At 47.1% G+C, this 71,566-nt stretch overlaps 2 protein-coding genes and 1 non-coding gene across 3 annotated transcripts in view; all 3 read left to right on the plus strand.

Moving 5' to 3' along the window:
* The first annotated feature begins 3,475 nt into the window (after positions 1 to 3,475).
* Positions 3,476 to 33,093, plus strand: Slc1a4 (solute carrier family 1 member 4). The gene is made up of 8 exons (XM_036201015.1): positions 3,476 to 4,302; positions 16,359 to 16,401; positions 18,459 to 18,521; positions 21,957 to 22,123; positions 25,214 to 25,447; positions 25,780 to 25,974; positions 27,848 to 27,982; positions 30,711 to 33,093. Exons 1-8 carry the CDS (start codon positions 3,776 to 3,778, stop codon positions 30,943 to 30,945), a joined length of 1,599 nt encoding a protein of 532 aa, XP_036056908.1. The 5' UTR covers positions 3,476 to 3,775; the 3' UTR covers positions 30,946 to 33,093.
* A 19,270-nt stretch (positions 33,094 to 52,363) lies between these two features.
* LOC118592646 lies at positions 52,364 to 52,527 on the plus strand. Its single transcript, XR_004946110.1, has one exon. It is a non-coding gene; the product is annotated as a U1 spliceosomal RNA (small nuclear RNA).
* A 12,995-nt stretch (positions 52,528 to 65,522) lies between these two features.
* The window catches only part of Cep68 (centrosomal protein 68), a 29,737-nt gene continuing 23,693 nt past the window's right edge, over positions 65,523 to 71,566 (plus strand). Inside the window, exon 1 of the mRNA XM_036200808.1 lies at positions 65,523 to 65,646. The gene's annotated coding sequence lies outside the window, so the exon portion shown is untranslated. The remainder of the gene's footprint in view (positions 65,647 to 71,566) is intronic.

A 71,566-nucleotide genomic window follows, 5' to 3' on the forward strand; every position in this document is an offset into this window, starting at 1 on the left:
ATAAACACACAGAGGCTTATATTAATTATGAACTATATGGCCATTAGCTCAGGCTTATTACTGACTGGATCTTCCACTTAAATTAACCCATAATTCTTATCTATGTTTAGCCATGTGGCTTGGTACCTTTTCTCAGTTCTGCCTTGACATCTTGCTAGTTCTGCCTTGACATCTTGCTTCCTTTTTGTCTTCCCAGAATTCTCCTTGTCTGCTTATCCCGCCTATACTTCCTGCCTGGTTACTGGCCAGTCAGCACTTTATTTATCAACCAATCAGAGCAACACATATTCACAGCACACAGAACGACATCCCACAGCAATGCCTTCTCCTTGCCTCTTTAGTGATAGTAGCTCCAATCCTTCACTGTGCAAAATAAAGAGTCTATCTCTTGCAGCTGGGTGTGGTCATTTGGCTGAATGAATTATCGAATTAATTGAATTCAATGAATTATAATTAATGAATATAAATGAAATAATGTGGGTTTTGTTGTTGTTTTTGTTTGTTTGTTTTTAAAACAAACTCTCACTACGTAGCCCTTGTTGGCCTATGATGACCTAAATAGACTAGGCTGGCCTCCAATTTATAGCACTCATCCTGCCTCTGCCTCCTAAATACCTGGATTACAAGGATGTGCCACCATGCCTGGCTTTTGTTTTCTCTTTTAAGATAAGGTAAGAATTCATGCCTTCATGGCTGCCATGTCTCCAGAAACATTACCCTGGAGCGAAGGTAAAACACAGGTGACCTGGATAAACAGATTCACTGAAGGCGCAGCCAGCTTGGAACAAGTCCGGATGACCAGACAGGGGAGGAAATCATTGAGTATAGCTGCTCAGGCCTGTAATGCCAGTACACAGGAGTCTGCAGGATCAAGAATTCAAATCTAGTCCAGGCTCCAGGGTTGGTCTAGGCTATATAGCAAGACTCTCTTTTAAAAAGGGATGAAGGGGCTGGAGAGATGGGTCAGCAGTAAAGCGCTTACCACACAATCAGGAGGAATAGAGTTCGGATCCAAGTCCCACGTCCAACAAATCAGAGTCCTGTGCTCTCCTAGAATTTCAGCTCTAAGGGTGACAGAGGCAAGAGGATAATTGGGAGCTTGCTGACTTCTAGCCTAGCCAAGCAATTGTTGGCCCTGGGCTTAGGAAGAGACCCTGCCTCAAAGGAACAGTAGAAGCATACACAAAGTCCTGGGTTCAGGCAAGTCAGGTGGCACACACCTATAATTCCAACCTTTATTTAGTGGGACCAGGAAGATTAGTAATTCAAGGTCATCTTTAGCTACATAGAGAGTTCAAGACCAACCCCAAACAAACAAACAAACAAAACCACAAAATTTCAAAAGCCTTGATAAGGGGGTTGGAGACATGGCTCTGTGGGTAGAAGTTCAGATCCCAGCACCTGCTCCAAGAGTTGGGTGTGGCCATGCACTACTGTAACCCCAGGGCTGTGGCGCAGAGACAGGAGGATGGCTGTGACTTACAGGTCACCAGCCTAGCTCTAGGTTCAGTGAGAGGCCCTGTTTCAAAGGAACAAGGCAGAGAGTAATAGAACGGGAAACCTGGCACCCTCCTCTGGCCCCCACAGAGCTGCACATATACACATCAGAACACAGATACACAAAAACAGTAATTGTTTAACACCTAGATTTAGACAAATGGAAATAAACAAGGTGCGGTGACACATACCTGTAATCAGAAAGTAGAGGCAGGGAGATTGTGAGTTCAAGGCCCGCTTGGGCTACATAGGAATAATCTGTTAAAAAAATAATAAGGTATCAAGAACATAGCCGTTGGTGGCATCAGGAGCAGAAGTGAGAGAGGGCCTGATAAACGTTACAAAAGGAGTATCTCTGGGTCTTGACACTGGTCAGAGGAGAGAAGACTTAAACTTGAAGGTTCTCGGGGGCAAATCATAAATGATGGCAAAAGAAACAGGAGAGTCAAACAGACGAGCGGGCTGGAGGGGGCAATCATAAATTCCGTTCTGAAAATGCTGAGCTGAGATGCCGCAGGTGTCTGGGTGGCGGTTAAGTCGGACAGTTGGAGAGCCATGTCTGGAGCATGACTTCGGTCTTTTGCATAAAAGTTACAGCCTAAGCAAAGGGAGGAAGAAAAACATGGAAAGGAAGAGCACGGGTCTGTAGAAATCACTCATCCTTGCACACTGAGAGACAAAGCATGTTCGGGGAAACAAGGTAAAAACAGGTACAGGTCCTCGGCTAATGTACACACCACCCTCCCACCAATGAGCCGCTACTTCAACAAGCCCTACATGACAGCTAATGGCTTCAAGTGAGGAACTTGTCCCTTTCTCAAACACGGGACAACCTCTTAAAGTTCCTCACGAGGACATCTTGATTTGCACACAGCTATCTGTTATGGCATGCTTTAAGATTACTTTCCTGCACATTGTCTTCACCTTTAATTTAATTTAGCTACACCTAAGGCTTTTTTCGGGCATCTGGGCGTGAGTGTGGTAGCTCCTTTCAAAAGCAGAATGAGGAAAATGTGAAAATAAATAAGACACACTAAATGACTGCAAAAGTTTTCCTTCTATCTGCTGTGGTCAATGAAGATACTAAATGAATGGTAGTAAATAAATTTATTTTTTAAAAACCCACTGACTGTAACCGCATGGAATTATCTTTCAGACTGGTCAAACGCCTGGCTGTGCTATTGTCTATGGTCGTGCCAAGTCTGGAGCCCTGAGAAGAGGTGGTTAAAATCCTGTGACTTGTGTTTCTGCTGAGGTCATGTGGCAGACACGCCACCCAAAGTGGTGGCGTCAGAGCTCCGCTTCCCTAGGAGAGTTTTGCATCTTACAGCATACACCAGGCTGTTGCCCAGAGACCGGGGAGACCGCCCGGAGTGCGCTGGTGCGTGCAGTGGTGCAGACTTGACGCTGGAGCCTACCCGGAGTCCCCAGTCACCTAAGAGTAAATAAAGCTCTGCTAGAGTCGTGTGCGTGCACACAATGAGATTTCTCTCATCCACCCATCCACCCGCTCCTTTGTCTCTGCACCGAAGCAAGTTCCACCTCACGGAAGCCCACAGGACCCTTGAAAGAAAGGATTTCCCGCAGAAGGGAGGGTGGACCGTCCCTGGCACAAAGCGGGAAGGCGGGCCCCTCTCGTCCACCGGCAGAGGTGAAGAACGCCTGGGCGTTCCACACACACCCCGAGGCCTGGACGGTGCACAGCACAGAGAGGCCCCGGAGGGAGCCTCTCGGGCCGCACCTCCGCCAACACTGGGAGCCGCTCCCGTTAGCCAGGACGGAAAGCGACCCGGCGACAGGATTGGCGGACAGCCGCACGCCCCGCGGTATCCGGGAGGCCCTCCTGCCTGTCTCACACCCTTTGCAGTGCCCCAGGGAGGGCGGGAGAAGGGCGGGGCCGGGAAAGGCAGGGCACGGACCTTCAGAGCTCTGATTGGTCGTAATCCCGGGGGCGGTGCGATATGGGCGGGACGGACTCCGGCCCCTCCCTCCTTCCTGGGCTGCAGCCTCCAGCGAGCCTCCTGCGTTGCATCATCTCCAGCCAGCAGCCGCTCTGAAAGAAGGCTGGGCGCGGCACGGTCTGCTCTGCCTCGACTCCAGCCCGCAACCCACGTCTCTCTTCATCTTTCTGGAAATTGTTCCTGTAGGGACTCGCAGAGCTCCGGAGCCGCAGCTGGCGCAGGCCACTGTCTCCGCCTGATCCATTCATTGGAAGCCGGTCTTTTTTCTCTGAGTCCAAGTTCCTTGCGTGCTGCAGCTTGGAGCGGCGGGCAGCGACATGGAGAAGAGCAGCGAGACCAACGGCTACCTCGACGGCACCCAGGCAGAGCCTGCGGCCGGGCCCCGCGCGCCCGAGATGCCGGCTGGCAAAGCGCGGCGCTGCGCTGGCTTTTTTCGGCGCCACGCGCTGGTGCTGCTCACTGTGTCCGGGGTGTTGGTGGGCGCCGGCATGGGCGCGGCGCTGCGCGGGCTGCAGCTCACCCGCACTCAGGTCACCTACCTGGCCTTCCCCGGCGAGATGCTACTCCGCATGCTGCGCATGATCATCCTGCCGCTGGTGGTTTGCAGTCTGGTGTCGGGCGCCGCCTCCCTGGACGCCAGCTCCCTCGGGCGTCTGGGCAGCATCGCCGTCGCTTACTTTGGCCTCACCACGCTGAGCGCCTCTGCGCTCGCGGTCGCTTTGGCATTCATCATCAAGCCAGGGGCGGGCGCGCAGACCCTCCAGTCCAGCAGCCTGGGGCTGGAGGACTCGGCGTCTCCTCCGGTCTCCAAAGAGACGGTGGACTCTTTCCTCGACTTACTCAGGTAATGCTCTCCTCCCTGCCAAAGGAACGGTGGGAGACGCCACGTGTACTCCTATCACCTAGAGTTAATTCAGCTATTGTTGGCCTTTAACGTTAAAATATCAAAATTACGTCCAGGCTGCATGCTGGCCACACCTTTAAAGACTGGAGGCCTCAGCTTTCGGCTGGAACCAGTTTTCCGTTAGATGGGGCTATTAGTCTGCCTTCCCACTATGCTCTTAGATGTGGGTTGCTCTCATTTTTTTTTTTTAATTGTTCCCATCATGACTCTAAAATCTTCATTTTCTCCCCCTACAGTATCCCAAAGCTTCTAGCACATTGAATGACTTTTGCCTGTGGAGCCATCCAGCTTTGAGTCTGTGGCTTCTCGGCCTCTGGGCTGTGAAGGAAGTTGGCAGTTTTCTGCAGAATTGTGGATATGTCCAATAATAATAAGCCTGGAGTTAGTTATGTGGGGCACGTTGCCCAGATACATAACTGTCCCTCAGGCTTGGAACAGGTTGCTGACTTCATTAGGACCACTGCCTAGCATTGTTTATTTGTAGGAAGGTGTGCGTCTAGGGGGTTGAGAGACAAGGCCTCACTTAGGTTTGCTTGTTTTCTCACTCGGAGCCTGTATTTCATCCCCTGAGATGATACAGTGTAGTTTCCAGAGCTCACCTCTCTGTTTCTACACTATTCCAAAGTTCACACATGGTGAATCAGCAGCCTGCAGGCGTTTACTAATCTAACCGGGTTCATCAGTGAGGAGTCCAGCTGGCTCCCCTTCCCGCTCCCGGCAAAGCTCCTCGTTGATGAGAGGGTGAAAAACAGAAAACTCTGAGCCAGTGACTTACCTTTCTCCTGTTTCCATGTCTTCATTTGGAAAATGTGACAACTGTCTGCCACTTAAGAAAGAGATTGTTCATCTAAAGCAAAATGAAAAACCTGAGACGTGGTATTTGAAAAAAAAAAAAAAATCTGGTGAGAAGGACCAAAAAATTCTTGCAAACAGAGCAAGTGGAGGTCGCCTATGCGGACTTCAGTGAGAGTTTATAACCTTTGGTCCCTGCCAGGCGGCTTGATGTTCTGAGAGGTTTAAGGTTTGAGAAATAACTGTGGATGGGTTCAGAGATGAGATTATTGAAGTCCAGAGAACCTTTGGCTTGTTATATCAGGTCAGCTCCCTCAGGGAGGAAGGGCAATTAGGGGTTCCAGGATTCTCTTTTTGGAGTGGTCTGTGGCCCGGGATATTCATCTGGGCATCTCTTGGTAACTCACACAGAGCCTTAATAGTGTTCTTCCATCTCTGCAAAAGGAACTGACCAGAATTTGGGGGCTTGAGGTGTGAAATCCACTTCAGTGCCATCAGAGAACGTAACTACTGCTTTATGGCTGTGGTTTTAGTCCTTCAACTCCTGCTTTGGAAGTGAATGGTGACCCAGTGTCCTGGCTTAAGGCTCAATGTACTTGTAACTTCTCAGTGACAAGGACCACACCCATCACATCTGCATGGAAGCGCTTTCTCTGGCCTGTTAGGTGGAATAATATTTTCTGAGCCTTCTCCCAACCAGCTTCACTTAATGTAGCAGCTCACGGGTAAAGGCAGGGCAGGCAGTACAATCTTGCTTCCAACTGAGACAAAGATTGGGCATGAAAGGGTTTAGGACACTCAGGAGGCAGAGACTAGAGCATCTCCAGTTTGAGACCAGCCTGGGCTACTAGTGAAATCTTAACCAAGGGTGGGGTTTAGTTCAGTGGAAGAGTGCTTGTCTGGTGTGCTTAAGGCACTGAGTTTGACGCTCATCACCAGGGACAGGGTGGGCTTAGGAGAACAGTGGGTCTTCTGCCCCGTGGTCCTTGGCTGTTTGTCTGCTCATTCCCCAAGGCAACATGTGTAATAATGGTATTAGGTGGCTGGTCTGATGCCACTGTCTCAGAAATGTTTGCTGTGAGCAAAAGAGGAACTAAGAAGAGGAACTGCCATTCAGCCAGGTCGCTGCCCACTCCCCCACCAGGCGTTTGGATGAGGCACTTCAGTGAAGGAACGTAGGCCTGTGTCTGCTCAGATTTAGTTTGATTCCAGTAGCTTGACAGGAAACAGGTCCAGGCCACCTGAAATGCTTCTGGGGCCTAAGGAGTCTTTAGGTCAATTTTTTTTTTCTTTTCAGTTTTGTTTTGTTTTTGATCTTTTTTAAAGACAAGATTTCACACCTGGCCCTGGATGTCTTGGAACTCACTCCATAGCTCAGGCTAGCCTGGAACTTGAAAACACACGCATGCACACTATTATCAACAGCACCAGATCTGCAAGCCTCCCATCCAGCCCTTCCTCAGCTTCCATCCTTATAGGGGTGCCAAGATCTGAAAGGAGAAATCTTTGTTAACTAGCTCTGAGACAATAAACACCAGGGCCGATAAATAGTTAGCAGATATACATACCATGCCTTATCCTGTTCTGGAGTCTTTGAAGTTCCTACAGACTTTAGTAAAGAAGTTTTGAACTTAAATAAAAGGAAATCTGGAGCAACAACACCAAAAAGGAGCAAAGTTCACTATTTTATATCCTCCTATAGACTGGGGAAATGCATACCATCCTTGACAATAGATCAGAAGGACAAGCAGCACTGATGTATACAGAAGAAACGTTTTTGAAGTGTTTCATGCAGAGCTGTGGGTCTGAAGCACCCCAGCTGAGCTCTCCATTTGCCAGTCCATATACACCTCACACCTGTTTTCCTGTTTAAGTGATGTATCCAGAGATTCATAGTGTACTGTGAGGGCTTGTCCGTCCACTCTGTCCAAGTTTGGTCAGAGTGACTGAATCTCTGGCCCATGGTAAGACATACTTTTTATATTATGGCAACTACATATACACATTCCCCGGACTCACATACACAGGTCACAGCAAGTTACAACAAACACTGTTTTCAGTGTGGTACATAATCACTTCTAAAATGCTGATAAAGCCAATCAATTGACTTTTGTGGCCAACTCACGTGTGAGACACTTTGGTCTAATGCATAAACAGTGTTCAGTAATGCAAGTAAACTGGGATCTAACAACAGAAAGAAGAGGTAGATGGAAAACTAGATAAGGGAAGAGTCCCGGGGTTAGAAACAGCTGGACGTGATGATGCATGTCTGTAACTCCAGCCCTTGGAAAGTAGAGACAGGGGGATTGGCTACATGAAACCGTATCTCACAAACCAAACACCCTCTCTCTGCTCAGGTAAGTCTAGGGATGAGTCCAGAAAGACTATTTGGTATTTCAGATTCTTAGGACTGCATGTATGTGCTGCCCAGTAGGGATATACACTAATTGTGTGTAGTTATTTAAATGAAATTAGGGCCAGGAATATAGCTCAGTTGGTAGAGGGCTTGCCTGGAACACACAAGGCCCTGGTTGATCCCTGCACTTGGAAGGAGCAAAAGTCTAGGCCATCCTTAACTACATAGTCGAGGCTAGCCTGGGGATACATGAGATCCTGTCCCAAAATAGAATAATAAATTTACTTTAAAAGTAAGTCAAAATTTCATTTCCTCAGTTGCATTGTTAACTGATTATCAATGTCTAGTCTGGGTGTTTCCAGGTTATTGGCCTCTTATTTGAGGAATTAAAATAAAGAGTTATACTGATCTACAAAGTAGCAAGGAAACTTTATTCAAAAGCCAAGTGATACTACCTATCAGAAAGAAAACAGGAGGCCACATGAGTGAGGTTCCTCAAGGGCCCACTTACTGTTTGAGACTTCCTTTGGTGGGATTCAAGAGAAAGAAGAGGGGCCTGAAAAGAAAGCCAGCAGGTCAGAGCTCACTGAACTCTTGAAGAGTACCCAATTTGGTTCCCAGTATCCATACAGTAGCCTCCAGCCATCCGTTACTCCTGGTTTAGGGGATCCAATACCCTCTTCTGGCCTCTTCAGGTAGCAGGCACACATATGGTACACAACATACAGACAAAACACCCATGCATGTAAAATATATTAATAAATAAAATAGAGGAGTTTGGTTGCTAAGGTGTGTAGCATGGGTGGTTGGTTCTGTTTTGACTGATAGTCTTTTGATTGACACTAATGGATGGCACTTGGGGCTATTATGAATAATGCTATGTAAACCTTTCTTCGCTGTGCATATTCTTTTTCTATTATATATCTAATTTTAATAATATGCATTCCCAATTAAGCATAGATATAAGATGGTAAATAGTTTTTCCCCTAAAAAATTCATGCAGAGGACACAGTTTGTCTTATGCTTATGCACATAAGCTAGTTCCGGAGAGACTGGCCCTCTGGCTCTTACAGGACGTGTGTTGAAAATACATTTGAATTTTTACTGTTTGTGTTTGATGTTCATGGAGGGGAGGAGAAACTTAGTCCTTGTTTGCAGCGGAATGTGGTGTAGCTTGATGCAGGTGGAAAAGGACTCGGGTTGCTAACCATTGCCAGGTGCATTGTTCAGAGGAGTGTGTGTACACAGGCTGTGCAGGTAAAGGGCCTGGTTGCCCGGTGCATTCTTAGCAGACGGAAGTGTGCATAGCCCACTCAGGTGGAGCTCCAGATTGCAAAGCTGTGCTTGCCTGCTTCTGAATAGGTCCAGGAGCCACAGTCACCATCGGGCAATACACATGCTAATACTTCTACGGGACAGGTCTGGTCCAGGCGAAGCACAAAGGGAAGAGGGCCAACTTTATGATGCTGGGTCCTGGGAGGGTGAAACATCACCTTCAGCATCCTTTCCCACTCGGTGTCTCTATGTGGAAAGCCCACGGAGCTGAGAAAGTGCCTACAGGCAAAGCTCTGAAGGAAGCTGCTTGCCTGGCAAGCAGCTGCTGCTGGAGTTCAGGAGTGCTCGGGCTAAAATAAGTATCTGTTGGAAAACCAAAGGAGAGTCAGAGAATTGTGCTTTTCCCCTGCAGCCCCAGCTCCGTCCCTGGGAGGTCCCTGGTAGCCAACAGGAGAGACACCCTCCAACTCCTGGGAGGTAGCAACCAGGGCACTGAATGAAAGAAGTAGATTTTAGGTGGGTCCTGTGATGGTTAATCTTGATTGTCAACTTAAGTAGGTTGAGAAAAACCTAGGAAATGAGCGGGGCATGCTCCTAAATGTGGCTGTACGAAAGTTTCTGGAGGTGGTTAGATCATGAGGTTTCTGACATAAGCAATGGTTTGATTCACCGATGGACTTGAAATCTGAATGGACTATTAGTGGGTGGTGGACCTGGCTGGGGAAGCAGATCACAGCAGTCAGTATTCTCAGGGGCCGTATCTTGCCGCTCCCTGGAGCTCCTCCACTGTTTCCTGTCCGCTCTGATGTGGTTGCTCCACCATGCCCTCCCGACTGTGAAACACCGAACCTTAGGGAACCTTGGCATCAGTAAATAATTCCTCCCTTCAAGTTCTTCTCTCGTGTAGTGTAGACACAGCTTCGAGGGAGCTACCACACCTCCCGAGGGCTTGAGATCTGTGCTGTAGCTGACCTCTGGCCGTCCTGTTGACTGTGGGTATTCTTTCACTGTAGAATCTCTTCAGTTGTTGCTGAGCCTTTTTGACTTTGTTTGACCACAAATGTAACCCAGGATGACCTTGACTTTCTGATCCTCCACCACTACCTCCCGAGCACTAGGATTACAGGCCTTTCTTTTCTTGTCTTTTTCTTTTTTTTTTTTTTACTGTTTATGAACAGTTTTAAGGTATGGTTTATATGCAGTGAAAGGTACCCATGGCAAGCATACAGTTTTGTGAACTTCGAGACGTGAGTAGCCACCGCCCAAATCAACTGAATGAAGTTATCCTCGCTCGCTCATATGTGTTCATTGTTTTCCTTCCTGGGCCTTGGACATCTGGCTTTTTTAAAATAACCGTTAGTCTTATTTTCTAGAGTGTCCTACCAGCGTGCTCATTCAGTGTGTCTTTGCTTTGGCTTCGTTTGCTCAGGACAGTGCTGTTGAGACGCTCTGTGTGGTTGTGTTTATCAGTCGGGTTTTTCACTGCCAACTGTCGCTGCTCGGTATTGATTTACCACGGTCTGCTCATTCATCTGTGAGGGACACGGTGGTTGGGCCTTTATGAATGGTGCTGTCATGCGTACAGATCCTCTTGCAGATACTTATTTCCATTTCTCTCAGGCACGTATCTAGGCATAGAAGTGCTAAATCATGGGGAATGTATTTTAACTTTTATCGCGGACCGCCAAAACACCCTACGTCCTTTTGAACTTGACCCTTTTTCTTGGGGGCAGTGTATCAGGAGTTGTTCTTTTGCCTTAGGTATTGTGTGCAGCCCTTTGCCTTTGTTGAAGCTCTTTGAGGGTCTTGAGATGAACTCCGTGTTAGGGTCCATTCTAGAGGAAATGATACAGGGTTAGGACTCATGAGTAAGAGATTAGACCGAGAAGAGAAGGATTCAAACCACGAGGTGTGCTCCTTGTAAGAGCGTCTATTTCTGAGCTGTGAGTGAAAGGCTGCTCACATAGTAGGGAAGCAGTTAGCCCTGAGAATATGAAGCATTTACAGGGCAAATTATTCCCTGTGGGGAAGATTTTCCTAGTTAGAGTTTCTATTGCTGTGACGAAACACCATGACCAAAGCAACTTGGAGAGGAAAGGGTTTATGTGGTTTACACTTCCACATCACTGTTCATCACTGAAGGAAGTCAGGACAGGAACTCAAACAGGGCAGGATCCTAAACAGGCAGGAACCTGGGGGCAGGAACTAATGCAGAGGCCATGGAGGAGTTTCTTGAACCACCAGCCCACATAACAGGCTGGGCCCTTCCCTAACAACCACTAATGAAGAAAATGCCCTATGGCAGGATCTTAGGGAAGCAATTCCTAACTGAGGTGCCTCCTTTCAGATGACACTAGCTCCGTGGTTCTCAACCTTCCTGAGACCCTTTAATACAGTTCCTCATGTTGTAATAACTCCAACCATAAAAATGTTTTTATTGCTACTGTTATGAATGGTGATGTCAGTACCTATGGTTTCCGGTGGTCTTAGGTGACCCCCTGTGAAAGGTTGAGAATCGCTGGTCCAGCTTGTGTCAAGTTGACATAAAGCTAGTGCGGACTGAGGCTGGAGAGTTTCCAGCCTGGCAGTTTCCACCTCTCTGTCCTCACAGAAGGAGAACCCTCTGGCCAACTGGGTCTGGGAACTGAGAATTGGCAAGTAGTGGGTAAAGACGGGGAAGGCTGGCATGGGCTCTCTTACTGGTCCTGAGGAGATTAGCAAACAGACGCAGATGCCAGACCTAGTCTCAAGATGGAGATGGGATAGGAAGTTGTTTTGTAATGGAAAGAAGGCAAATGTATTGCTATTCGCAGATATACCAAAGACTACCCAATTTAGGTTGCTAGCTTATCTTTCAAAAATTTTTTTTGAAAAGGGGGTTTTATGTAGCCCAGGCCAGTCTTAAACTCATGATCTAGCCAATGATGACTTTGAACTTCTGATCCTCCTGCCTCCACCTCCCAAGGGCTTGGATTATAGGTATGTGCCTGGTTTAAGTGGTGCTGGAGACCAAATCCAGTTCATACATGCTATCAACTGAGCCACACCTCCAATCCACATCTGCCTGCTTAAAGAAAATATGCCCATGGTGAGAATTTATCACAATTTTCAACAGTTATTTCAGCCAAGAATCACCATTTTTCTGCTCTCATGTAGGTATATACTTGCTGGATCTTTAGGATGTAGAAAGCAAAATTCAGGTTTCGTAGACCAGTAGGAGTGGGGAGGCTGTAAATGCTGGCTGCCGTCCGGAAGCACAGTGAGAGTGCTAACGGAGTTTGGGGTTTGCTTTCCATCTCATCTGTACTGTTGGGTTGTGTATTAGCTATCCAGTACCACATAACAAATGACTTGGATATAGCGGCTTCAACCCCCAGACCGGTATAATCACAGGGATGTCAGGGAAGAATCTTGGCATTCGGCTCCAATCTGTTAGAGGACTGTAGTCAGGCCTCAGCCAGGGCTGGGCTCTCATCTGAAGGCTCATCTACAGAAGACTTTGGAAGCTGTTGGTAGAATTTAGCTCTTTGAGGTTTGGACTTGGAGCCATGGTTCCTACTTGCTGTTGGCTGGAGGCCATCCTCAGTTCCTCATCAAGTGGGGCTTCCCAGAATAGCTGCTTCCTTTGTTCAAGTGTGTGAGCCCAGATGACTGTCAGGAGAGTGTGCTAAGAGGATGGGAAGCTCCAGGGTTAGCTAACCAAATGTGGAAGGAATGACCCCTCACTTTCAGAGCATAGCAATTATGAGCAAGTCATCAACCCGATCACACAAGGAAAGGGGATTGTGCAAAACCCAATACCAGGAGGCTATCTTAGGTTGGGTTGTAACCACACTTGCCTACCTCAGAACCCCAATGCTGTATATTGTGTGTGTGCGTGTGCGTGCGTGCGTGCATGCGTGTGTGTGTGTGTGTGTGTGTGTGTGTGTGTGTGTGTGTTGTTTGCTAACTGAACAGCCTATCTTAGTTTCTTTTCCTGTTGCTGTGATGAAATACTCTAACAAAAGCAACTTACAGGAGACAGTTTGTTTTGGCTCACAGTTCAAGGTAGAGTCTACCAAGGTGGGAGGAGCTTGCATAGCCGGGTGCATTACATCCACATCAGAAAACAGAATGGTGAACTGTATGTGTGTTGAGATCGCTTTCTCTTTCTACTCAGTCCAGATCCCCAAGCCCAGGGAATTGTTCTGTCCACCTTTAGGCTGTGCCTTCCCTCCTCAATTAACCAAATTAAGATAATCCCTTAAATCAAAGGCCAGAGGCTTATCTCTCAGGTGCTCCTAGATTCCGCCAAGTTGATAATTAACTTACCATCTCAACTACAGGAGTGTCTTAGTTAGGGTTACTATTGCTGTGAAGAGAAATCGTGACCAAGGCAATTCTTATTAAAAAAAAAAACCATTTCATTGGAACTGGTTTACAGCTCAGAGGTTTAGTCCAAGATCATCATGGCAGGAAGCATGGTGGCATATAGACAGACATGGGGCTGGAGAAGGAGCTGAGAATTCTGCACCTTGATCTGCAGGCAACAAAAGGAGACTGTATCACATAGGGCGCAGCTTGAGCATATGAGACCTCAAAGCCCTGCAGAATGAGATAGGGGAGGGAATGGGATGGGAAACTATGGTCCAGATGTAAAATAAATTAATTTAATTTTTAAAAAAAGACCTCAAAGCTCACCTCCACAGTGACACACTTCTTCCAACAAGCACACACCTCCTAATAGTGCCACTCCCTATGGGCTAAGCATTCAAATACGTGAGTCCATGGGGACCATTCCTACTCACACCACCACAGGAGTAAGAATTGGTGGGAAAGGCCAGCACCAGGATCTGTGTAATGATGACCCTGAGCCTTTCATCCTTCCAGACTTCTTGTTCCTGCTGGAAGTACATAGTATATTTATATTTACAAGCTGCTGCAGTATAGTAGCTTGTAAATCAACACCAGCATCCTACACAGAGCCTGGCTCCAAAGAGGATATTCCAAGCACTTGGGAGGCAGAGGCAGATTGACCTCTCTGAGTTTAAGGCCAGCTTAGTCTATATGAGATATCTTAAAAAAAAAAAAAAAAAAGGCATCAATAAAAATTGTTTGCCTGAATAGATTTTGGACTTATTCTTTTGAAAACTCATTCATTTATTTAATCTGTGTGTGGGTGTATGTGTGTGTGTGTGTGTGTGTGTGTGTGTGTGTGTGTGTGTACATGAACACCAGAAATCAAAACCAGGCATTTTTCTCCTCAATCATGCCCCACTTTTTTGTTTGTGTGTTTGTTTTGAGACGGGGTCCCGCTATGTAGCCCTGGCTGTTCTGAAACTTGCTCTGCAGACCAGGCTGGCCTCAAACTCACAGTGATCCACCTGCCTCTACCTCCCAGGTGCTGGGATCAAAGGCGTGTGCTACCAGGCCTGGCTGCTCTGGTCTCAGGCCCCAGTTGCTCCCGGCTTTTATGTTGGTCCCTGGGAACTGATTCAGGCCCTCAGGCTTCAGCCACTGGCACATTACTAACTGATCCATTTTCCTCAACCTCTGCTGCCTTTTTTAATAACAAATACTTTATGATAACTTTCATCCAAATATAAAATCATTTTCTATACATGTATTTTAAAACATCAAAATGACTTTACTATATAAAAGATAAAAGGAGAATAATTACAATAAAATGTTATTATTTTATGTGTATTGGTGTTTTGCCTGCATATATATCTGTGCACCACATGTGTGAGTTACAGAAGGTTGTGAACTGCCATGTGGGTACTGAGAAAGTCTGGTCGTCTGGAAGAGCAATTAGTGCTCTTAGCCACTAAACCATCTCTCCAGCCACCTAAAAGTGAGTTTTACTATATAAATGCAGAGCTGGAGAGATGGTCAGTGGTTAAAGTGATTGTTGTGGATCATGAGGACCAGAGTTTGGTTCTCAGCACTCATGGAACAAACCAGGCACTCCACATGTGCCTTTAACCGCAGCTCTGAGGAGGAGGAGAGAGAGAATTGCTGGGATTCGCTTGCTCCAGATTTAGTGAGAAGCCTTATCTTACAAAAATAAGATGGTGAATGATTTAGGAGACCTGACTTCAGCCTCTGGTGTCAACATGCATGATCATAGTGCACATTCATACAAGCATGCTGAGTGAGCATGCACACTAACACAGTGCACACTCATACAAGCATGTGGAATGAGCATGCACACAAACAGTGCACATTCATACATGTAGGCTGAGTGAGTATGCACACTAACACAGTTGCACGCTCATACAAGCATGCTGAGTGAGAATGTACACAAATACGACCACAGTGCACACTCATACAAGTATGCCAAGTGAGCATGTACCCAACTACAGATAACTAAACGAGTCTTTAAAAAATGTGTAAATTCAAAACAATAATATGTCAATTCTCTAAACCACAGAGGTTGGATCCTCCTTTCTGACTTAGAGTCATTGCTCACCAGACTTGCTTGAACTTCAAAAGGGAGGTCTCCAATCTTAGATTTCCCATTAGTGCTGCAGTTTTTTTAGCAAGATGAGTAATTCTTGGAAACTTTCAAAACAAAACAAACCATTATCCCATAATTTACATAGTAGTTGTATTCCTGGAAATTTGAATGTGTGTTCAAATTGTTAAAAAACAATCTTTTGGTTGGAGTTAGTCCAGGCTTAGGTAGTTATAAATAAGACTATTGTCATGCTGAACACTGGGGACTCTAAGGGTTTTGAGAAAGTTAGTTATAGAGAATTTTGTTGTACTTGCCAGGACAAATTTCTGGACCCTGGTAGCCTCCCTTCCAAAATCTCTCAGTTCCATAAACGGATCTGAATTACTGTCACAACAACAAAAGCTGGTTGAGCAGGTGTGGTGATGCACACCTATGATTCCAGCCCTTGGGGAGCCCAGGAAGGAAGATGGAGGGTTTAAAGTCAGCCTGGACTACACAGTAAACTTCGTTTGTGTTCGTAATGCTGGCTGTTGCCGAGGACTAGCGTTCAGTTCCCAGGCCCGCATCAGATGTCCCGCTGTGACAACAGCCTCCAGGATCCAGCGCCCTTGTTTGACCTCTGAGTGCCTGCACACGTGCATGCATGCCTGAGAGCGCACACGAACACACACGAATAATAAAAGTAAATATTGGTGTTGTTCTTTGAGACAGGGTTTCTCTGTGTAGCTCTGGCTGTCATAGAACTCGCTCTGTAGACCAGGCTGGCCTTGGACTCTCAGAGATGGGCCTGCCTCTGCCTCCCAAGTGTTGGGATTAAAGGTGTGCACCACCACCGCCATGGCATAAAAGTAAATCTTAAACAACAACAAAAACCCAAACTTGTGATACATAGAAGTTCAGCATCATATCTGCTCCATAGAGATACTATGAATTTTTAAAGAATGAGCTGGGGGTATATGGCAATGATAGCACACTTGGCTACTATGTGCAGAGCCCCTCCCAGGTTATCAGACCTCAGTACTAAACAAAACAAAAACAACCCCCCCCCAAAAAAAAAAACAAAAAAGAAAAAGAAAAAACCAAAACTAACAAACTTAGAACCCAGCCCTGACAAAATGCTTTCTTTTTCAACAGGAACCTGTTTCCTTCCAATCTTGTGGTTGCAGCATTCTCTACGGTAAGGTTTGATACTTTTCAAACACATGAGACTTGAATGGAGAACTGTGTGAATCGGTGCCCCAGAGTTTGATAACGTACAATAAGGACAGATCCTAGTGTAGCCCATCCCCAAATCCTTCAGGAATGAGGCTTGTTAAGAGAAATGGTCCTGAAATCAGGATCAGGCCTCAAAGAGAGAAGAGCACTATACAAAAAAAAAAAAAAAAAAAAAAAAGGTACAATATGTGTTAGAGCCAAAGGGTGTGGCCATGAAGGGAGGCTTCCCTGAGAAACCTGGAGAAGGAAGATGGGGGGCACCATGAGCGTGAGTGGGGAGCCCAGAGGAGCCTCTTCACAGACGTTCCAGGGCAACCCAATCTTGTTATAAACAAACATTAGAGTCAGTTTTTATAGATGGATATATGGAACAAAATTTTAAAAAGTGACAAAACTCCAAAATGTAGAAAGGGGGTTCCCAAATCCTTCTACAGCATTTAGAAAGCGCCCTCAAACCATTGTTTGGAGAATGTCTCAAACATTGTAGAATTATTATTAGAAATAATACTTTTGTTTGGATGTACAACTCCGTAGAGTTACCTCTCGTTCACATTTTGGTGTACTTCCTTCAGACGTGCTCTCTCTTTTGTGAGTATACAGACAGTCTGTACTTATCTATTTTATTCTGTGTGGATGAGTGTTCTGCATGTGGCCAGGAAAGGGCATTGGATCCCTTGGAGTTACAGATGGTTGTGAGCTGCCATGTGGATGCTGGGAACTGAATCAGGAGCCTCTGGAAGAACGGCCAGTGCTCTGGCCATTTCTCTAGCCCCTGGGAATGCACAGTTTTTAAACATGATTATGCAAATGTATTGCTACCATGCAGACATATACAGCTATGCTTTATGACCTGCTTTTTCTATGGCAGCATATTACAAACATTGTTCCATGTGGGTAAATTTCTTTTCACCTAGAAGTTGGTGGCTGTGAGAATATAACACACTTTTCTTCGGACGATGCCCTGTTAATGGGTATTCAGGTTGGTTAGAGATTTCCCCCTCTTTAAGCAATGTGGAAAAGAAGGTCCTCCAGCCACTCTTCACACAGAACATGAGTAGACAGATCTAGGTGAATGATTGCTTTTTATGGGAAAAAGAAAACTTTCTTACAACAGTTTTTGTTTTGCATATTTTTTGCACAGGAAAAAAAAACACCTATTTTGCATTTTTAACCTACATGTAAGCATAGGAATGCCTTGTATATATAATGTGAGGTAGAGAAAAAAATAGTTACATAGAGCTTTTTCTGCTTGTCACAAAAGGGATGAGGTGGGGTTGGTTTCCTGCCACCCCGTGATGGCACAGTGCCTCTCTGAAACTTTGATACGGTTGAGAGAAGTCGAAGCTCATCAAACATGGGCATAAGTAGGCGCTCAGGTCTGTACTGTGTGGACACCTGACAGTTCTGGGCCCCACGACCTCGGTGGCTCCAGCAGAGCCCACTCGGTAGCAGGGACAGGGATGCGGCGTGCACCATGCAAAGGTGAGTCTAGACAACCAGGAGTAGGACCAAGGCCCAGGAGACTGGCCAGCAGACACTGCCTTGCCTTGAGTCCCTCCTCTAGAGATCACAGCTCAAGGCAGGTTAGAAACATTGCCAAGAGCAGCCACACGGGTCATTCTGGAGCACAGTGGAGCATAAATGGAGGAACTGTGATGGATTTTGACTTTCTGGAATTTGTGCCAAACTTCTTCAAATAATCTGAAGCATGAGCTGTTGGAGTACCAAACTATCAGCAGGAAACTGTGCGCATCTTCTTTAACCTTTGCCCAAGGAACAGGTGGAAATTCTTGGGTCCCTAAATAGCCCAAAAGTTTCTGGAAGGGCTTGCTGCCTTGGTGTTAGTGTAACTTTCACGCAGGTTTCAGAGGGCAGTGTCAGGCCAGCCAAGTGCAGCCTGCCCAGCACACTCACTGAATGGCAGCAGTAGAATGCCCTCCCCTGTCCCCAGTGCCTCTGGGGACAGGGAGTCCTTAGGCCTGCTGCTCACTGATGGTGGGTTTTCTTCCCTTTTATCAGTCAGCTACCAGTTACACGGTGGTGAGCCATAACACCAGCTCCGGGAACATGACCTACGAGAAGGTAAGGTTCTCCAGAAGATCACAAAAGTGTGTGAAAGCAAACCAGCTTCCTTGATAAAGCATGTCCACAGTGTGTCTTTCACTTACTGCGAATGGAGACTGGGGGGTTCTGAGTGGAATGTTTAAAGTCTCCAGGTTAGGTTGGCTCCTTCCCACCATGGCCAAATGCCAGAGTCTGGAGCATGGAAATCTTCAGAGGTCTATAAGCAATTTCATAACTCCTTCTCTACTATGCAATGGGAGGGTGACTCAGGATACACACAGAACTTGAAAAAAAAGTAAACACGGGAGAAATAAAAATAACATATAATAACCCAAGGTATGTTTTACCATGTTAATGGACAATTATAGAAGATATAACAAAGTTTTTGTATATTTCCATCTACTTGGAATTAATAAATGGATTTAAAAAACAGTGCGGTCTGGTACTGATAGACACTGTTGTGACCCTCAAGTTCTGTCAAACATGGCATCCCTGGCTGCTCTGGCTTCCCCGATGGAAGTGCAAGCAACCCATGGGTATCCCCCGGCTGATGTCCCCCTGTTCTCATGGTAAATTCAAGAATGTCAGCTCTTTAGCAGAGGAGATGTGTGGCCTTGTCAGTTCCGGGCTTCTTTTTTAAAGACACAAGTAGAATTAGTCTTGTCTCCAAGGGTGGGACGCTGCTGGTGGAATTAACCAGGAACCTAAGGACACGCAAGAGGCTCCAGCCCTCACCTGTGGCTCTCTGCCATGCCTGCTTTGATCTCCTGTGATAACTTGCCATGGGTGCAAACCTAGCCTTTTATTGATTGAATCATTAAGTCAGTAAACAGTGACATTTGGCAGCTGCTGGGTGCCAGACTCAGGTGGTACTCACCCTCAACAAAGCCCTGCCCTGGTAGAGCTCATTCTGATGAAAGGGACCACAGAACAAATGCATCCGCTTAGGAGAAAATAGAAACAGAGCATGTAAACAGGCAGAGAAAGAACATGCATGTGCTAGACAGTGATGGCAGCTTAGCCTCGGTGAGCAGGGAGTCCTTCCCATAAGCCCAAGGGGGAGATATAAGACAATCTGGATAGAATGATTCATGTAATGGGAGCAGATTATGCAAAGACATAACACCACCCTGGCTGTGTCTAGGCTTTCCTGACCCTGTCAAACTTACTGTCCATCCCAGCATGCTTCACCCCACCTGCCGCCAGCTTCCCCCACAGAAAAGACTCATCTCATTGGTTGCTCTGGCAGGCCAGAAAGTCCGTTCCTTAGCTGGAATTACCTGATCTCAAATACCACATCTTGGACTGACAGGCCTTCTGAAACCAACATTTGACAATAGATGAATCGCCTGGTTGTATTGATTCTCCTATCAGTCCCAGCTAGGGCTCTGGACATGGACCAAAGAATGAGTTGGTACTCTCAGGTCAGGACCCGGTGCTTGCCAGGCAGCCCATAGGTCCTGGTAGTGTTATATATACATACATATATAGTATAAACAGTGTATGGTGGGTGTCTTCCTGTACTTCAGCATTACGAGTAGATTTGAGATGTTTCTTAATGAAAAATTAGGAGGAAATGACAGAGCCACCTGTCCATCCTTACGACACGTTTGCATTCACAAGCTTCATGTGAGTTGTACCCTTCACTCAGATGTGTGCAGTTAACCTGGGAATTAGTGCAATCTATTGAAAGTATACTTACAGAAAATTTAGGTGTCTATGTAGCAGATGCTGGGCCACAGCCTAGCTTTGTGACAGCTAGCAGGGATAAGGACCTGGGAACTGTGTAGCCCAGGAACTCCCCTGCTGCCCTGGGCTGTCACAGGAAAGAGGAGTGGCGCAGCCCTCCACCCAGCTCACACTCCTTTCCATCCGCGGGCTGGAGGGCTCGCGACTCGACCAGCCTTTCCTTACAGGAAAAGGCCTATTAAAAACTAGTTGAGGGACAGGTGAGATGACCCCACCGCTAAGTCAGTTGCTGCCAGGTTCTGATGCCCCAAGTTTGATCTGTGGGGCCCACTGTGCAAGGAGAGAACTGGCTCCTCTTCCTTGTCCTCTGACCTCCGTGTGTGTGCCTAGACACACGGGTACTGTGCCATATGTGTGTGCACACAATCGTGCATATAATAAATGAATACATTTGAATTGCTTTTTGGTTTTGTTTTTGTGTTCCAAGACAGGGTTTCTCTGTATAACAGTCCTGGCTGTCCTCGAACTCACTCTGTACACCAGGCTGGCCTTGAACTTACAGAGATCCACCTGCCTCTGCCTCCCAAATGCTGGGATTAAAGGTTTGTGCCGCCACCACCTGGCAAATAAATGTAATTTTCTTAAAGATAGCAGTTGAGAACTACTTAGTCTGATTCTGGTCTTGTACATGAAGAACCTGAGGTTCAGAGAGGCAGTTGTTCCCAGAACTGGAACTGATATCTGAGCTTATTACAACGTTATATGTTCCTATACATCACTCTGTGGTGGTTTTTCTTCTTGTTGTTTTTTACAGTGTTATTTTTATTTTTAGTTATTATGTGCATGTATATGTGTCTGTGTGAGGGTTTTATGCCTGAGGACAGCCATCTGAGGAGGCCAGAAGAGGGTGTTGGATCCCCTGGAGTTACATGTCCTTGTGAGCTGTAGACACTGGGAACTGATCTCCAATCATCTGCACAAATAGCAAATGATCTTAACCACCAGGCCATCTCTCCAGTCCACTTGTGTTTGTTTTTGAGATGGGGTCTCAGTGAGTGGCCTTGAACTTAGAATCCTGCTGCCCCGGCCTCCTAAGTGCTAGGTCCCAGCACTATCACGCCAGGCTGTGTTGTTTAGGTGGGTACAATGCTTGTTTACCCTCTGTCTGCAGCAGTGGGTCTCAGCATTGTTGGGGATACAAAGGCTCCGTTATGTCTACACATCTTCAGTCTAGTCAGTGTTTAGCAAAGACCCTCTGGGGAAAGCCCCTGTGAGTCCTGAAAATCTCCTGAGACTTGACAGCCAGGAGGTCAATAGAAGAGCCCAACAGCAGATGTCCTGACATGTAGGAGTTGACGGTTACTGTCCTTGGGTCTCTGAAGGAACTTCCTAACAGCCAGATTTTGTTTTTTTGTTTTGTTTTATTTTGTTTTGGGGGTTTTTGTTTTTGTTTGAAACAAGATTTTACTTTATAGCTCAGGCTAGCCTCAAAATGCCAGTGATCCTCCTTCCAAGTCTCCTGAGTACTGTGATTCCAGGTGTGAGCTTTCACTCCTGGCTAATAGGTAAAATTTTGGGGGGGTTGACTCTGTGTGTCCCCCAACTCTATCTCCCGCTGTTTTCTGCTACTCTGTTTTTGACTCGACAAAGGTTAAAGGAAATGGGAGTGTTTGATTGTTCTACATACAATGCTTCAGACACCAAGCAGACCCACGCTAGCCACTCATCTGTTGTTGACTTGAGTCTCTGTCTTCTGGTCTGCAGGTCCCCGTCGTCACCGATATTGAAGGGATGAATATCTTGGGACTGGTCCTTTTTGCCCTGGTATTAGGGGTGGCTCTAAAGAAGCTGGGCCCTGAGGGAGAAGAACTCATCCGATTCTTCAATTCCTTCAATGAGGCAACGATGGTGCTGGTATCCTGGATTATGTGGTGAGTGTCACAATGCCATCTCCTTCCTCTGTCCCCCTCACATCTAGGAAAGATTTCAATACTCTAGGTTGCCCTGTGGGACACCTGGCCTCATGCCCGGTGTGCAGTTGCTGAAATATAGGCCAGTCTTGGTACAAAAGGTGATGGTTGGACCAGTGAGATGGCTCAGAGGGTAAGAGTAAGCCTGAAAACCCCAGTTTAATCTCTGGAACCCACAGTGGGAGGAGAAAACAGATGCCTAAAAGTTGTCTTCCAACCTTCATATTTCACATGTACACAGACATTATACACACACACACACACACACACACATACACACACACACACACACACACACGCCGTGATGTTTTCAACATTTCAAAAAGTGATACCAGTGCAGTCTTCTCTTCTCTGGTCTAGATCTCATAGAGAACATAGTTCCTGTGTGGTGAACATAGTTCCTGTGTGGTGTCCACACTGACTCCTTGACCCCTATCACCACCATCCATGTAGGGTTCCCATGTGGGCGCATATGTTTGCCATGTCCTGTTTGCAGTCTGCTGCATAAAAAAAGGTTCTTTTATCTTCAAATGATAAACTTTAAGATTCAAGGAGGCTTGTCAGTGTGACCTTTTACAATAAAGAGGAGAAACTCATCTCACCCTGCTTAGGTAAAACTTAAAATGGTCATTTATGAAAGCTTCTAATTTATAAGTGCTTCTTTGTGTGATGTTAATGGAAGGATGATTGCTCAATAAAAAATCATTAGCTTGATCCTTGGCTAAAAGACAATAATTTGACCATCTCCTTCAAAGCAACTTCCCTGAAATCAGGCTAGTCCCAGACCTCATGTCTTCAAAGCTTCTCCTGGCATTTCATCTGTCTTAAACACCGTGACCATAAACAGCTTAGGGAGGAAAGGGTTTATTTTAGCTTATGGCTTCACATTCCAGCCCATCATAGAAGGAAGTCAGGGCGGGAACTCCAGCAGGGCAGGAACCTGGGGCAGGAACTAATGCAGAGGCTGTGGAGGAGTGTTGCTTATCGGCTTGTCTTCATGGTTTGCTCAGCCTGCTTTCTTACAGCATCCAGGACCACCTGCTAAAATCATCTGGGCCCTCCTCCATCAATCATCAGTCAAGAAAATACACTGTACCACAGGCCAGGGGGAGAGGGGCATCCTCTCAATTAATGTTCCCTGACATCTCTGGAAGTCCCCTAAGGAGAAACCCCCCTGTGTGGCCACTGGTGCAGGAGCAGGGTGGATGGCTTCCCTTGGGACTGTCAGTGGGGAAGGGAATTGGCACAAACATGTCAGAAAATAACCATTTACTAATGTTTAAAATGTACACACCTCCAAATCAGCAGAGGCCCCACTTGATGTCTTGACCTAGAGAACACAGCAGATGGGCACAGACAGTGCTTCCAAAGATGAGAACCTAGGAAGAAATCAGGACACAAGGCCATGAACTAAACACACACATACTTCCAGCCCATGACAGGTGAAGGTAAGAAGATCCGGAGTTCAAGGACAGCCTTGACTAAATGTGACCCTGTCTTAAACCAAAAAAAAGTGGTAAAGGTTAAAAACAACCCAAATGTCTGTCAGTAGTAAGTAGTGGATAAACAAAATGGGTTATATACAAAATGGAGTGTTATAAAATGATATTCTGCTATACACTATAACAAGGAGGACCCTTAAGGCATTAGGCTAATGAAACAGATCACAGAAGGACAAAATGTGTGTTCTGCTTGTGTGCCAGAGGCTGGTTGGGGTGGAGGGCGTGGGAGCCACACTTCAGTGAGAACAGCTTCACTCTGGAATGATGGGAACACTCTTGCTCTGGGTGGTGGTAATGGCTGCCCGATAATTTGAATGTACTTAGTGATCATCAACTCTAAGGATGTCTAAATGCTAAATTTTATGTGTATTTCATCACAAAGAAAGGTAGCTTTCTAAATACTGATATGAAAATATCTTGGTAGCATAATGTGGCGTGTAAAATAAGTAAGTTCAGATTTAAATGCATCCCTGTACCTCTAAGTACACGGGAAGTGGAGTGCTTCCCTGAGGAGAGAGCTGGCTTAAGTGTGGTGCTGAAGAGCAGTGTTCTAGTCCTCAAGAGGGGATGTATTCTTACTGAAGATGAGACTTAAAGTTCCTAACACTGCATAGAACGTCTCTAGAAAGAAAACTCAAGAGGCCAGCCACACTGGCCGTCTCCAGTGGACACTCAAGGGCTGATGTGGGAGACTTCCCGCCACACACCACACACCCTTTATGCCTCTTGAAATCTGAACTAGCAGGCATTATTAAGCATACATTAAAATTTATAAATTAAAGCAACTGTAGAATTGTTACTGAATTGATATTAAATTTACAGAACTGACTTTTGTTCTTTGTAGTTTCTACAGTTTATTCCTTTTCTCACAAAAAAAAAAACAAAAACAAAAACCCTCCCCGTTTTGGCAATGTTCCCAGAACATCATTGTTAATGATTTCTTCCCACGGGATCGTGTCTTCCAAACCAAAAGGAATGTAAAACTTCACAGAAGCCCTGGGCTATGTTCCATTTTGTATCACGGCATTTCTGTGGACTTTTTGTCTTTCTGAGTTCTCAGGACAGGTCTGAGCAAAGCCAGAAGTCAAGTTTATAGGCTCAAGGCCTTTACTTGCCATAAAGTTGGTAGCAATCCATCGCTTAGGAAGGTATGTAGAGCTGGGTATAATGGCACATGCCTGTAAACCCAGCATGCAGGAAGTTGAAGCGGGAGCATTTCAAGCTCCGGGCTAACCTGGGCTATGTGGTGAGACCTTGTCTGAAGGGAAGGAAAGGGGAGGGAGAGGAGAAAAGAATGAAAGAAAGTAAGTGTGTATCTATCGAAGGAAAGCAGTCTGTGTGTGCAGACACACTCACTGTGGAGTGACTCTTCACTGCAGTCACACAACCTGTTTATTTAAAAAAGAAAAGGCAGCCATCTTTTTCTGTTTTAGAGTAACTCTGTGCAGAGATGAAAATATCCCAGCTGAAAGTTCCTGTTTTGGGAGGCCCAGCATCTCCCAGCCCCTCCTCAGCGCCTCTCTGATGAGTATCTATGCTTACAACCTAGGTACGTACCTATAGGCATCACGTTCCTGATTGGAAGCAAGATTGTGGAAATGAAGGACATCATCATGCTGGTGACCAGCCTCGGGAAATACATCTTCGCATCTATCCTGGGCCATGTTATTCACGGAGGAATTGTCCTGCCTCTTGTCTATTTTGCTTTTACACGAAAAAACCCTTACAGGTTCCTCCTGGGCCTCCTCACACCATTTACGACGGCTTTCGCCACCTGCTCCAGGTGAGTGGGCTGGGAGCTGCCACACAGGTGCGGAGCCAGGTGAACAGACTGGTCCTCACGGGAACATTGTGTACTGAGGCAAGATGTGGCTCTTGGCTGAGTCTGCATGAATAATGGATAAGTGGATCCTGGAAGCCCTGTCTGAATCCTGGGGCTTGATAAAGCCGTGTGTTACACTAGAAACTTTGAAACAAGTCTGCCGCCTGCCGTATTTCAAGGGAAGAGGGCCAGAAACGTGCTAGGATGCTGCTCGTGACCTGTTCCGGGGTCTGAATAAGTGGCATTCGCCTGCCTGGGAAGGACTATTTTCATGTCTGGTTGTTTGGTTCTAGCTCGGCAACCCTTCCATCTATGATAAAGTGCATCGAAGAAAACAATGGCGTAGACAAGAGGATCAGCAGGTTCATCCTCCCCATCGGGGCCACCGTGAACATGGATGGAGCCGCCATCTTCCAGTGTGTCGCGGCAGTGTTCATCGCCCAGCTCAACAACGTGGACCTAAATGCGGGGCAGATCTTCACCATCCTGTGAGCCTCTTATTCTTTCCTACAGCTCTAGGCCTGGCTTAAAACTTTGGATTTTTGTTTTTAGTTAGTCAGTCAGTCTGTTTTCTGATTTCCTTTGAAAAACCAGTTTCACCAACATTCAGTGACTCCTTTGGAAGAAAGTGAGACTTCGTCATGGTCATCCCTCAGTATCTTGGGGCTGTATTAGTTTTCTTACTGCTGGGACAGATTACTTGACAGAAAGCAGTTTGAGGGCGGAAAGCTGTATTTTGTCTTTGTATGAGAGGACACAGTCCATTGTGGGAAAGGTATGGAAGCATGAGTGTAAGACTGTTCACATCTGAGTGGATCGGTGCAGGGAGAGATGTGTGCTGGAATTCAGCTGCTATTCTCCTTTTCCTTTTTTATGCAGTTAGGGACTCTAGCCTATGGATGGTGATCCTCAACTTTAGGATGAGTCTTCCCACCCCAGTTAACCCTTTCTAGAAATGTCCCAACAAACATACCCAGAAGTGTGTCTCGCTAAGGCCCTAGGTGTTTCCCAATTCGAGCAAACTGACAACCCCAGATCATCTGTCACAGGAGCATCAGTCACAGGACCTCCTTTTCCCTGCAGATGGTGGGTAGTTGCAGTAGTTAGTGTTTTCATTGCCATGACCAAATATTTGTCAGAAATAACTTAGAGGATGAAAGGTTTATTGGGATCATGGTTTAGAGGGTTTTAGTCCATCGTGGTAGAGAAAGATAGTCTTGTTTCCATGGTGACAGACAGGGAGGATGTAGGTCAGGACAGGGGGCAGGTATAACCTTCAAGGGCCTTCCCTAGTGAACTACTTTGGACAGCCAAGCCCCACCCCCCAAAGACTCCACAGCCTTCAAAGTACAGCCACCAGCCGGGAAACAGGTGTTAAAACATGCACCTGTAGGGGGCATTTCAGAGTCAAACCATGTCAGTGGTGTTGTATATAATTTGCACATATTTTCCTCATTACTTTAAATCATCTCTAGATTACTTATGTACTTAATATGACCTAAGCGCTATATGAGTGATTGTTATACTGTACCATTAAGAAAATAAGAGGAAAATGATCTACAGATGTTAAGTAGCGACAGTTTGTTTTCACTGTTTTTGATCTGTGGTTGGTTTAATTTGTGAACACAGAACCTGAAGATGTGAAGTCTGAGGGTACCTGGAGAATGCATCATCTCTTGGACTCCCAGAGCAGTGGTTCTCAACCTGTGGGTCACAAATGACCCTTTCTGTAGCTAAAAGTTTTCCTGTGTCCTGTCCGGTCTGCAGTCGCTCAGACCCAAGTAAACACACAGAGGCTTATATTAATTAAAACTGCTTGGCCATTAGCTCAGGCCTACCACTGACTAGCGCTTATACTTAAACTCAGCCCATTTCTGTTAATTTATATGTCACCACATGTTCTGTGGGTTTACCTGTGTTCCATTACATGCTGCTCCCTGGATGGCAGGCTGGCATCTCCTGACTCTGAGAATTTCCAGAATTCTCCTTGTCTGCTTATCATACCTGTACTTTCTGCCTGGCTCCTGGCCAATCAGTGTTTTATTAAACCAATGTACAAAAGCATTATCCCACAGCACCTTTCACAGGAGTCACTAATCCAATATTCTGCATATCAGATAGCATACATTATGATTCATGGCAGTAGCAAAATTACTGTTATGAAGTAGTAACAAAAATAATTTTATGGTTGGGGATCACTACAACATGAGGGTATTAAAGGGTCACAGTGTTAGGAAGGTTGAGAACCACTATCCTGGGGTGTGTGCTTGTTTTTTGTAAGTCCAGGATGTAATGCTGTGTGATTCTCTGGTCCCCTCTATGCTCTGTGTTCATGGCTGACTTTGCTTTGCTGTACCCTAGAGTGACTGCCACGGCGTCCAGTGTTGGAGCAGCAGGTGTGCCTGCTGGAGGGGTCCTCACCATTGCCATTATCCTAGAGGCCATTGGATTATCTACAGATTACCTCTCTCTGATCCTGGCTGTGGACTGGATTGTGTAAGTAGCTGATACCAAGGACCCTGGAATAAAGAAAGTCTATTGAGGGCCCTGGGAACTTAATGCTCCATTAGGCCTGGAGCATGCAGAGAAACTTAAAACCACCCCTGCTTTGGAAGGAGTCTATAGTTAAGCTGGCAAAACCAGATTTAGAACTATAAGAAGTCAACAGTTGCTGGGAGACAGTGGCACACGCCTTTAATCCCAGTACTTGGGAGGGAGAGGCAGAGGGACAGGACAGGCTCCAAAGCTACACAGAGAAACCCTGTCTCAAAAAAAAGAAGTCAAGAGTACAACAGTCAAGAGCCTGTGAACATCCATGAATGGCCGGAGACACGCCCATCCAGAACTTGCTTGTAGTGTTCAGTAGGTGCAAGGGGCTGTGCAGGTGATGGCAAGGTGGAGTAATAAGTGACTGGAGCAGTGGTTGGCCCTGGCCTGCAAATACCCAAGGAGTGCTTCCTATGCAAGGAGAGCATGCAAACACCTTGTGCTTGGACTCAGGAAACCTTCGGTAAACATATGACCAGGCTACTGTCCCTGGGGTTCCTTACAACACAAGAGTGTCTGGCTATTGATTGCTTGAGCCTTGGGACACCTTTTGCAGGTGTAAGTCTACTGTTCTGTAGGAAAGCTGACGGAGGTAGGTGATGCTGAAAGAGAAGAAGAGCCAGGGTAAGCCAGGGAGGCTCTGAGGCCGCCCTTCCGTGTATCTGCTCTTGTAATCACAGTGGAAGCCATGCAGTCATGGTGAGGACTACCTGAGTCCGCATATGTGCAATGCACAGGACGTGGGGCAGGTGGGACAGCTTTCAGTAAACATTCGTGAGGAGGACAGTCCTGCTGGCCTAGTCACAGCCGGGCTGAGAGGAGCTAACTTCAGGTGCCTAGCGGTGGGACTTGGAAACGGTAGTCTTTCCAACTTCAAATAGCTGTGTGGAATTCTGAGGGCTCTTCATGGAAATGGGGTGAAGCGTCCAATAGAGATGCCTGTGTTCCTGACACCTCATCAGAGGAAGCTCCATCCCTGGGCTGGCTAGGACCAGAGTGTAGCAGGAATCTTAAATGGTCTTATTAATAAAATCAAACCTGAGGCCAGGTATTGGGGTGAATGCTGGAAGATCAGAGGAGCAGAACAAGCCACAGCTACCTTACCTCACCAGTTCCTCAGCTGATCCTGTTGCCCCAGACTAGAAGCCTCTGAGTCCTCATCCAGAATGAATCTCAGCTGAACTGTTGCTCCAAAGCCTAAAAGCTTAACCAGCCAAATGCTTCTAGTTCCCGGTTTTCACACCTTATATACCTTTCTGTTTTCTGCCATCACTTCCTGGGATTAAAGGCGTGAGTCACCATGCTTGGCTGTTTCCAGTGTGGCCTTGAACTCACAGAGATCCGGATGGATCTAAAGGCGTGTGTGCCACCATTTTCTGGCCTCTGTCTGTCTAGTGGCTGTTCTGTCCTCTGACCCCAGATAAGTTTATTAGGTGCACAATATTTTGGGGAACACAAGACCACCACACCAGAGCAATGGGAGGGATCACCTGTCTTGTCCTTCCAGCTGCCTCCTGTGCCTGGAGAGTGTATCTCCAAGGAGCGCAGCTGAGAAGGGAAATAGATCCCTGCTGGATGCCCAGCACAGGCCTCTGGGCGCACAAGCCACTCAGGGTCGGGACTTCAGTCCTCCAGTGCCTTTGGGGAAGACCACCATTTTTCTGTCTTCAAAACGGCTACAGGACCTTCTCTGAGCTCCAGTGACTGGGGTAGATGTTGAGCTAACCTGTGCTAAGCAGGCTGTAGGAAAGCTGGTGCTGTTTGTTGTTGTTTTGTTTTGTTTTCTGGTGATACGCTTGTCCACAACCGTGGAATGTTCCTGCTGTTGGCATCAAGGAAGGAAGTGGAGTTGAAGTTCTAGTATACCGTAACACTGAGGGGAAGGAAAATTGAACACAAGACCATATCTACTCTCTTCTCTCAGATATTTGCAATGTTCTCAAAACTGTGTGGGACGATGGCTGGAAGGGACTGGATTGCATCGCTCAGATGATCCACTCCTGGAGGTGTGCAATATGCACAAGTGACTTGTCTGCTACCTTCAACTTCTCTGATATTTTCTACAATGAGAGTCTTATTGCTTTCCAGGAGTAAATACTGCTCAGAGAAAAGCAGTTGGGAGCAGGTCTGTTAGTGTTGTGCCTGCCCTGCTATAGCACACCCACATCCAGCAGGGACAAGCATAGAGGCCCAGGAAGGCTGGGATTGGATGGAGGGGCCACAAGCACCCAGGAAGTTCAGCATGTCAGTTAGATTCGGTTGATCAGGGACTGCAAAGTTTATGGTATACAGCTCAATAAGAAGGCAAGCTTAGCTAACCTCAGAAGGAACAGTCTCTAAGAGAACAGTCTCCAGGCCGTGTGTGTGTGTGTGTGTGTGTGTGTGTGTGTGTGTGTGTGTTGCACTATAGTATATGTTTTCTCTCTATGTGTATGGCGTGTGCTACAGTGTAGTTTTTGCCCACACTGTCAAAATCCCCACAAGAACCAGGGGAAGGCTTTTTCACTCCCATGGGTCTGACAAGGCGGTGCCCATGTCAGACAATACCGATTCACTCAGAACTTTTCACTCACTCCCTACAAGTCAACTCCCCAGTGGCCATCCGCCTGCTGCGACAGCGCCCTCCACTGGTAACTCTGGGTATAACATCGGTTCTTTTCCTTCCTGTTTCTACCAGGGACCGGACGACCACAGTGGTGAATGTGGAAGGGGATGCCCTGGGAGCCGGGATCCTCAACCACCTGAACCAGAAGGCAGTGAAGCAAGGCGAGCAGGAGCTGCAGGAAGTGAAGGTGGAAGCCATTCCCAATTGCAAGTCTGAGGAGGAGACGTCGCCTCTGGTGACGCACCAGAACCCAGCGGGCCCCGTGGCCATCGCTCCAGAACTCGAATCCAAAGAGTCGGTTCTGTGATGAGGCTGCGTTTGGGCCAACCTGCTAGTTACCAGCAACCCACCCTGGCAGCCTGCCCCATTATTTAGACGTGGGCATGGCCCTCACAGACTTTCATCTCCCAAGCGATGCTTTGGCCCAATCACCAATTTGAGGGCCAAATTCTCAGCACGGGCATTGGGCTCCCGGGCCAGGACTGGTTGCTGAGGACTAGAACACTCTGGCATTTGTCTCGATCCATGTCTCAGTGGACCTATGGATACACCCTGGCTCTCTTTGGAAACCCTCTTGAGCTGCCAGGCCTGGGGGGGGATTCCAGGTTCTTGGGGGCCTAGGGGTAAAGGTCGGGGGAATGCAGATGTGTTCTTCATTGTCCCTGGCTAGCTCTGCGTCTGGTGCTTTCTGAGCAAACCAGAGGGGTCTATCATTGTCCGTCACACTGTCTCATCAGCAGTAGACATTGAAGATGTTTCTGGACTCAGGCTGGCTGGAATCTGATGAGCCAGCACTCAGGTTAAAGAGTTGTACTCCACCTGTGTGGATGGCTCCTGACGGACCTGAGGTGCTGCCCAGTGTCAAGTTAGACGTACTTCAAGTGGTGGTTAACACAGCTGGGGTCTCAGCTTGAGTAAACCATTCCAATTCTGAGGTCAGGGAAAAGACAATGGAGCACCCTAATTAGGACAAGACAGAACTGGTCCCATTCTAGACCTCCTTTTCTGCCTCCTCCTGAGGCTTGGGTCTCTGCCAGCACCTCCCTGTTTCCATTCTGATTGGGCAGCAGACCCTAAGACCTCTTTCTCTGGAGGGGTGATGTGCTCACTGCATTGCTGACCCATATTGGTTGGTCAGTTTATTACTACAGTTTGACTAGGTCCTCCTAAAGCTCTGCAGAGCAGCAAAGTCACATACTCCCCCAATAAACCCACGCACTAATGGAGGGGGGGGGCTCTTTTCCCAAGGCCCTTGGCTTTGGTTACCACAGCGTATGACCTGTGGTAGTCCTGGGTCTGATGTCACCTCCCTCCTACCTACTTCCTTGGGATCTGGTAAGGCAAACTGTAAAGCTGTGGAAATTGCCATTTTGCCTCTTGGAAGTCACGTTCAAACATCTGTAAGTGCCCAGTTTGCCCGGGAGACAGCCTTCTCCACGGAGGCTGCCTACTGGTGTGAGCGGCCCTCCTGAATGGGCCGTGTTCTCGTTCTACTTCAGAACTTGCCTTCTGAAGAGTCGTGCTAACATTCCATGCAGCCTCTGCACTGGTACCCACCTTCTACCACATTTCTGGGTCCCCGACTCCGTTGCTTCCTCCCACCCCCCAGTTCTGTCCACTCTACTCATCCTCTTGTTTTCCCTGGCGGATGTGTCACTGGGCCCCGTGTACTTGGGACAGAGGCCATTTTAAAATGCGGCCAGTGCTGAGTGAGGGGATGGGGAAGGTCCGTGAGGAACAGAGCCCAAAGTGAGAAGGCCCACCAGCCCTTTAAACCCACGGAACCACTCCACTCTGCTGTGGGGCCAGGAGTGACCGGGGACTGAGTGGAGAGTGTCCAGACCTCGTTGCCAACACTGTTTTTAATGGAGAGTCAGTCCCACTGTTTGATTACAAATGAGCATTTGGTGTTTTTTAAATTTCAGTGAATCTTTTCCTCGAGTATTTCCACATACTTTATGTATGGGATGTGTGTGTGTGTGGTGTGTGTGTGTGTGTGTGTGTGTGTGTGTGTGTGTGTGGTTTTTAACTCCAAGCAAGTTTGAGTTTGAATAAGGGGGAATTAAATTACAATTATGTCTTTGACATCCCGATATTCTAAAGAATTTTATTAAGTGGGGATTGGAGCTGGACAGTGAACTGGCTAGACACTCGGGGCCCAACCTGAACCCACAGTAAAGAGTGCTGCCATGGTCTGGAGGAAGGTGTGTCTTTGTGGCAAACACGGGACCTTCCTTTTGGAGGCCAGAAGAGGCGGCACTGCCATGTCCCCGAGTTTTGGCTCCCAGAAGAGTTGATGGAGTTGGGTCTCAAGGCAGATTCCACTGTAACGGTCCGAAATGTCTCCTTGCTATTTTTCTAACATGTTCGTTCATCTCTTAATGTTTTGTGTATGTGTGACACTTGCCTTAAAACACAGTAGAGCCGTCAAAAATGAGTACCATATTTTCACTGGCACCTGCCTGTCCTTGAGTCTTGTCTTGCATTTGATGGCACTGTGTCTAGGGGACGACCTGGGATGACTGAATCCACTTCTCCTTTCCCTTTTCAGCTAGCATGAGCTCCTGGGGTAAAGAGGATGCTAAGGCCTCTCTGATAACTGGGGGCACTAGACCTCTGTGGCTGCCCGCCTCCAACTCGTGACCATCAAGCCATGTACTGGTTTCATGCTACACACAATTAGGGCTCTGGCAGAAATGTGTGTTTGCTACAGACCTCTAACATGAAGTGTTGTCTGAACAACCAGGTTGACAGGACTTAATTAGCATTCATGTGAAGCCAAGCGTTGGAGTAAGAACAAGCCCTGGGCCAGATATGACACTGGGCAAGTCCCTATTAGTAAAGTCGCCCATGCTTGCACTGGGGTCGACGCCACACCCAGCTTAGTCTCCTACATAATCTTGTCTTCGTTTTTTGGAAAAAAATCTGGTTTTGTTTTTTGAGATAGAGCATTACTATGTAGCCTAAGTTGGCCTTGAACTGGTGAGACTCTAGCCTAAAGCTTCACAAACACTGGGATTTCAGGCACAGAGCATCCTACATTGTCCTGTTTTCAGTGACGTCACATTCCTGCACAACAGGGAACTCTAGAAGCTCTGGAGAGGAGGATTCTGCAAGCTCACACTGGAAGCTGTGGCTTCCGGACCCTGGGGCTCCAGAGAAACAGATGCCTGTTCTGACCTGGGTATCCCCAGCTCTCCATGCAGCATGGAAATTGTCTTTCATTCCAGGTTGACACAAAGGATGAAAGCGTTTGCCTAGATCAAAGGCCTGATGGGAGCCTTGACAACAGTTTAGACTGCTTCCTGGAGCTTTGGGGTGCTCTGAGGTTTGATTAGTACCTGGTGACTCAGCTTTCCAAGGTAGCCAGAGCGAGAGCAGCCGTCCTGTTGGCTCAAGTCACCTCTGTCAGTGTGGTTGGGCAGAGGTCTGTTAGAACTCACCTGCCCAAGGGAAATGTCTGTTTTCACCGTGAACAGCCTAAAGCACATAGCCAGGAGGAGCATACACTCTCCGTTCTTGACTCTGCTGTTAGCATCTCTGCGACGCTGGGCACAGTCGCCTCCCAGTGCCTCAGCCTCCTCAGACTGAAATGTGGCCCACAACTGCAGCAGTCACAGGTCACTGTGAAGAGCAGACAGGGTACAGGAGTGTTAATTCTTCAGGAAAGCACACAGCACACACAATGTGCTGTGTGCAAGCTGATCCTCACATCAAACAGTGACCGGAAATGTTCCTCACCAGCCTGTGTCCCTTCGTAGCTGGGCCCATGTTTTACAAATGTGTGTGTGTGTGTGTGTGTGTGTGTGTGTAGCTGTGTAGCCAAACATCTAGTTACCCAGATGGGCACCTACAACAGACCAAAGAAATGATTCCACTCAAGTCTAGCTTGGGAAACAATGAATATAGTTAGGATTACACACAGAATCTTGGGCAACTTATGGACAGCTACACCACCACTAAAGAAAATAGAGGGTTGGGGATTTAGCTCAGTGGTAGAGTACTTGCCTAGCAAGCGCAAGACCCTGGGTTCAGTCCTCAGCTCAAAAAAAAAAAAAAAAAAAAAAAAGAAAAAAAGAAAAAGAAAAGAAAAGAAAATAGACCTCTCTTCCCCACAACTATTAACTGCCTATAAATCTTGAGCTGGAGCACAGCCTCATGAGCCCTACCCCGGCTGTCTGTGAAGGAAAACTAATGGCCGTCTTGAGCAGGTCCTTTTAGACACATAGCCATGTTCCGCCTAGAAGAAGGTGTTCTGCAGCACTCCACCCCCTTCCTTGTCCAGCTCACATCCTCTCCACTCCCTCTTCCCTGCCGCGCCTGCAGTGCCTATTGACAGTTCTCCTTGGGCCTACTTAGTGCCTGCAAGCACTGTGCTGTTAGCTAGCAGGAGGCTCAGAGCTCAGCCCCAGCCCAATTCCCTGTGCCTGCGCAGAGCACAGAGAGGCTCCAGCCCTGGGCTTTTACCTCGGGTAAGCAACGGCAGTGACAACAGTGTTGTCATCCTGGGACCTCCCTGGCGACAGCTTTGGGATTCTCATCTACTAACCTGAAGGTTCTAGGCGTTTCACGCAGACTTTTTAACTGTAGTCTTAGTGTCTTCGGGCACCAGCTGACAGAAGGCTTCTCCCATTCATGGGTGCTGTGTGTCGTTTTTCCAAATATGAAGTTCCCAAGGATTCCACAGGTGCCCTGGCCGACTAGATGAGCTGATTCCCTGTCCCTGCTCCTTTAGGTTCCATACACACCTTCTGGACGCTTTTCTTAAGAAAAACAAAACAAAACCAAAAACCTTAGAGGTTAGCAGTCTGTCATCTATGAAATCAAACAAGTTTACGAAGGGTATGCAGGGTTATGAAGTCCCACTGCCCTCCGTGCCAAACAAATGTCCCTTGGTCTCAGAGGTGACCAGCGGAGCAGATACTAAAGAGAAATGCCTGCAGGGTCCACATGGCAGGAGAAGTTTCCATCTTCTGTAAATTGTTTCTTCAGGAGGTCAATGCAGGGTACGGTGGTGTGGGTGGGAGGCACTACCTTAGCACCCACAGTCCACAGTCATCCTCTGTGAGCTGTGCTAACTCCTCCTCGTCAGCAGGAGCCGTGCCTCTCCCAGCCTGTGGCAGGCGCTTGAAGCCAGGGCTGTCTCTTGTTGCTCTGAATGGCTTAGGTGGCGTGAGTGTGTGTGTGTGTGTGTGTGTGTGTGTGTGTGTGTGTGTGTGTGCTATGTCTCTACAGGCTTCCCGGGTTTGACTCTGTGTGTGTGTGTCTGTGTGTCTGTCTGTATTATATGTGGTGTGTACATGTACTATGTCTCCATAGGCTTCCCAGGTTTGACTGTGTGTGTGTGTGTGTGTGTGTGTGTGTGTGTGTGTGTGTGTGTGTGCTATGTCTCTACAGGCTTCCCGGATTTGACTCTGTGTGTGTCTGTCTGTCTGTCTGTATGTATTATATGTGGTGTGTACATGTACTATGTCTCCATAGGCTTCCCAGGTTTGACTGTGTGTGTGTGTCTGTGTGTGTGTGTGTGTGTGTGTGTGTGTGTGTGTGTGTGTGTGTGTGTGGTGTGCTCTGTCTCCACAGGCTCCCCAGGTTTGACTGTCTCTTGGAGAGAAATGTACACAACTTACTCTGGAGGGAATAATGGCCCTCCCCTGGGACAACTTCACATCATGCACCCCCATCCCACTCATCTCCCTGTCCCTCCATAATCTACCCTCTGCCCTTGCAACCTCCCCCCACCAAAAGAAAACAAACAAAAACAAACCAAAGATCTCTGGAAGCTTTGGTGTGTCACATGGTATATACTTTTGTCCAAACAGCTTTTCTTGCAAATGTTCATTGCAATGAGTCATTGGTCTGGTTGAGGCCTCTGGCTTCTAATACACTATCAGTACCGGATCCTCACTGGTTCCCTCTCGGATATCCCTGATGCCCTGTGTCAGGGATATCCGACAGCTTTGGTTCTGCAGGACCATCCCTTTCATTTATTTGAAAACAAAATTGCTAGAAATCCTGCCCACACATTTCTGCTGTTGGAAGCTGCTTGTGAGCATCTTCTTAACGTCCTTGGGGAACCAATTCTCCATGGTTGCTCATTCCTTCCATTTGCTGCACAGACATTTGTTGTGTGTTTATTATGTTATAAGGCAAGCTTCAGGACTGGGCCATGGCAGAGGGAGCAGACCTCTTCCTGGAGGCTGAAGTCTCTCCAAGCAATTTCTGCCAGCAAATAGAGATTATGAAATGCTATGGCCAAACCAATTCAAAGAGATTGGTCTGGTTTACGGTTCCACAACAGCAAGGAAGGCATGGGGGCAGGAACAGGAAGCTGAGGGATCTCATCCTAAGCGTACATAGGAAGCAGAGAGAGAGACAGAGAGAGAGCAGGAAGTGGAAGAAGAATGTAAAAACCTCTGAGCCGCCTCTAGTGGTACACTTCCTCTAGCAAAACTCCACCTCCTAAAGATTACATAACCTCCCCTAAACAGTGCTGGGGGGGGTTCAAATACAGGATCCTGTGAGGGACATTTCTCATTCAGATTACCACTCACAGCAACAGTAAACATGACTGATACACAATCAAACCAAACCATCAAGTTTTCTGGGAACAGGACCCAGCCCCAGTGTTTTTCAAGCCGCCAGGATTCCGATGTATATCTAAGGCGGATGACTGCTGGATGAGCAGCCATGTGGGTAGGCTGATGAATTCTGCATTTGAGAAGCTCTGCACTGATTCTTGGGCATGCCACTGTTAGAGCACCACAGACCCAGCAGCTTCAGCACCCATAGGCCCTCTTGGTTCATGGTCTTTACCAGAAAACTCCACTCCACATAATTCTCCAAAAGCTTCTAACTAGGGTAGCCAGGAATGGGCTCATTTCTTGAGTTTTGGATCTGGCTGCCCCAAGGGTATCCTATGTGTGCAGGGAAACATACTGACATGCTGGCATGCTGGGCAGATGCAGCTGTGGTCTGGCGGGTGACCTACTCCATGTGAGTATGGCAGTGGGGCAGCAGGTGGATCTTCACAACCCAGGGGCTGCATCCACATAGAAATGGTTTATTATAATAGAGAGACAAAGAGAAGACAGGAAAGGAGAGAGAGAGAGAGAGAGAGAGAGAGAGAGAGAGAAAAGAGAGAGAAAGAAGAAGAAGAAGAAGAGGAGGAGGAGGAGGAGGAGGAGGGGGGGGGGGGGAGGGGAGGGGAGAAGAGAAGAGAAGAGAGAGGCAGAATTTTTCTTTAAGAAGCAGCTCCTTCATCAGGAAGATGCAGGGTGGCCCCAAGAGGCAGGACCAGAATATTAACATAGGGAAGCTAATTATAGACAGAAAATAAGACTCTAGCGCACTTCTGCCCTGTTGCTGTTGTTTTCCAAGACAGGGTTTCTCTGTGTAGTGCTGGATATCCTAGAACTCGCTCTGTAGACCAGGTTGGCCTCCAACTCAGAGATCCACCTGCCTCTGCTTCCCAAGTGCTGAGATTAAAGGTGTGTGCCACCATACCCAGCTTTCTACCCTGGTTTTTAATCAGAGGATAATTATAGGCTGGTTTTCACTTTTCATCTTGATGACCGTCTATGATTCCATTAAGGATCAGAGGGTCCCCAGCCGGATGCTGTATAGAGGTATCTGAATTCTTTCCAGAGAAATAGTCTTTGGCTAAGAAGCTGGCCTTTTGCTACAGATGATACTAACTAGAAAATCCTATGTGATGGCTTCACCTGAATGCCTCAAAGAACACCTGTGAGGCAAAAAGAAAGAGCCACATTTACAGAGATTTAATAAAACGGAATAGGGCTCCAACCAGCTCTTCTCAGCCTTGACGACCCACTAGTGTCACCCAGGCTCCACAGCTGCCAAGGCACACACACACCAAGATTCCAATCCAATCAAGCCAGGCTGGGGGATGAAGGCTGGCATTCCATGAAAACGTTCTAGGTGATTCCAATGTGCATCCAAGGTTGCAAACCATGGGGCAGGCCGCTTTAGCGCTGCCTTGTAGCACACACAGGGGCCCTCTCCCACAGTCTAGTGGGTGCTGCTCACATGCAGACGCTCCCACCACCTTCCACCCCTATATCAACACCCCCATAGTTGCATTTCTGTTCCCCTTGTATGACGGTGCAGTAAGTATTGTTCTGTGAGAAGCTGACAGTGGTGCTCATGTGAGATGTCACACTATGGAGCAAGTTTAGCATGATTTTTTTTTCCAGTGCTATGCACCAGCCAGTACAGCAAGCCTCACTGAGGGCTCTGATGAAGGTTCACTCATAGGTGATTTCGTGGTGAGTCATGCATGTTTACTCCCCCATAATCTTTGTGTTTCTGTAATAATAGCTATAAAACAATAACCACAAACAAAACAAAAACAAACCCAAAACAACCATACAAATGTTAGCTCCATGAAATGCCAAGGAAATGTGTCAGGCTAATGCCAAGCCCCCAAAGAACCGCCTAAGAAACTGCGGATAAGAACCAGCCGCCAGAAGGAATCCAGGAAACTGATAAACATCTGGGCAAGGGGGCAGAGGTCACATCTGTGAGCTGGAACCAGAAGGCACTGTACCAGGAGATGCGTCACAACGCAAAGAGAACTAAGGAGAATGAAAAGCTACGCAGTGGCATCCCACCTAGTGCCATCCACCTCCCAGGCTCAGAATGGCGCATCTGCTGGGGCCCAGAACGGGCCTGCACACAGCCTGCAGTATCAGCTGTCACTCTATCTGCAGGGCACATTCCCTTCTCCAGACGAGCTCTGGGCTCCCTTCAGCAGCATCTGCTACGTGACAGATGCAGATTTTCACAAACGAGCCGTGAATGCTTCAACCTGTCACGGTGCCGCTTCTGTGGTGTCGCCGTCTCTGGTGAGAACATTTGTATTACAGCTCATTGGATCGCTTATTACATGTAACACACACACACACACACACACACACACACACACACACACACCTCAGATGAGTGAGGAACAGAGAATGAAATAATGATATTTGTGACAAAGAGCGAAGTCGCATACATTTAACAAAACTTCAACACAGAATTATCAACAGTGCCTGACTCGGTTGATCTAAAGCCTCAGCTACGCTGATGCTGGAAAAGCATTTCTTCACACCCAAGGATGTGCTTCCGCTGCTCTGACTGTTACTGGAGAACGTGGTGGCTGGACACAGAGCCCTGAGGACTCTTCCAGGAGTGGGAAGCTATTTTTAACTATCGCATATTCTCACTTGGATGCCATTTTCCAGGATTCACTAATGAGAGTGTGCTCTCTCTGCAAAGGAAGAAAACAGAACAGGTACAGAGTGGGTAGGGGGAAGACCTGGACCTCAGGTCAGTTTGTGTTGCTCCCGGGGCATCTCCTAACACTCACCGTTTGGACCCAGCAGCCCAACTCCACCTTCTCAGTACCAGAACAATGGCAGCGAGATAGCCCCGGAAGGTGGCACTTCAGGCCAGCCAGCCGGCCTCCATCCTTGTTCACCCTTGTCTGGCTGGGAGTGCAGAATGTAGTAAAGAAGGGCAGCTGGAAACTGAAGGGAAGGGTCCTCAGCAATGTGGGTTTGCTGCTGTTATCCCAGTGAGTGAGTGATCCACGATTACAGAGTGCCCACTGTGTGATGGCACCATGGACTACTTGTGGGTGGATGTTTGCCCAGTGCATGGGCCCACTTTGGGGATTACCAGGGAGGCTGGGGTACCATGTCTGGCTCACAAACTTATTTTCACATATTTCCAACTGACATTAGAGACTTCCATCTGAACACAGATTCCCATTGCCCAGGAAAACACCAACATTGCCCCATTATGTTGCATGTTGGCCTGTTGCAAACACTAAACCATTGGTCTGGGGTGAGGAGGTTGCTCAGTGACTAAAAGTGCTGCCCTCCAAGCACGAAGCCCCGAGTTCAAATGCCCAGCACCCATGCAAAAAGCTTGGCATGGATCCTTGTAGAGAGCCGCGTGTAGCCACACCCTAAAGATGGCTCTGGCTTCTACCCTCTGCCTTCCTGATGGCAAACACTCTTTAGGGTAAACAGCTCCTTATTTGGCTATGGCTGGATTCGTGTGTTGCTGGCATATGCGTGAACCTGTGGACAGTGCCCACGTGGCTGCTTGGGGTTGGCAGCCCAGCCCTACTTAGGTGCTGGGAGAGGCTTGCCCCAGCGAGAGAGACACAATGCAACTAATCAAAGGTCTGAATAAACTGTGATGAGAAGGATCCCGGTGTCGCGTCTTCTTTGCTGGTCAAGGCGGGCGCGACAGATCCTTCTGTCTGTAACCCCAGCAATTGTGGGTAGAACACTGAGAACTCAGTGGCTAGCCAGTCCAAATTAACAAGCTTAGGGGCTAGTGAGAGAGCCTGGCTCAGGTCAGTAAGAGTAACAGAGAATGATGCTTGATGTCCTGTTTTAGTGCTTGTGTGAACACCTACACACACACACACACACACACACACACACACACACACACACGGACCACATACATACGCCAAATCACGCACATATGCATGTGGGCTCAAACGCAGGCATGCACACACACACAGAGTCTCAGAGCCAAATTCACCTTTGTTATCTTTCAGAGAAATGGCTTAGAACTTCTCCAAATACCAACGGCTATGGTCATTGGAGGCCCGTGAAGCTATTACTAGATCTGGAAGCCACCTGAGGTCAAATGTCAAACACTCCTGCAGCAGTCTCCCTATTCCAGGGACTTGGAGGCCACCCTTGCTGAGGCCACCCTTGTTGAGGCCACCGTTGCTGAGGCCCTGCTGAGGCCCAGGGGTAAGTCAAAGCTGGCTGGCTGCGCTGCCACCCTACCTGTCCTTCCTCTGAGATACTTGGTCTTGGGTGTCAAGTGGCCAGACCTACTTTGTCAGCATCAATCCTCTAGACCAGAGGTTCTCAGCCTTCCTAGCGCTGCGGCCCTTTAATACAGTTCCTCATGCTGTGGGGACTCCCGACCACAAAATCATTTTCATTGCTGCTTCATAACTGTAATGTTGATGCTGCCGTGAATCGTAATGTAAATATCTGTGTTTTCTGAAGGTCTTAGGCGACCCTTGTGAAAGGGTCATTCGACCCCCAAAGGGTTTCGACCACTGTTTTTTACATATGTTGAGATGTTTGCGTTACGGTAGGTTGTGTAACACCGTGGCTTTTCAGCCTTGCCTGGAATAATCCATTCTATGAACAACTTTTGACTCCTAATCCTGCGCAAACACAGACGTAGGTAACTCTGCACCTTGGTAGGCACCAATACCATCTGACCAACGCCACATACAGCACAGATGATAAAATTTTATTCCTCAAAGTAAAAGGTGCCACCCTATGAATTTATCAATGTACACTGGGACCGTACGAGCACCTGGACTTCTTAAAATTGTATTAGGAGGGAAGGGCCTGTGTTTTCCTCAGCCCAGGGGAAATTAGTATTACTTGGCAAATTACTGCCAATTAACCCAGTGTAGCATTCTTTAAACAAGTATTTTAGTAGGAAAATAGTAAAATTCAGATTATGGGTGTCTTAGAATTTCATACAATCCACCGACTCCCTTGTTTATTTGTTTGTGAGCATGTTCATGTGTGAGCGTACGTGGGGGAACCACAGACCTTGTCGTCTCTCCTCAGGCACTGTCCACCTTGTTTTGTAAGATCAGGTCTCTCTCTGGGGTTTGGAGCTTGATGATTAGGCTAAGCTGGCTGACAAGGACCAGACACCCACTTGTCTTGGCCTCCCCAACACTGGGATTATACGTGAGCACCTCCACACTCCGCTTTTCATGTAGGTGCCAGAATCTGAACTCAAGGATTTTACATGCTGAACCCTCAGATTCCGTGGTTTTGTTTTAGACAAAATATTTTATCTTTTTGTTGTTTAGATTTATTTGTGTGTGTGTGTGTGTGTGTGTGTGTGTGTGTGTGTTGTGTCTTTATCTGTATGGATGTACGATTGTGTGTGTGAGCTGGTGCCCACAGGGACCCAGGAGGGAAAGCATCAGGTCCCCTGGAGCTGGGACCTGAACTCCAGTCCTCATGACAGAGCAGCATACACTCTTCGCCACCGAGCCAGCGCTCAGCCCCTTGGTCCCCGTTTTGAAAACACATTTGAATGCTGTGGTGTTGGACTGTGGTGCTGACACTTTTCTATACTGTCATCTGTAACGGAAGTGGCTGTTCCCAAGGGGCCTGGAGAGGCGGCTCAGAAGCTGGGAGCAGGCACTGCTCTTGCAGAAGACGGGAATGGGGTTCCCAGCACCCATGTGGGTGGCTCACAACCACCTGCAACTCCAGTTCCAGGGGATCTGATGCCTCTGGCCTCCAGCACTGGTATGCGCATACCCCACACAGACACACAGAGTTACAAGTAAATGTTTAGGTGACCAGGCTGGCCTTGAACTCACAGAGATCCACCTGCCTCTGCCTCCCAAGGGCTGGGACTAAAGGCGTGTGCCACCGCCATCTGGCAGAAACAGGATTCTTTTGTCAGTGTCTCCTTTTGTGTCGTGTCCCACCCCCCCGCTGTACAAACCAACAGCAGTGATGCCTGTATGCAAACACATTCACATACAGTAGAGCCCTACCCCTACTGCCGTCCAGCAGTCAGACTCAACCATGCAGAACTCCGGTGTGTATGGATGGGTTCCCAAGGCACACTCAAGAGCTTCACAGATGTGCCTAAAATTAAGGTTCACGATTTAACACGTTAATTAAATGGCTTCCTCTGGCAGTCACCCAGTCTTCCCAAGTCTTATCTAATTCTGCCAGGGCTTGAATGCTCACAGTGCACAGAGGGCCCTGTTAGAGTGTGATGATGAACGGAGAGAGCGAGCAGAGATTACTACTCCGTGGCAGGCCGGGCAAGCCGACTCGCTGACCGCAGCAAGGCCGGAAGCAGGAAACTCTCCGACAGACAGGAGTCAGTCCCTGAGCGTCCGTGTGGTTATGATGGTGCCAGATAATGAAATGCCCTCCACTGGGTCACAGCCAGGGTGGCACCTGATGCTTCACAACAATGACAGAGTCATTGTCAAAAATAAAAGCGGGGGTGGTCAGAAAAAAGCCAGTGAGATGATTCAGCAGGTAAAAGTGCCAGTCACCTGTCCTTCACCCAGGCCTGACCACCTGGGCTCTATCCACAAAACCTTCTATGGAAGGAGAAGCACGCACACACACACGCACACACACACACACACACACACACACACACACACACACACACCACAATAAATAAATAAAATAAATAGCATTTAAAAGAAAGAAATAAGAGGCTCAGTTTTCTATGGCAGGCGACTATATGACATTTTAGGAGAAACAATCAAAACAATTAGCATTTAACATAAGGGCACCATTTTTAGTGACCTAAATGATTACTTACATCTAGACGACCTCATTTCCAATAGGATGTTATGGTAAATGTGTCTAGAACATTCTACAAAATATGGCTCAGAAGCTGGGCCTGGTGGCACACACCTTTAATTCTCAGCACTCAGAAAACAAAGGCAGGTGAATCTCTGTGAGTTCCAGGCCAGCCACAGACACATAGTGAGTCCCTGTCCCAAAATAGGGGGGGGGGGGGGGGGTGGTGGCAATCAGTGGTAGCATGCTTGCTTAGTGTGCACAATATTCTAGGCCTGATCCCAAGCCAGCCCTGCCAACCAAACAACAACAACAACAACAACAAACAAAAACCAGTGGAATTCGGGGATTATCCTCCACTGCTTAGCTCAGGGTGGCGGCTCACGCCTATAACTGGGAATCTGAGAACGCAGGACCACTATGAGTTCAAGGCCAGCCTAAGCTGTAGAGTGAGACCCTGTCTCAACAACAGTTTGTGGTCCAGTGTGCTGCTACACACCTGAAATCCCAGCACCCGAGATGCTGGGGCAGGAAGATTAAGTTTAAGGCCAGCCTAGGCTACACAGCAAGACCTTTTCTCAAATAATCACTGGGATCTGCAGGTGGTGGCTGTATCTTCTGGCCTACACGTTTCCGTTTGGTCGAGAGCTTCCTGCAGCCTGTATTTTTCAGATCTCAGCTCCTTGGTGGCATCATCTGTACACCCCCTTCTCCTTGCCTTCAACCTGGATAAACCACCGGTGTAAACCAAAGGCTCCTTTAGATTTGGGCTTGGTGTTTTTGTAAAGGTACTTCATGAGTAATGATGTGTTCTGTCAGAATATCCTCATGCCTGGCAGTGTCCTTTACTTCTTACTATGACAAAACAAATGTCCTGTAATATGTGATAACCTATCAAATGATGACAGTCCGACATCATTCTTTACTCACCATTAAGTAGAAAATACCATCAACTATCTGTAGAGGATGTACATTTCACACAGAAAACCAGAAGGACCCAGGGTGGAGGGAAATGTCTGCAACCCCAGCACTTCAAAGGCTGAATGAGGAGACTTGGAAGATCCAGGCCAGCCTTGGCTGCAAGGTGTGAACCTGTCTTGAAAAGGAAAGGAAAGGAAACAAAACACAATACCCAGCCAGGGTAAATGCTTAAGTCTTTATCTACCAGTTTCCTAAACAATGACCTGGTTTCTCAGCATCCTCTAAAAGGGAACAATACATGTGGCCTAGTTAGGATTTCTATTGCTGTGATGAAACACCAAGACTAAAACAACTGGGAAGGAAAGGGTTTATGTGACTTACACTTCCACAGCCATAGTCTGTCATTGAAGGAAGTCAGGACAGGAACTCAAACAGGGCAGCATCCTGGAGGCGGGAGCTGATGCAGAGGCCATGGAGGATGCTGCTTACTGGCTTGCTCCCCTGGCTTGCTCAGCTTGCTTTCTTATAGAACCCAGGACCAGCAGCCCAGAGTTGGACCCACCCACAGTGGGCTGAGCACTCCTCCATCAGTCACTAAATTAAGAAAGTGTCTTACAGGCTTGTCTACAGCCCAACCTTATGGAGACATTTTCTCGATTGTGGTTCCTTCCTCTCTGATGACTCTAGCTTGTGTGAAGGTGACATAAAACTAGTGAAATTGACAACAAACTAACATTTTGGTTTTTTAGAAATATTATTAACTTGTATAAGTTTAAGTATACTTGGTGACTTAATGTCTTGCACTTTTTGCCCTTATTGATACTAAAATCTTCCTAGTTTTGGACAATGGAGGCTCTCTTTGTATGTATGTTTGCATATGGTGTGCACATGTGTGTGGGTACATACCCATGTGTGCATGTGTACACGTTGGGGCCACAGTGGATACAGGTGTCTTCCTCTATTGCTCTCCACTTTTTTGTTTTGCTTTGGTTTGGTTTGGTTTTTTAAGACAGGGTCTCTTACTGAACCTGGAGTCTCTTACTCACCTGGTTGTCCAGGGAGTTCTGGGGATCTGCCTGTTTCTGTTTTCCCTAGTATGGGGATCACAGGCATGCATCACCACACCCCACTTACTTTACACGGGTTCCGGGGGTCCCAACTTGAGCTGTCATGTGTGCATGGCTGGCACTTTGTTAGCTAAAGATCTCCTCAGCCCCAAGGAAAATTTTCACGTTGACTCTGAAGTCCTCTCTGGACGGCCCCAGTCACCTCTGCAAGCTTCCTCCAGACTCAGCTCACCTACTTCCTTCCCAAGGCCTAGATGCAGTGATGTCCCCAAAGATTCCGGTTCTCTTTGTTGGAAATGGCCATTTCAGACCATGATCTGGAGGCTAGGGAGGTTCTTGCTTTAGGCTCATCAATTTTTTTCTTTTCTTTCTTTCTTTCTCTTCCTTCCTTCTTTCCTTCCTTCCTTCCTTCCTCCCTTCCTTTCTTCCTTCCTTTCTTCCTTCCTTCCTTCCTTCCTTCCTTTCTTTGTTGGAGACAGGATGTCGTGTAGTCCAGGATGGCCCTGAACAGCTGATCCTCCTTTCCCCATCTCCCAGATTACAGATGTTTGTCACCGTGCCGGGTTTATATGTGGTCCTGGGACTGAACTATGAACATCTGTGTACTAGACAAGCACAACATCAGCTGAAATCCATACATCTTCAGCTCCAGATACCTAGTTTTCATTGCTTTGGGAATGGCAGAATAAGGTTACATATGACAGTGTTTTATCTTACCACAACAATTCTGCTAGCAAAATTATAATGGTTTCTTCAAATGATCTATTTTTTAAAATGTTCTACATATTCTTCTCTATATTATTTTTAATGCTAACCACCACTACCATTTTTTTTCCAGAGCTCTATAAACCAGGCTGGCCTCGAACTCACAAATTCCCTGCCTCTGCCTCCCAAGTGCTGGATTTTTTTGTGTGCCACCACTGCCCCTGACTACTTTTCTTATTAAAATCACAATTAAGTTTAAAATGTGGTGGAATATAGGTAAATAACTCGGTAAGTAGAGTAGGTACAAGAATACAACCAATATAATGCTCAGAAGACAAGAAAACCTACCCTCAAACTCCCAGAGACCCGCCTGCCTCTGCCTCCCAAGTGCTGGGATTCAAGGCATGCACCAATGCTGCACGGCTCTTTGTTATTAACTTCATAATAAACTTTGGAAATTGCCCCAGGTAGTATTTAGAGACATGCTTTCTGCCTTTTTACTTAGCTAGCTGCCAACTGTGACCATGTGTTGGGTTTGCCAGGTGCCAGACACCATGCTAAGTGACTTATAAAGATAATCCCACCTGGGCTGGAGAGATGGCTCAGTGGTTAAGAGCACAGACTGTTCTTCCAGAGGTCCTGAGTTCAAATCCCAGAAACCACATGGTGGCTCACAACCATCTGTAGTAAGATCTGGTGCCCTCTCCTGGCCTGCAGGGACACATGCAGACAGAACACTGTATACATAATAAATAAATCTAAAAAGAAGGGAAAAAAAAAGGAATTAAAAAAAAAAAAAAAAAGATAACCCCACCTAATCCCCAAAACAACTAAATGGGGCTACCACCCTTGTAATTACCATCTTACAAATGGGAAATTGGTGGTTTTGTGCTTTGCCCAGCATCACCAATATGCTTCTGTACCTCTAGTCAGGCAGACAGAGACACTGCTCTGGGAGTGTCCCAGAATCCTCAGGAGGCCTGGCTCTTCAAAGACACATGATGAAGTTTCCACGGATACAGATGGTATACCAAGCAGCCAGAAAGTTTCAATAGACACATAAGATAATCTGGGAAACATTTTTCAAAGCTGTTCTGGTAAGATGACCAGGTGTTTGTGCTACACGGGTGGGGAGGAGACTTGAGTCCAGAGCAGAGCAAGTGCAGCCACCTTAGGACTTCATGGGTGTAGAACCAGGGGGTCTGTTTCTTACTCAGAGTTCTGGTTGGTTTGGTCAGACAGCGCCCCGCCCCCCTTCCTGCAGCTGTCCCTACCCCAGGGCACGCGGAAACCACTCCTGGAGAGAGGAAGCGGCAGGTAGGCTGGAATCCCAGGCTTCATATTTTGCTTTCTAGAAACCTTCCTCTAACCACCTCAGCCAGATCATAGACAGGCGGCCACTAACCCAAGGGGACCTTTCAGACTCCTGTTGGAATTGCTATTGGGACCCAGAGACACTGGGGGGTCCTTCTGGCCACTAGTCCCTTTCCCCATAACTCAGCCAGCAGCTGAGGAGTTGGCCCCTGTTCTTCTTTCACCTCTGACCCCTGCTCACCACTTCATCCACCCCTGCCTCCAATATGTCTCTCAGATTGCTAGGTCTCCTCCCTCCTCACAGCTGGTGCCCTGCCACCTCTTACCTGTACAGCACAGTGTTTTCCTAATGAGATCCTATATGGTCAAAGTGGTCGTAATATGATTTTATTTTTTAATTAAAAAAAAAAAAAACAACTCTGAGTGTGTGTGTGTGTGTGTGTGTGTGTGTGTGTGTGTGTGTGTGGTGGGGGTGCCTGCCTGGGAGTGCAGGTGGCTGTGGAAGCTGGAAGGCGGGAGCTGGAGTCTCAGGCAATTTTGAACCACCCCACATGGGTGCTGGGACCTGAACCTGGGTTCTCGGAAAGAGCAGTACATGATCTTAACCACGGAGCCACCCCTCCAGCGTGACACAAACCAGATTATCTATCGCTCTTCAGATCCTCAGGGTTCTTCTCTGTACAGGAAGGGCATGCAGAGCCCCGCCTTCCCCTCCTGCCTCATCGGGTGGCTCTTTTGCCCACCTCCGTCTGGCCACCACTGGGCCCATTCTTGAGCCTCTGTGCATCAGGATTTCTAGAATTCCTGCCCTCCTATTTAACCTGTGGGTCCCTTCCCCTCTTTCTAAGTTCAGTCACCTCAAAGGAGCCTCCCCTGGCCACAAGATCTAAAGCCTTTCTCCCTGGGAACCTCATTTGTTGCCTTTCTAACATACAGCACGTGTACTTGTTCTTTATTGTCTATGTAACTGTACACAGACTGTTCTAGAAGGAAATTTCCTGGTCCAGTGACAGGCTGAAATTACAGTGATGAAAACAGAAGCTGTCTCCCAACCTATAGCTTCCTTCAAAGGAAAAAAAAAAAAAAGTCCCATGCACTCCAGGCTGGCCTGGAACTCACTGCATACACAGCTGAGGCTGTCCTTGAACTCCTGTCTTGACCTCCCCAGTCCCGGAAGTAAAAGCATGTGCTGCCATGCCCCACTCAATCCATAGCTTCTTAAATTGTGGGTTGTGATCCATAGGTTGAGTGAATGAGGAGGCTGTGAAAACATTGGCAACAGTGAATCCGCAATGACGGAGATTCAGTGTCAAACACTAATGGATGCAGCTGCTTGAACAGCACCCAGTGGTATTATACTGTGACACTCACTGCAGCCTTGGTTCTGAACACACAAATGCTCACTTCATACTACCGTGCATGCCACCCTGCTAACAAACACTGCCTGAACACCTCAGCCCAGCCTCCAGACTATGGTATTTTAAGAGCTTCAGTATAGCTGGGAATGGTGGCACACACCTTTCATCTCAGCGATGGAGAAGCAGGTGGGTCTCCATAAGTTTGAGGCCAATCTGGTCTATATAGTGTACTTCCAAGGCTACCCTGACTCAAAAAAAAAAAAAAAAAAAAGCAAAAACAAAAACAAAAGATTTCACTGTTTCACTGTGCATCGTTTTTCTATTACAGAAATAATGAAAAATGCTGAAGATGCTTTATATCCTCAGTATCAGATATTCAGCCAATACTTCATGCTCTATGTAAAATAAATAAGCATGCCCATCTCATCAGTATGCAAACTTGCTTTCATTTTTAGTAAATGGTAAAATATATGCATACTAAAGAATTGTTTTAAAATAAATTTATGATTTATCATCAGTAAATGATCAATTTGTATACATAGCTTATATTCCCATATACCCAGGGTCCATAAAAACATCTTGGGTATTGATAAACTAGAATGCCTCCATCTTGGGCTTGAAAGCCATCTTAGAAGTGACAGACTAGTTTTTATTCCTATTTATGATTAAATCTCTTTTTCTCAAGGATTGGGCTATGCCCCACCCGTAACCGTAACTACAATTAGTTCTGTACTGCCTGTTCCAGGAAACAGTAACCAGGCTTTTATTTCAAGAGGTTGTTATAACCACTGTGTTATGGCCACCTTGTTATGAGCACCTTGCAATCATGCCTTTGTTTGATGAGGTTGTGATAACCAACTTGTTATGCTTATGTTCTGCTTCTGTGATTTCCACGTATTTGCCTGCACAATCCCCTATTTGAAAACCCCACACTCCTGAGCTATAAAAACCTGATATTCTCCATGTCCAGGACCACTCTCTGAAACCCACATTAGGGGAGACAGCCTCCAGACAGGCTGTATTCTACTGTGCACAATAAAAAAGCTTGCTCCTATCCTGGCGGTGGGCATGCCTTTAATTCCAGCACTTGGGAGGCAGAGGCAGGTGGATCTCTGTGAGTTCGAGGCCAGCCTGGGCTACAGAGTGAGTTCCAGGAAAGGCACAAAGCTACACAGAAAAACCCTGTCTCGAAAAAAAAAAAAAAAAAAAAAAAAAAAAAAAACTTGCTCTAATTTGGTCCTTTGGGTCGGTGTCATTTACTCCTGTGTGCTGGGCTTAACAGTATAAAAGGATAACAAATGGAAAAGTTTAAAAATGCCTGCCTCAGATTGGGCATGGTGCCTCCTTCACTCCTATAATCCCAATATTTAGCAAGTAGAAGCCTGAGCTGTGTGAAATCCTGTCTCAACCAACCAACAAACAAAATGAGAAGAAAAACAAATTCCTAAAACCAACCAAGCTGCAGTCCCAGCCAAGTCAGGGAGCCCCTGTGTAATAGGACCCAGACCTTAGCACAACTGACTCCATTATGGAGTGCTATTACACAGGGGCTTCCTGACTTGTCTGGGACTGCAGCTTGGTTGGTTTTAGGGATTTGTCAGGGGCTCCTAGAGGATGAGCAACTAGAGATGCTCCAGATCCCTAAGGCTCCCTTTGATTGATCGCTGACTAACAATTCAGACACCTCCACCCCAAAAGAAAACAAACTAGAGAGAGGTCTAGTCTGTCACCTCTAGAGGCAAGTCTGGTTAAGGTGCCTTCTGTTTGGACACATAGGAGAGGCCAGACACAGCTGCTAACACAGTGTCTGGGATCCATGTGAAACGTCATTGGATCCCTCTGTTCAGGTTTGAGTGTGTGGTGGCCTCCCCTGGGTGTCTTTACTGTGTGTGTGGTGTGTGTGTGTGTGTGTGTGTGTGTGTGTATGTGTGTATATGTATGTATGTGTGTGTTTGTGTGTGTTTGTGTGTGTGTGTGTGTGTGTGTGTGTGTGTGTTTCTATGTGTTTCTGTTAGTTTTGTTTGATCAGTGGCTTTCTCTAGTATGAGACCCTCCCCCAACCCAGATTAAGACCCATGTCCCCTTCTGTTGGGGACCCAAATCCTTTTGACTCTGCCAGGTCACCCAGAGAAACCCAAACCCCTCCGCTGCCCCCTGACTCCAGGAGCAGGAGCTCTCGCTGGTTTTGTTGCCTGGCTCCTGCTCATGGTCAAGGTTGGTCCCTGTGTGGGGTGGGGAGAAGCCGAGCCTCTCAAGCAGGGTCCCCTGCCATCTAAGCAGAATGCACACAGGGAGGGGGAAAGAGTTCCCCAAGGTGAGCACTCCCTCTGTTCTGCTCTGTGCCCTCTCTAAGCAGCCCCAAGGAAGGGAGAAAGTTCCCCTGGGCTGAGCCCGAAGGAAAAGAGAAAGCTCCGCTCCTTTCTCTTTCATGATTTATATCTCCTTTTAAAGCAATGATCCACAAAACCCACCATTCTCTGGGGGAAAACAGTAGAAAAACTGCCCCCAGGCTGTGCAGGGGGATTGCTGCCAGCCAATAGAGCCTGGACAAGAACGTATTTTCCCTTCTGTCCAACACTGACCAAGAAGACTTGAAACAACTTTTTCTAGGTCCTTTTTAAAGGATTAAAGACAGCTGCTAAAAAGATTTCCTTTGTCACCCAGTTGTGCATTCTGAGGATGCGCTGGAAAAGGGCCCAGCAATGGGGAGACCCTGTCTGCCTGTCCGCAAGCCGGTCGCCTAGCGAAAAAAAAAGAGAGAGAGGCGGATGGGCGGGGCGTATGCAGATGAGTCTGAGCGCAGGGGCTACCGGTCCCGCAGGGCTCGGAGGCCCGTGTCCCGCGTGGTGAATAATCCGTGCATCGTGAGTGTGATTTCCATGAGGGGTGAAGAGCGCATCAGCGGTCTCGATGGCGGGAAGGTGAGGTGTTCGCGAGAGGGCGATGACCGTGTGTTAGAGAGGTATGCGCGGTGAAGGAGAGAGTGCGCAAGGCAAGAGCAGCTCATACTTACCTGGCAGGGGAGATACCATGATCACGAAGGTGGTTTTCCCAGGGCGAGGCTTATCCATTGCACTCCGGATGTGCTGACCCCTGCGATTTCCCCAAATGCGGGAAACTCGACTGCATAATTTGTGGTAGTGGGGGACTGCGTTCGCGCTCTCCCCTGATGTACCTGTTTAAAATCAGACCTTTTGCTTTCTGAAAGCTGCTCGGTGTCCCTGCAGTGTTATGAACTTCACTGTTTAGTGAAGTTGGAACAGCAGCTCTATCATAAAGCTTTGGGTGGAGCTTGTGGACCCAGTTAAGTCTGTCAGAGCTGACAGAAGCTTAAGATCTACTAAGTAGACAAAGATAAGTACTCTCTTTTGAATGCAGGGGCTCTTCCCGAATTTAGGAAAACAACACCATCAGTAAGTTTGTGTACCGTGTTTCTGCAGTGCCCAGAGGTACCAGGAAAAGGGTAGGGTGTTGGAACCCCAGAAAATGAGATATAGACAAGTTAGTCACCATGTGGCTGGTGTTGGGAATCAAACCCTGGCTCTGTGCAAAGAACAGCCACTGTTTTGGTTTTTTTTGTTTTTCGAGGCGCGGCCAGTCTCTGTTCTTAACAGCTGAGTCATTTCTTCAGTACCCCTTCTGTACTTCCATGTCTTATTTGGTTGGTTTGGGATTTTGCATTTTCGTTTCCTTATTTGTTGACTGGCCCGGAATTAGATATGTAGACCAGGTGCCTTAGTAAAAGTTTCTATTGCTGTGACGAAACACTGTGACTTGGCAACTAGGGGAGGGAAGGATTTTTTTTTTACTTAAGTTTCCACATCTAAGAAACTCAACCAGGGCAGGAACCTGGAGGCAGAAACTGATGCAGAGGCTATTGGCATGCTTCCCATTGGCTTGCTCAGCCTGCTTTTTTACAAAACCCAGGACCAACAGCCCACAATGGGCTGCGCCCCCCCCCCCCCCATCAACCACTAATTTAGAAAATGCCGTACAACCAGGTGGTGGGAGTACACACCTTTAATCCCAGTGCTCGGGAGGCGGAGGCAGATGGATCTCTGAGTTTGAGGCCAGCCTGTTCCAGCACAACCAGCCAGCCAGGGCTACATAGAGGCATTTTCTCAATCGGAGTTCCCTCCTTTCCAGTGACTCTAGCTTGTGTCAAGTTGACATCAATCTAGCCAGCACACCAGGCCAGCCTTGAACTCGCAGTGATCCTGCACTACCTGAGTGCTGCTGGGATTAAAGCTGGCTGGCTGTCTATCAACTCAACACAAGTTGGTGTCATCTGAGAGGAGGGAGCCTCAGTTGAGAAATGGCCTCTGTAAGATTGGTGGTAGGTAGGAAAGCCTACAGGGCATTTTCTTAATCGATGGTGAATGTGGGAAGGCCCAGCCCATTGAAGGCAGTGCTGCCCCTGGACTGGTGGTCCTGGGTGCTATAAGAAGGCAGGCTGAGCAAACCATGAGGAGCAAGCAAGCCAGTAAGCAGCACTCCTCCATGGTCTCTGTTCTAGTTTCTGCCTTGAGCTCCTGCCTTGCCTTCCTTCAAGGTGTCCTCCTGGTGACAGACTGATGTGGAACCTTTCCTCCACAGCAGTTAGGAGCTGACCATCCTCCCTCCCCCGCCCCCCCCCCCCCCCTGCAGCAATCAGGAGGGAGGGCCCTGCACCTCTACTGGGCAAAGCTGCCTGATGGTGTGAGTGTGAGTGGGCTGATCCGGGGACCTGAGGGGAAAGCTGGCTCCTTGCTGTCTGCTGCATTGGGTGAGCTAGCCCGGGTGGTGATGGTGAGGGAAACCTGCAGGCTGACCAACCCGGCTACCACCCAGGCCCAGAACCTCACCTGTGAACTGTTGGAGCAGGTGAAGAGGAAAAACCTACAGATCCAAAACTGCAGGATCTCCATGACACGAGACAACAGCAGGATATCCAAGAGGAGCCCAGTGAGAGCCCATTATCTGCGGTGTAGCAGAAACCAGAGGCCTGGAGCCAGACCAGTGACTCAGGCAAGGAACACTCAAAGTAAAGAAGAACGGACTAGAGGGTAAATTATGTGATTCAATGGACCACTACAGCTTCCACGACGAGATACTTGTTTGTTTGTTGTTTTGGGGGTTTGGTTTGGTTTGGTTTTTGGTGTTTCTTTTAAATTTTGTTTTGTTTTGGGGCAGATTGCAATGGGCAGAAGGCAGAATGGGGGGGGGGGGATGAGTGGGATCAGGATGCATGATGTGAAAGCCACAGAAAATCAATAAAAGTTGAGAAAAACAAAGTTCCCCTTACAGAAATGATACTACAAAATTGGAGAGGCTTAGACTTACTTCTCTTGAGATAAAAAACAAAACAACAACAACCAAAAACTTGCTGGCAAACACCTTTAATCCCAGGACTCCAAAGGGAGAGACAACAAGGTCTACAGAGAAAGATCTAGGACAGCCAATGCTATTCAGAGAAACCCTGTCTTGAAAAAACAAACAAACAAACAAACAAACGAAAACTATATCTGGCTTTGGGAAAACCTGTTGTTTCTATACTAATTGATTAAGAATAATTTTTTAAAAATCTTGCCATGGTGGGGGAAATAATTGGTGCCAGCCTCTGTTCTCTGGTCCCCCTGGCCTACTCTGCTACCAGCACTGGCTGGGCCTTGAATCCTCATTCTGATTAGATTAACAGCAGGGCCCTGCATCTAAACTAAAACAGACAAGTCCATGATTTGACTCACTTAAAGACCAGTGGAGAATGTAACAGGACCCCAGGCCTTATCACAACTGACTCCATGATGGGAGTGCCATTCAGGCTGTAAAACTAAGCACACACACAGCACCGCCCACCAAAAATGAAAACAAAGACCTAATCCATCACAGTCCATAGTATGGGAAAGTCTCTAAACATGCTAACCTTGCCTTTTGGCTTCTGTAGTTCTGCTTCTGGCTAACTGTTCTTGTTAACTAAAGTATGTCATCTCTGGACATGGTTTTTGTGCTGAAAAGCTCACCCTAAGAAAGCCTCGGGGCCACACTGAGTCCTGAACACCCAGTGTAGTTGTTAGCTGGCTAATAAAGACTTCCTATTAGCTTAAACCCATGTCTGAGCAGCCTTCTCTCGCAAATACCCCACAACATTCTGGAAGGCTGAGGCCCAGGTATTTTGCACTCCCTACAGAAAAGGGTCACCTATGTAAGCTCCTTAGGATACAATGGACTCCATCTTGTGGCCGTATTGTAGGACTGCACCAGTGTCTAACAGGGTCCCATATCCCAAAGCATCTGGTTCTAGCTGCCCTATTTGCTAGTCCCTTATACCTAAAAAAATAAAACCTGTTTCATGGAATCGCATGCACTTTAAACATAATTGACCCAGAACCAAACGTATATACACATAGATAGATGGAGGGATGGATGGTTGGATGAATGAATGGATGGATGGATAGATGATTGATAGATAGATGATAGATAGATAGATAGATAGATAGATAGGGATCTTGCTATATATCCCAGGCTAGCCACAAATTCTTGGCAATCTTCAAGCCTCAGCCTCCTCGGTGTTGGGATTATAGGCATTCACCCCACTCTAAGCTCTATACATTTTCATTAATTAATTAATTAATTAATTTTCATTAATTTCTCCAGCACCCTATGACCTCTACTCTAGTTAGCTTCTCTGTTCTGTGATAAACACCAGGACCAAAAGCAAGTTGTGAAGGAAAGGGCTTGTTTGGGCTTACAGGGTTACAGGCCATCTCTGAGGGAAGCCAGGACAAGAAAGCTAGAGACTGAAGCAGAGATCATGGAGGGGTGTTGCTTACTGGCTTGCTCAGAGAGCCTTATTATACAACCAAGGACCACCTGACCTGACCAGAGGTGGCACTTCCCACAGTGGATTGGGCCCGCCTACATCAACCATTAATCAAGAAAATGCCTCAGGGCTGGAGAGATGGCTCAGTGGTTAAGAGCACCCACTGCTCTTCCAGAGGTCCTGAGTTCAATTCCCAGCAACCACATGGTGGCTCACAACCACTTGTAATGAGATCTAGTGCCCTCTTCTGGCCTGCAGGGACACATGCAGGCAGAACACTGTACACATAATAAATAAATAAATAAATCTTTAAAAAAAAAAGAAAATGCCCACAGGCCAATCTGATGGAAGCAAGTCCTCCACAGAAGTTCCTTCTTCCCAGATGACTATAGTTGGTGTCAAGGGACAAAAGCCAACTAGCACAGCCAGTTTCTTCAACACATTTTCAACTTAGACCTTTCTGTAACCTGGGAGATAAAGTTAACTATCCTTACTTCCCAAACAAAGACATTTACGCCCATAGGCTGAGTTTCAGCAGCGGGCTTGTGGCCACATGTCCATTTAGTAGAGAGGTTACATTTATTCATATATGGGGTGGGGCTACCTATGCATGTGACATGGTACTCATGTGTAGTCAAGGACAATTTTCAGGAGTCTGTTCTCTCCTTCCACCATTTACGTCCCTACCATCAGGCATGACATCAAGTGCCTTTACCTGCTGAGCCATCACGCTGGCCCAGGAGATATCAGTTAGATCATGAAATAGGCTCCACCAAACCACACAGTCTCTTGATAGGATTTTCCTCTGCTCTGATTCACACACGGGACCTTACAAAGGGGGCCTTGATTGTTGCCTGTTCCATCCATCTGCAGAAAAAAAACGGCTGCTGGATCTCATCTGGAGGACAATGGAATGTCCCTCTTTCCCCACAACCGTGACCTCACTTTGGCCTTGCCTCCTAGCTCATATGAAATGGGGGGGGGGGTCCCTGTGTGGACTTTTTTAATTTAAAAATTACATTCATCGTATTCAATTTGTGTTTGTGTATATGTGTGAGCAGAGGATAGGATGACTTGAGGGAAGTGAGTTCTCTCATCTTCCATGTGGTTCCTGAAGATTCTTGGGGCTGGTTTTAATAGTACTGGCCACAAATAAGAATCATGTGACTAGAGAGCATCACCCAAAGACTTGCCCTGATTGCCTTAATTGTGCAGGAAGGCCCATCCTGATTGTGGGTGGCACCTTCAGGTAGCAGCCGGCATCAAAAAGGGCATTTCAGAGAGAAGTTTAGTCTTGCCTTTTGCTGGTTCGGCCTTTCCTGCCTCCTGAGTCCATTCACCCTGTTGTCCATGCCACTGCTGATTCCTTTGCTGATAGTGACAGGACCAAGCAGACGCCTTAACAGGCTGCTCAGTCTTCTCTCAGAGATCAGGCCTCAATTTCAGTTTCCTGAGACTTGAGCAGCAGTTTCTGGGAGGGCCATGAACAAGAGACATGGTCCTTGCAGTAGCTCCCTTTCTGCATGTACTCTGACCGCTCAAGGTTCAGCCAATTGTTTACTGTCTAGGACCCCTCACCAACTTAGAGCTACGTGCATGGGTCAATGTGAACGTGCTAGGCCAGCCAGCCCCCACGGCAGCTCAAGGACAAAGCCTGGGATTTGTCCAGGCCTGCCCAAAATGATAACTGTGACCCCAACCAGTAAATTCAAAGGTTACATGCTGTGGATACCGCTCTGTGTAAATAAAGTTCTGATTGGCCAGTGGCCAGGCAGGAAGTATAGGCGGGACAAGAGAGAAGAGATTTCTGGGAAGTAGAAGGCTGGGGAGAGACACCGCCAGCTGCCACCATGAGAAGCAACATGTAAAGACACTGGTAAGCCACAAGCCATGTGGCAAAGTATAGATAAGCAGAAATGGGTTAATTTAAGATAGAAAAAGTAGATAACAAAAAGCCTGCCACAGCCATACAGTTTCTAAACAATGTAAGTTTCTGTGTGCTTTCTTGGTTGGGTCTGAGTGACTGTGGGACTGGCGGGTAAGAGAGATTTGTCCTGACTGGGTCAGGCAGGAAAACTCCAACTACAGTTACACACCCTCACCCAATCATAGGATGCCAAGGCTTGTACCACCCTGCTTGCAGTTTTTCCCTTTAAAAAACCCTTATCCTGAGAGCTCAGGGCCATCCTCCTCCACCTGCTGTGTCAGAGTGTTGGACCAAGCCTGTGCTTGCTTGTTAACAATAAACCCCTTTGTGTTTTGCATCAGCTATTGGCTCTGTGGTGGTCTTGCTCCGGGGATTCTCAACACGGGCACAACAACAGCAGAATCAGCATTTCCAAGTTTTCAACTTGGAATAGGGACCAATTGCTCTCTAGGAACTTTGTGGTATTTTAGCACAGGTTGGGACTACTAAGGCCTTGTGGACAAAGTGACTACTGGTTGTCGCCGTCCTATCCCACTCCCGTGAGAGACAGCTATTCTGGGACTACTCAAGAGTGTTGAGACACCCAACCTCAAGGACTGAGTATCAGTTTCTCAGCATCCTAGGTGTGACTCATTATGATTTTAAAGTTCTCTTAATAAATTTATGTATGTATACACACACATATATACAAGTATACATACACACATATATACACAAGCATAATACATACGTATATATACAAGCTTACATACACATATATATACACAAGCATGCTTACATACATATACAAATATACATACACACATATATACAAGCATGCTTACATACATATACAAATATAACTATACAATATACACAAGCATGCTTACATACATATACAAATATACATATACACATATACACAAGCATGCTTACATACATATACAAATATACATACAAACATATACACAAGCATGCAAACATATACAAATATACATACACACATATACACAAGCATGCTTACATACATATACAAATATACATACACACATATACACAAGCATGCTTACATACATATATATACAAGCATACATACACATATATATACACAAGCATACATACATACATATATACAAGCATACATACACACATATATACACAAGCATGCATACATACACATACAAATATACATACACACATATATACACAAGTATACACACATATATAAACAAGCATGCACAAATACATACACAGCACATATACATGCACAAATATATACACATTTCTATACACAAACACACAGGCATGTACAAACAGGTACATATACATATTTTTCTCCTTATTCTGTTCCTCTGTAAAACAAATTGGTACCAAAAGTGGTTTTGGAGAAACAAAATTTTGAGGATGAGTTTCTCTAGTGGGCTTAGTGGTACCTAGAACTAGATCATCAGTTGGATAGAACCTATGGTCACTAGAGACTCCTCAGATAGTATTTGGAGTGCTGAAATCCATGGTGCACACTGTTTAAAGAACTTACTGAGATAAATGCACTTGATCTCAATTCATGTCTTGTGAGGCATGAGAAATTTATTGACTCTGTATATGAAAACTTTGAATGTTTGAATGTGGAAAATGCCAGTTGGCTCCTTTTAGCATCTTTGAAGAAAACTACAAAAGACCATGAGCTGAGTAATAAAATTGATCTGCTCCAAATGCACATACACAGTCTAAAGGTTTCTAATTGTGCCCTGGAAGAGAACCTTTTCTCCTACAGCCACAGAGCTCACGGTTCAGAAAAACCAAACTCAAGTCCTCATTATACAATTAGCTGAGTTACAGCATACATTTAATGGCCAGCTTCACTGAGTATCAGCAGATAAAGTAAGGGCACTGACTTCTAAAAGAATGGGGTCCTCCAGATAGTGATGGGGGGGCACTAATGAGATTGAAGGTGTTGACTCCTGGGATTCTGCCTGAGGAAAGTCTCTCCACTATCAGAAGATGCTAATATCCCCGCCCCCAATCCCAGCAGTGTGTCTGACAACTTTAGGGAAAGTTGCTCTACTAGGGGACAGGATTGATTATCTTGGGCAAAGGCAGAGACAGCAACGTTGCTGATGTCCCTCAGGAACCACCTGTCATCACCCCTGACCTATAAGTAGACTCAAGCCCCTGGAGGTGAGGTAGGAAGTGTGATCCTTGAGACACTACACCACTAAAGAGCCTCATGAGTTCGCTGACTCATTCAAGCAGAAGTCTGGGCAATGGATTTTAAGGGCACGGGATAATGGTAGAAGGAAAATAAAACTGGATCAGGCGAGTTTATCATCAGCATGGAGCCATTGAGCAGAGATTCCAACTTTGATATTGAAACTGGCACAGTTATAGAAAAGGTACCAAGATTTTATCTGATTAGTTTGTTGAAAATGGCCTAATATCCCTTGGTTTCATGTTGATGAAGAGATCTTAAGGCTTAGAGAAATTGGAATGTTCAAGTGAATTTGCTGCTCAAAACCTAGTCCTCCACAAGGGGAGGGCCAGAAGTCTGTACTGTAAGAGGAAAACTAATGAGGGGCTGGTGTACATGAGAAGAGCTTCACGGTCGCCCTTTCCCAGCGCCAGACATGACAGTGGGAGATGCCGATTCTCAATTGGATGAATTAAATAGTATAGGTTTAACTGCCCCCAGAGTAGTGGGGGCCAGGTTGAAATGGCTTATTGATATTGACTCTGAGTTGTCAGTGATTCAGGAGATCCCAGTAAACACCGTGGCCCTCCAGTTGAAGTAGGAGTAAGCCTGTAAGCAGCACCCTCCATGGCCTCTGTCAGTTCCTGCCTCCAGGTGCCTGTCAGAGTTCCTGCCCTGACTTCCCCGGATGATGGACTTCAAGCTGGAAGCTGAAACAAACCCTTTCCACCCCAAGTCAGTTGCTTTGGGCCATGGTGTTTTATCACAGCAAGAAAAACCCTAAGTCAGAGAGAGAGAGCCAACTCAAGTTGTCAGCCTTGGCAGCAAGTCTCCTCTCACTTAACCAGCTCACCATCACAGCCCTGAGTGTGACCATTCTGAGTTAGTCATAAAATCCAGGTGGGTCTCAAGCTCACTATGCAGCCGAGGCTAGCCTTGAACTCCCTCCAAGGCCTCTTGCCTTGTCTTCCCAGTGCTGGAATTACAGGCAAACACCACCACTCCAGAGTCATATGAAACACTAAATAACTCTCGACAGCTTCCAGGCTCCCTGTTTCCCTCTAGCCCACCAGACTATTCTGGTATTATTTATTTGTATTTATCATTTTAGCTGTTGGAAACTGAATCATATTTAGGCTGGTCTCGAACTCCAGATTTTCCTCTCAGACACTTGAGAGGGTTCTAGTTTTAAAATTTACATCTGGAAGGCACAATACACCCAGGATGACCTGGAACCTACTACATAGCCCAGGTTGGCCTCAAACTGCAGCAATTCTCTTGCCTAAGGCTCTAAGAATGCTGGTATTTTAGGCATAAGTCATAGGCTATGACACCCAAGTGTGATGGTAATTTTTAAAATTGGATTCCATTATGGCATGTCGTGTGTGTGTGTGTGTGTGTGTGTGTGTGTGTGTGTGCGCGCGCGTGCGCGCATATTCCTTTGTATGTGGGTACATGTGCATGTGTGGGCTAGAAGTCAACCTCAAATGTCATCCCTTAAGAGTCACTTTTTTATTTTGTGACAATGTCCTTCATTGGCCGGGGGCTTACTGATGATGCCAGGCTGGCTGGCCAGTGAGCTCTAGGGATCTGCCCGCCTCTGTCTCCCCAGTGCTGGGATTGCAAGCATGCACAGCGCCGGTTGGCTTTATTTTTAACTGTTCTAGAATGAGGATTCAGGGGGTTCTACTCAGGTCCTCGTGTGTGCACAGTAGGCATTTACCAGCTGAGCCCACAATGGTTAATCCTTATTATAAACCTGGCTGGCTTTAGAATTACGTGCCTTTAGGCTTGTCTGTGAGGGATTCCAGAGAGGATTAACTGAGGGGAAAGACCCACTGTCCCATGGGCTGGGGGTTCATGCCGAATACAAGGGGGAAGCAGAAAGCCGCTGGGTACCACCATTCCCTTTCTCCTTCCTGGCTGCCAGGATGTGATCTGTGCTGCTCTGACAGGCCCTTCACATCAGACAGACTGACACTTCTAAAACAGTGGGGGGGGGGGGGGGGGGGAGGGAGGGAAAAGAAAGAAAGAAAAACAGAAGGAGGGAAGGAGGAGCCAGGAAGGGAGGTGTTTTGCAGGCGCCTCAGCTTTCAGCCTGCATAAAGCTCCCTGGAGAGAGTTAAACAAACCTGTGCCTGCTTGAGAGGAAAGGGAGAGACTTCAGAAAGAGAGAATTCCACATCTGTAGCTCAAAAGCATCATCCAACCTCAAGAAACTTAATAACACGGTCTTGTGAAACGTGGCTGTTAAGACATGCAGTCTGTGGCCTGTACATGAATTCCGACAGTCTGACACCATACATTTGAAAAACCAATTCAATTTGTTCCAGACTTAAATGTCTAAAGTTATTATAGAAACGGTTGAATAAGGGCAGCTCAGCTGCCAAGCCTCATGACTGGAGTTCAGTCCCTTGGACCCACGTGATAGGAGGGAGCCAACTCATGTCTCCACACGTGTGTCATGGCACCACACACACACACACACACACACACACACACACACACACTAAGCAAAATGAAATGAAATTTTTAGAAAACAAGATGGCTGAATAGACATTACAGCATCTGACTTGGCTTTTTCGGAAGTCAAATCTGTCAGAGTGAGCACTAGTTCCAACGGTATCCAAGTTGGCCAATCTGGACCTGACTCTGCTCCGTACATAGGGAACAGCCCAAGACTGAGATCTTCCCTGAAACTTTAAGGAGACAAGGAGGTGCTATGGGCTGGAAACAGAACAGAGGTAACGGTCAGACCACCGTCAGGAACTCTCTTGGTCTTATTCTTGAGATGGCACATGGCTTTCCAGGTGGGTGGAGGAGAAAGTATAGTGAATACAGATGTCTCTCTCTCCTTTCCTTGCCTTCTTTTTTCACCTTTCATCTATTTATGTAGCATTTGGGCGGTTATGCCAGTGTGCAGAATGCCCCTGTTGGAGAGAAATGTCCATTGCAGGAATCTTGGCAGACTGCAGGGCCACAACTGTGGAAGCTTGGAGGGCTAGGAACTTCATGTCAGTCTCCACCCTGGAGGCCTGAGCAGAGAATGTAATTTACTCTGGCAGCATCAAATGTCAGCAGTGGCAGCACAGGACGTCCAGCACATGGCGCCAACAGCCTGACCAGCCAGACTGTCCCTCTACTAAGAAAAAAGCTGCAAATCTCATGAGGTGAGTTCAGCTTTAAGAAAATAAGTGGTTTTTCTGAAATTAGATGAGGATCAATGAAATACTTTGTAATTCTCTGACATTTCATCCACAATGTTGCTGGAGTATGTGGCTTAATACACATGTCCTAGATGAATGATAAAAATATAACTGACCAGTTTGGTATACAAGGTGAGTTCCAGGCCAGCCAGGACAACACAGTGAGACCCTGTCTCAACAACCAAACAACAACAAGAAGCATGTCGTTGAAATAAAAACAGTGACTGCGGGATTAAGACTTGGAAGGTAGAACCAACAAGAAGGGATCAGAGAATGAAGGCCACTGCTCCTGACGACCTGAGTTCAATCCCTGGGACCCACGCACTGATTCCCACAAGCTGTCCTCTGATGTCTACACTGTGGTGTGTGACCCCCAACACACACAAATAAGTAAGTAAGTGTAGATAAAACTTGAAAAGATTTGGAAGATAATGTAATATATTATGTGTTCCTATGTTCAGGAAGTATCAACGAATAAACAGAAGAGATCAAGACGAATACAGCATAGGAATAAATGTTTCACAAGAAATTGCAGCTTCCTGTTTTGGAGAATGTTAAAAGTTTCCTTCATCGATTCATTTTATTGTTTTGATTGTGATCATGTGTAAATCCTGATAATCATTAAGACTCTCCACATTAATATCTTAAAGGCTCAGGAAATCAACTGACCTTTTATTAAGACAACCAATGAAACTATAATAGGTTCTTTTTGTGCCAAGGATTAAAAAGAGGAGTGTCTGGTGATGTAGCTAGGTTGATTGAGTTTCTGCTGAGCACACGAGACCTTGGGTTCACTGTCTACCAACCGGGCCTGGTGGCACATATCTCCATTCCCCAGCACTGGGGACATGGTGGCAGGAGGACCTCAGAAATTCAAGGTCATCCTGGGCTACAAAGTGATTCCAGACTAGCCTAGGATATCTGAGACCTTGTCTCTAGTAGTAGTAATAATTAATAATAATAAACAATAAAAGAGTAAAGCATACTGGGTAGAAGGTGAGAAGGGCCATAGGCAAAGGAGAGAACGGAACACATCTGGCTGAGGCTATCCTGATGCTCAATTGCATTTACCATATTTACTGCTAAACGATTTCATGGGCTCTTGATTTTTTCCTTTCAACAAGTAGCTGGATACATGCTTGGTAAATGCTATTTGGCCATTTGACATATTCCTGTTCTGAATTCTTTTACTTTTTTCCTTCTGGGCTGAGGCGTGAACTCAAGGTCTTGCATATACACTTTTAACTTAAAAACCAACAGTGTTGGGAGCCAGAGACGAAGGATCAGGAATTCAAAATCAGCCTGGGCTACAATAAAATTTATTCTCACAAAAAAAGAAAGCTAAATAAAAAGCTGGGCGCGATGGGGGCTGCCTGTACTTCCAGACTGGGGAGGCGAGGCATGAGAACTATCGAGAGTTGGAGGCCAGCCTGGATGTCAAGTTTGTGACCCTTAGGTCGGGCAAAGTCTCTGAGCGGTCGGTCACGGCAGCTTCAGCCCCGCTCCTTCCAGAACGGGCCATTTTGGGAACCCGCAGGACACCATGGAAGTTGCTTCTCCAAATACTGGTGTGACAGGCCGGGCCTCTCTCGACGCCTCAGGGTCTCCGAACGGCGACAACGTGCAGCGGGACCCACGACCCACACCTTGTCTCCGCCGGCATCCCACGCGCCGCGCAGGGGCCTCCGCCTCCGGCTCGGACTTGGCCCACGCCCCCGAGGTTTCCACGCGAACTTAAAGGGAGCACGAGGCCCGGGACTGTCCTCCCGGCCTCCGCGGGCACGTCGGCCCAAGCGCAGGACTCACCCTTCGGCGCCCTCCGCAAGCAGACCCGAGGAGAGCGCGCGCCCGGCCACCCGCGTGGGCGCGGGGACCGCGAACCGCCCAGCTGGCACGAGCGTCGGGGCGGTGGCGGCGGCCAAAGAAGGCCCAACCTCTCATAGGCCAGGGCCACTCAGGGGGCGGGCTCTCGTAGCCGAAGCGGGCTGCGGATTGGTGAAGCCTCCTCGCCGAGGGTTCGGATTGGCGGGTGCCTCGGGAGGGGCGGTGCGGGCGGAGGGCGTGGCGGGCGCTCCGTCTTTCCTCCCGCTAGAGTGAGGGCGCCCCCGGGAGGCTGGCAGTCGCCGCCTGGGACCCCGGCCCAGCTCCCCGGGCCGCTCGGGACGTGCGACGGTTCGGTTCGAAGTGAGGTAAATAGGCCGTAGCCGGCGCGAGTGTCGCGGCGCCGGGAGTCGAGACCCGGGCAGCCCCCGCGTGCCTGCGGCTCGGCGTGGGGCCCTGTGCGAGGCCCGCGGCCTGGAGGGCACAAAGGCTGGCCGGGGAGGGGGCGCCTCGGGCCTTCGCCTCCATCTTGCGGAGCGTGCGGGGCGGAGGCGGGCGGCGGGGCCGGCGCGGCCTGCGGAGCGCGCGGGGCCGCACATCTGGCAGGCGCGCAGCTGGGCGCGCGTCGACCTTGGTGGCGGGGAATCGGCAGGTCACGGCCGCTCGCAGTCGGCAGCCGCTGCTGCTTCCCTGGCACAGGGAACGCAGCCGAGGAGGAAAGCAAGGCGACTCATTTGTTATCTCGAAGATCTATTCTTGTCAGCTGCCACCTGTAAACCAGTCTCTGCAGCCCCGGGGCACATGCCTCAGTAGAAGCCCTTTATAATCATCAGCCCAGGTTTAATTCGGTGCGGGGTTTGTAATAAAAACGAGCGGGAAACTGCCAGTGTCAGAGCAGGGTAGACCTCACTGGGAGTTGATGGGGGTCCGGAGACGCGAAAGGAGATGATCTGATACCTCCTGACAGCTTGGGACACTTTCTCGGTTTGGGCTTGGTTAAAATAAGTACAAGTCGCTTCTCATCTTATTCTCTCCAGCGGTCTGGGTTAAATTCTGGATCGTTTGGGAATAGTGGAAGGAATTCAGCTTCACATCAGGAAAGCTTTTAAAAAGTTTCCCCTACCCCCACAACTGAAAAACATACCTTTATGGGCCTCTGTTTCGACACATGGCACTGTGTTGTGGTTGCCCCAGGCCCTAGCAGGATGGAAGGTCTGTGAGGGAAGGAAGCCGAAAGTTAAGAGAACAGGAACTTTCAAATCCTTTGAGTTGTTGGATCATTCTTACAGGTTAGGGGAGCCGCTGAGCTCTCCAGTCGAATCAGACTTCAATCCCTTCCAAGCTACTAATTCTGGATAAGTTAACTTCTCTGTATCTCAGTTTCCTCCTCTGTAAAGTGGAATTCAGGCCCAGCACGACCCCCTCAAAAAAAGTAGATAGGTAGAATGATAAGTATCAATTCCATGGATTATAAAATACTGATATAAAATACCGAAGATAAAAAGAGGTATTTCAAGAGACCTTCGGAGCACTCGGGAGGCAGGGGAAGGTGGATCTTTAAGTTTGAGGCTATCCCGGTCTACATAGTGAGTCCAGGATAGCCAGAGCTAAATAACAGAGATTCTGTCTCAAAATAACACCCTTCCCGCAAAGTACCAACCTGCCAAAGTATCAGAGATTTATTTTTCTAAGGTCTTAACATCGATTCAAGATCAGTAAGTGGGAAATAATTGGTTAAGTTTTACAGTCATGTTATTTATTTTTGAGGCAGTCTTCCTTTGTAGCTCAGGCTGTCCTAATTGGGCATTCCTCCTGGTTCAGCCTCCCTAGTGCTAGAGTTATAAGCATAGACCATCATGCCTGGTTTAGTGAATCATGTAGCCCAGGCTTATCTGGAACTAGAGTTAATCCTTCTGCCTCAGGGTCCCAAAGTATTGGCATTATAGGCCTGATGCCCAGCTTGGTAAACTCACTCGTAATTAGTCTCTTAATCATCATGTAACAGCAAAGAGATGAGCTATGTCACTTGTCTGCCTTCAGGGTAAGATCGATTATAGGCGTACAGAGAGCCCAATGTGACTGAAAAAAATCCTGAGGATAAGAGTCACAAAAAAGTGTAGAAACAGCATATGAAATTGAGTTGTGAATAACTGCTTTCTTTATATTAATATGTTCTCATGGAGAAACTGTCTGGCTGTCTTCAAAGTTTCTCACAGACAACATGAAAAGTGGAGGAACCCCTTTTGTTTGCTAGGCAGACAAATGTGGAAATTCACTCCTGGGGAATACTGCCTCACTTTGGTCCTCTTGTGTCACAGGAAACAGACTTAAACAGGTATTCCTTCCAGCTGTAATTCTCTTTGACATGACTGTCTTTAAATTATCTATCCCTTCCTTCCTTGTAACTCAGAAGAAAGATTCAAGGATGCTATTCTGGTTTTACTGTTCCAAAATTTACCTTGACTCCTCCTAAGGACTCTTGCTCTTTCTGGGGTTCTCCAGACTTTGACATTCTATAGCTAGCCATTAAAATCATGCCACAAAGGTGAGCCTTTTCAGGTGTCTGCTGCACAGACACACATGTCTTCCTATGTGCTGCCCTGTGCTCGGTATGTATTCCGTGGTCATAAAGGCATCGAGTTGAGCCTTCCAGGAGGCTGTTACTACCTTGGGGTTTGGGTAACAGGAAGAACTGTGGTTAGCAGTTTATCTGAGGATCCTACTCTGCAGGTTCAGATTCCAGGCTCTGAGGGCTTAAGACTGCATTCTCAGCAAACTCTGAGGTGATGTGGATGCCTGGTCCTAGATCACACTTTGTGTTTTGGTTTTTCTTTTTATAGCTGAGTCTGGCTTCACATTCTAGTGGTCGGTCCTACCTTAGCCTCCAGTTGCCGGGATTAGAAGCATGAGCCACTGTGTCTGTGTAGGTTATACTTGAGCAGATACTAACCTAAGGGTCTGAATTTGCTTTTTTGTTTTTGTTTTTAAAGCTATGGATTGGTTTTAGTTTACAGTTCTGGGATTGAGCAGTGCTTCATTCCATAAAATATATTCCATTTGTGTTTAACTTTTAGAATTACTGATAAACAGGTACTATTCATTTACTGCTGTTGTTGGGGCTTGAACCCAGTTCCCTTGTGCATATTAAGCATGTGTTCTACCACTGAGCTTAAAAGTTTGTTTCATTGTGCATCCGTGTATAATGTGTGCCACACCGCATGTGTAGAGGGCAGGAGACAGCTTCTGAGAGTCCACTCTCCTTCCACTATGAGTTTCTGGGATTAAACTCTGGGATTCAGGCCTGCCATGGCAAGTACTCTTACCCACTGGGCCATCTTGACATTGTTGGTTTGTTTTTGTATGATGAAACGGTTCCATTTTGTAGTCCTGGCTAGTCTGGTACTCTGTAGCCCAGGCTAGCCTTGAGTTTCAGCCACTTCTCTAGCCTTAGCTTATTTAATTCTGGGAAAATACGTGTGACCCCATACCTGGCTTATTTTGTTTGTTTGTTTGTTTGTTTGTTTGTTTGTTTGTTTGTTGAGACAGGTTCTTTATATAGTCCTGAGTGACCTGGATATCAATGTGTAGACCAGGTTGGCCTGGCTTGGAATTCACAGAGATCTGTCTGGCTCTGCTTCCCTAATTTCTGGTATTAAAGGCTAAGTTCTTTGTCTTATTCCTAAAATTATTTGAGATATCTAAGGTACTAGCCAAAATGACCAGGCCAACCTTCAATTCTCTATCCTCCTGCCTCAACCTCCTGAGTACTGGGATTGTAGGTGTGTACTCTAAGGCTGGAAAGATGGCTAGGTAGTTAGGAGTGCTTTTAGAAGATTGGTGTTTGGTTCTCAGGACTGTGTCAGGTGACTCAGCCTCTAACTCTTCTCCAGGGGTCTTCTAGCTTTTGTAGGCACACACACTTGTGAGCATACAAACACATTAATAAAAATAAAGTTCAAGTATGTATGTGTTTGTGGTCTGTGTGTGTGCGCATGATTGGGTACATGCCATGGTGTTCCTGTGGAGGTTAAAGGACATCCTTGAATGTTGCTGCTTACCTTCCCCTTGGCTTTTTTTTTTTTTTTTTTTTTTTTTTGAGCTGAGGATCGAACCCAGGACCTTGTGCTTGCTAGGCAAGCGCTCTGCCACTGAGCTAAATCCCCAAACCTCCCTTTGGCTTTTAAGACAGTCTCTTGTTTTTGAAGCTCTGATGCATACCTACTCCAGGCTTACTTGCCCATAAGCCCCCAGGGGACTGTCCTCTCTGTCCCTCCCTCTTCATAGTAGTGCTAGAATGACATGCACCACTGTGTCCTGCTTCCCGGGCTCCAGGCCCCCTGGCGGCCACACTTGTGCAGCAAGTGCTTGTACTTGCTGAGCTGTTTCTCCTGCCTCCTAATATATTTTTATTGTAATAAGTTTGTTTGTTTTTAATGTGTGTGCCTACTTGTCTGTATGAACATTATGTGAGTACAGATGCCCACCAGGGACAGAAGAGGGCATCATCTTCTCTAGAACTGGAATTACAAGTCACTATGTGATGCCCAAGGTGGGTGCTGGAAACCAAACCCAGGTCCTCTTGTAAGAGCAGTAAGTTCTCCTAACAGCTGAGCCACCTCTCCAGCCCTGTAACAAGATTCCATTGAGAAGATTTTGTGTGTATAGGTGTTTTGCCTTTATGTTTGTAAGTGTGCCATGTCTGTGCAGTATGCCCATGGAGGCCAGAAAAGGGCATTGGGTCTCCTGGAACTGGTTCCTGTTCACAACTGGATGGTTGTGAGCCACCATGTATGTGCTGAGAACTGAACCCAGTTCTTAGGGAGAAACGAGGTAATATTATAATCTCAAGAAATAAATAAATAAATTTTAAAGGGGATTGGGGCTAGAGAGATGACTCAGAGGTTAAGGGCACTGTACTGTAGTTCTAGAGGACTCAGGTTCTGTACCCATGGGGCTCACAACCATCTGTAACTCCAGTTCCAGGGGATCTAACGCTCTCTTCTAACTTCTGTGAGTACCACATACACAGACACACATGGGAGCAAAACCATATATTTAAAATGAAAACAAGTCTTTAAAAGGAAATAGGAAGTGGCTGCTGCCCAAGAGAAACAGCGTCTCTGCTGACAATCTCTTGGGGAGTCTGCAGACTGGATGCTTGATACTGTGAGTGCCTTTTTAAAAAGACTTATTTTATTTTGTGTGCATTGGTGTGTGTGTGTGTGTGTGTGTGTGTGTGTGTGTGTGTGTGTGTGTGTGAGGGTGCCAGATCTCTTGGAACTGGAGTTACAATTATGAGCTGCCATGTGGGTGCTGGGAATTGAACCAGGGTTCTCTGGAAGAGCAGCCAGTGCTCTTAGCTACTAAGCCATTTCTCCAGCCCGTGCATGCCATTCTTAATAGTATAAGTGCATACCTTTAATCCCAGCAGGCAGAGGCAGGTGGATCTCTAGTTCAAGGCCAGCCTGATCTACATAATGAGTTCCAGGCCATCTAAGGCTATATAATGAGACCCTGTCTTGAAAAACAAAGCCACTGGTTGTCTGGGTCAGGATCCTTCTGGATGTGCTCTGTCAGCTCTTGCATGCCCCAGATCTTGTCTAGTGGGCCTAGATGAAGATAAAGAAGACCTCAGTAGGTTTTTAACAGCCACAGCCCATGACCCTGGCAGCCTGTCCCTCTTCTCCTCTCCTGGCAGTAGTAGGGGCATGTGAACTGTTCCAAGCTTCAGTCCTGCAGACACATGCTTCTATAGCAATTGCACATGGTAGTCTCCTTCCCTTGCCATCACACCCTGCAGTCCTTTTATGGGGCCCAGGCCCTTTCCTGGGGCCCTCTGTTGCAATATGAAGAGACTCCGAAAGTATGCACCAGGCCCTGGAACACCACTGCCTGCCCCTGTGTCAAGACACCACCAATGCACCATCACCATCCACCCACAGGGGGTCACAAGGCTGAAGCTTTTTTAAATTTCCAATTTTTTGAAAATTTCATATAGGGGCTGGAGAGAAGGCTTAGCAGTTACATGCACTGGCTGCTCTTCTACAAGACCCAGGTTTAACTCCCAACACCCACATGGTATCTCAAACTGTCTGCAGCTCCAGTCCCAGCGGATCCCACCCTCTTCTGGCTTCTGTAGGTACTACATAAATGTGATGCACAGACATACATTCAAGCAAAATACGCGTTTAAAAAAAAAAAAAAAAAAGTAAAACCTCTAAAATAAATTTTAAGAAGGAAAATTTCATGTGTATATACAATGTATGTTGATCATACCTATCCCTCACT

Source organism: Onychomys torridus, chromosome 10 (assembly GCF_903995425.1).
Source record: "Onychomys torridus chromosome 10, mOncTor1.1, whole genome shotgun sequence".
Taxonomy (NCBI): domain Eukaryota; kingdom Metazoa; phylum Chordata; class Mammalia; order Rodentia; family Cricetidae; genus Onychomys; species Onychomys torridus.

Coding starts and splice junctions, on each gene's coding strand:
- Slc1a4 (XM_036201015.1), top strand. CDS start 3,776: ATGGAGAAGAGCAGCGAGACCAACGGCTACCTCGACGGCACCCAGGCA. Junction 18,522..21,956: donor GGAACATGACCTACGAGAAG/GTAAGGTTCTCC, acceptor TCTGGTCTGCAG/GTCCCCGTCGTCACCGATAT. Junction 27,983..30,710: donor CTGGCTGTGGACTGGATTGT/GTAAGTAGCTGA, acceptor TGTTTCTACCAG/GGACCGGACGACCACAGTGG.